This window comes from Ambystoma mexicanum, chromosome 5q (assembly GCF_040938575.1).
Source record: "Ambystoma mexicanum isolate Mex_15411 chromosome 5q, UKY_AmexF1_1, whole genome shotgun sequence".
NCBI lineage: Eukaryota > Metazoa > Chordata > Amphibia > Caudata > Ambystomatidae > Ambystoma > Ambystoma mexicanum.
Genome location: NC_090933.1, coordinates 1218384389 through 1218456477, shown reverse-complemented (window position 1 = coordinate 1218456477; position 72089 = coordinate 1218384389).

The following is a 72089-nucleotide window of genomic DNA, read 5'->3' as shown; positions in this document are numbered from 1 at the left end:
AAAATTAGCTTCTTTTCAGAAAGGGCAGCAGCCCCCTCCTTTTTGGTCAGGTTACTGGGAAATCACACCTATGCTATGAGTAGGGGTGGGATATGATATGAAATGATAATTTATTTATATAGATCAAGGCCTATAATCACAGTGTATCATCCTCTGCATTCTTCTGCCTCTCAATACCAAGACAGAGTCAGCTGTAGTGTGGGAGGGAAGAGAATGCCCAACTAAATATCTATAACTGAAGAATAGGACATCTCCAGCTCTGAATTACAAAGAGACTTACATGCAGGACCTTTTAAAATTGCGCTTGTTTCTGGATAAATAGGAATCAATTCATGGGAAAAAGACACACACACACACAAACACACACACACACACTTAGATTGTAGATCATACATTCTTGTTCATTTAAAGTCATGCAGGTATGAAGATAAAGCTGCACAACATATGCAGGCGACACAGTGTATATGTGGGCTCAGAACAGAACATATAGATCCATGAGAACATTAGCTGTGTATTCAAACTTACAAGAGTCAATACAAAAATATTGCTTTCTACATGTATATGGCTTATGTGATGAATAAGAAGTGATTCACCCAGGAAATCTGGCCTAGAACCCCTCTCATGTGGCTCGGGTAAGGCAGACAGTTTCTGGTCCTGACTCTGGGATCAGTGTTAGCAGGGAGGCTCACATGGGAGGGGCAACAGGTCAGGGGGAATGTGATACCTGTAAGACAATTTTCCACAAGACCCTACACTCCAAAAAGCAAATTATAAAATCTGAGAATTCACAGAGTACTGGGATCAAGAAGAGGGCTGCAGAGGCACAAGGTTGCAGAGTGCAGCCCATTAAGGTTAATGACCCACACCTGAGGATGGCAGAGAGGCTTAAAAGGCACCCTCAGGTGTAGGCCATGAGACCAAGTTGGAAGAAGGCAAGGCAGCCGAAACAGCAGCACCAGCAGCAGGGGGCAGTACTAGTAGCAGCGCATGGAGGAGTTTTGGAATCTCTATGAAGCAGCAGAGGAGGAAATTGTGGAAGATCCAGGATGCCGGGAGCAGATTGGGGAGGGAGACTGATGCTGGTGCTGAGAGGGGCATGCAGGCTCGAGATTTCAGCTGCAGAGGTCACATAGTGGAAAGCACACCTCTCAATGACTTTTTTCATGGTGAAGCATTAAGCGATGGCAGGTGAGCACTGGATTGCTGGGGGAGCTACGAGGGCTCTCAAACTAGCAGACGTGAGACACGGGAAGTCATGCAGGAGAGGTTACCAGGCCTCATAGACAAACTGAAGCAGATGAGCAGGGAGCAGCAAGGTACACAGATGTACAAGCCAAAACGGGTGAGTTCACTATTATATTGTGAACCTGGAGTGCTCTGTGATTACCCGTTGCTTGAATCCAGACCCCCTTTTGAATACCCAACTGATGTAAAACAAATTATTATGGCGCATACCAAGATGATATAAACCAAGGCAGATGGTATAAAGAGACTTTAAAGATCCCGCCTGAAGGAGTCGATTGTGATATAGTGGTGAATATTAACAACCAACCACAAAGGTGCAGTATCTCGAGAAGGGAACACAAACCACTATTGCCAAAGCCAAAAGGGATAAACATTCAGGCAACTGATAAACAACCAGGGTTGCCTAGGCCAAAAGTAGATAACTGAGCCTAACAGTGTTTGTGAAGATATTGCTCAGAAGTATAGAATGACGTAAATCCACATTGCCGAATCCAAAGAAGTGTCAACAAGAGAACGAGTTATTATCAGAATTTGGTTAATAATACAAAGGTGGAACAAGATTGACAGGAGGGCTGCCCTTATGATAAAAGAGGTTCAGGAGGAAAGAAACATTGTCTGTCTTGCGTGTGGCAACACTCAGGTGTAATAAATAGCACCAGGGTGATTCTTGTATCACTTGAAGAAAATCCTGAACCAGGTTCTGTTTGGGCAGGCGAGTATATCTGCACAGAGAACTGCAGTAGTTTATCTTGGCTGGCAGGAGAGTATATCAGACGAAGAGCATTTGTAACTATTGGTGCTGTTCTGGCCTGAATACACCCTAGCAGAATGTTGTAGAAGTGGTAAATCTGGCATGAGAGTAAACCAGGTGGAAACTCATAAAGTAATATGGTGGGGTAAAGTTTATGACAGAGTGGTGCCAACATATCCTGACAAAGACATTTCTTTTGAAGCTAATGAAGTTTGGAAACATTCTTAGTTGCTGTCTGTTTGATGAAGTAGAACTGAAGCTGAAATGGTACCAAAATATCCTGACAAAGAAATTTGTTTTGAAGTTAATAAAGTTCTGAAATATTCATTGTTGATGACAAGAAGCTCTCTCAAAACTTGACTACGAGTGGAAAGAGGAAAGCTTTGTTAAACAACTGTGAACCATCCCTGGAATCCAAGTTGTATCATGTGGCTTTGTCAAGTTGGATTAGAAAGAGAACTGAAGTGGAACATGTTGTTATGACACAAGATTTCCTTATCATTTTTGAACATTTAAAGAAAAGCCTGCTTGAATCTGGGAAAGGGGAGCTTGCCCAGGTTATTAGAAGAAGCGGCTGTTGTATATTTGTTGTTGTTAAACTGCCATATATTTCCTTTTTGATTTATTTTGTATATACGTGTGAGGGACAAAAACCTTTTTGTTAGAGTGTTTTATTTTATTTTATTCAGGGATATCCTCATCAGGGTAGGGGTAGTGAGGCGTTCATCCAAACTTTTCAGTTAATAAACATTGCATCTTTTGAAAAACCTTCACAAAGTTGTCCGCCTCACATTTCTGACCCCTCACACTTAACACTTAGTTCTATGTTAGCCGGTCATTGCCTATATGTCAAGTGGCCTCTACATAGCTAGTGTATTCACCACCTTCCTTATATACAGGGGACTTGGTGCATAGACATATTTAATGTCAGTGATGTACATTTCTCCAAGACCATATTTGTCTTGATGTCTGGGGGGGTGGGGGGATAATCAAATGCTTTGACCATATTTGGATTATGTGAATGTTCCGTTGAAATGTTAGTAATGTTCATAGAGAAACCCATTCCAATCAGAATTGCCAGCATGTCTAGTGTTTATGAGAATACAACAGAATTATATGGAGATTTTGTGATTGAAAGAGCACGCCTTTGTGGACTTGCAATAGTGAGATTCATCTCTGCAGCTGACATTTCCTTTGATCTTGTTTTGGTATATATATCATATTGTAGTGGGCTCCAGGGTAAACTTGCAGACCTAGTTTTCTGAAAGTGATCTAATTCTTTGAAATACACTTTTTTTTAATACCTCACTGTCTGTTCATTGTCTGGAAATGTGTGCTGGGATTGTAAAAAAGGGTTTTAAAATGGCATGTCACATCTATGTGAACCTACCAAAAATTATAAATAATCCACTACAGAATGAAATCAGCAAACTGGCAAGAACATGTCAAGACTGTGGTACTCAAGACCACGGGGCACCCTTTGTGAACTAATAGTGACTAGCAAATTATTGTCGTAATCCACCCTGAATCATACCCATACATATGTCTAACTTTAAATTTAATTTGCAAGATTTTGAACCTCACTATTACATTACACAAACTACATGTACCATAATGCACCTTTTGGCAGCTCATGAATCCTAGTGATTCCTATGCAGTAGCCCGAGAATTACAAGTCCCAGCAAGCCTACAGTTCAGTACTTTTTCACTTTCCCAGGTCGATTTGCAGAATGACAATTGTTTTATATGAACATTACCAGCACAGCCCATTGCAACATCCTGCAAACATTTAGTACTGCAATATCACAAACATTCATTCAGAAAGTCCATCCAAAGCTGTATTTGTTGATTGGGGCCCACAAGGATTCCTTGGGGCGCCCCTAATGTCTATGACCGAGATAAACGAGAGACAGAAACTTTAAGACTGATATATAGTACAGGAAAACAGACATTACAGGAACAGTTAGCTCTTGTGCAGATAAACACAAGATCTCTATGACAATTACTTCTATCTGCATTGTCAAAATCTATCAAAGTTTTACATTTCACCAGGCCATAAACCAGTGTGTCAGAAAACTGTCATAATGTTCAAAAACATTAGCCTGGTAAAACAAGTAATAGAAACTGAGGAACACATAAAGGCTCCTAAATTGGCATGTGCTTCCCAGCAAAAGCTTGGAAGGGAACTTTCGATTTGTTCAGCTACTTTCACCAGACAATTAATGGGAGACTGTTACAAAGCTTTTGAAGAATGAACACCTCCTCTTGACAATTGGCAATGCTGTTCAAACTGTTGTTATAACGCAAGCCATGTCTGATCCTGTGTCTAGCCCAGATGCTGTTTTTTGAAGAGTTTCCAAGTCCCTCCCTGGATACCAGGCTTTCACTCGATCACATAGCTGATGTGGCCAAACCTGAACCTTTCCCTACTTCTGCAGATGCTCCTGCGTCAGAGTGCGAGCCCAGTAACAAATCCCCGTGCCAGCATGTAATCCAAATTTGAGCCAATTTCCCAGATCCCCCATGGGGCAGATGACCAGCCACCCACAAACCTTCTCTTGCCTGACCGATAGGTGACAGCAACATTTACGACTCAAATCATAATGTCAAGATCTACTAATAAGTAGAGTAATTAGCGTCATGCTGAAGGAAGCCTCCCCTACTGGTCAGAGATCTTGCAGCTTTTCAAAGGATTATTGGTTTGCATCCTTCACAGCACACAGTACCAGAGGAAGTTGCTGTTACATCTACCCACGCAAGTGACAGAATGGTATGATATGATATGGCATTTATAACGCGTGCTTATACAAGTGTTTCAAGGCACAACGAGGCAAGGGAGGGGGAACAGAGGGAAGACAGACAATGATCTTACTAGGCCAGGTGTCATTCAGATCGCGCAAGTGCATGGGGAGGGTGGTGGGGAATGGTGCGCGTGGGAAGGGGGAGGGGAAAGTGCACTACATCGGATAATATAATAAATAAGATAAATAAAAGAAAACGGCCAGCTGGTGGCAAGTGTAAGGTAAGTGCAGACATAAGTGCTTGTAGGGGGCTTTAGGGATACAGAAAACAGTCCCCAGGTGCGGGGGTTGCCAGGGAGACAGTGCAGGGGCAATTGGCGGGGCCTGGGCCCGAGATCACAAAGGTGGCCAGGTAACCAGTGCAGTTTCAGTTTCAGCTAGAAATTCAGCAGGGGAGAGGGGGAGAGAAAGCATAAGCAAAGAGAAAGGTTTTAAGGTGCTTTTGGAAGCAGAGATGGTTCTCCTCAAGTTTCAGGGAGGCTGTTGCAGAGGGATGCCCCAGCGAAGAGAGAGATCTACCACCAACTCGTTGCTTGGAGAAGCGACTGACCCTAAGGGAGTTGGAGGGGGATGAGCGAAAAGCTCGAGAAGGAAGATATTTAGGAAGAGAGAGTTGAAGGTATTGAATAGAGGATTACTCAACTTTAATCAACATGCCAAGTTGTGCAAGTTTCAGTGAAACCTTCTCTGTGAGCATTGGGATAGCAGGGGCCCCGGCAGCCCCTGAAGTGTGAGGTGCCATGCCAGGTTTAGGTGAAGGCTGGGTCAGGACTCGCAGTGCAGCACAAGGAGGCGATCCAGCTCATAAGTGGTAGGAGCCGAACGTGACTTGTGGCATGTGTCACATGCCACGTTCAGCTCCAACCCGTTCTCCAACAGCTTTCACGCACCATCATATACAGGAACCAGGAAGCTCTCCCAGCTTCCTTGTTCCTGTCTGTGAGCAGCAGGGAGGAGACGGGAGGCCTGGATTCCCAGACCAAAGGCAGCTCAAGCAGAAAAACAGGTAAGAAGCCTTTTTTTCAAACAAAAAATGTAGGTCTGTATTTTGCATGTATGAGGTGCATGTCAGATGCATGTATGGGGTATAGGTCAGTGATTGATGGCTGAGTGAGTTATGAGTTTGCATGTAATAGTGTGTTTGATTGTTCTGGCTGGGTGAATGGGTGCATGCCTTTGTGGAGAGTGCAGTGTGAATAGATGTGAGTGAAGCTGTATGAGTGAGTGTGACTAGTGTTTTAATAGATATGAATGTGATTATGTGGGTGTTTAAATGTTCTGGGCAGGTGGTCGCCTGTGTGGATAATGCAATGTCAGTGGATGTGCGAGAGGGTGTATGAGTGAGTTACTGGTGTGTGAATGGTTATGAATGTGATGATGTGTGTGAGTTAATGTTCTGGGTGAGTGGGTGCATGCCTGTGTGGTGAGTGCAGTGTGAGTGGATTTGATAGAAGGTTTCTGATTTAGTGTTTGGTCAGTAAATGTTTATGAATGTGATAGTGTGTGTTCGAATTTTCTGGGTGGGTGGGTAATTGCATGCCTGTGTGATCAGTGCAGTGTGAGTGGATGTGAGATAAGGTGTATGAATGAGCGACTGGTGGGTGAATGGATATGAACGTGATTTTGTGGGTGGTTTTCGAATATTCTGGGGGTGGGTTCAATCCCTGTTTGGAGGATGCAGTATAAGGGGATATGAGAGACAGTTCATGAGTTAGTGACTGCTCAGTAAATGGCTATGAATTTGGTAGTGTGTGCTTGAATGTTCTGAGTGGGTGGGTTGCATGCCTGTGTGGAGAGTGAAGTGTGAGTAGATGTGACATACGGTGTATGAGTGAGTGAATGGTGGGTGAATGGATATGAATGGGATTTTGTGGGTGTTTGACTGTTCTGGGTAGATACTTGTGTGGAGAATGCAGTGCGAGTGGATGTGAGAGAAGGTTTATTTGTTAGTGACTGGTGGCTAAATGGTTACAAATGTGAGAGTGTGTGTTTGAACGTTCTGGGAGGGTGGGTGCATGCGTGTGTGAAAAATGTGATGTGAATGGATGTGGGAGAAGGTTTATGAGTGAGTGTCTCGTATGTGAATGTTTATGATGTGATAGTGTGTGTGTGTGAATGTTCTAAATGGGTGGGTGCCTGTCTGTGTTGAGAATCCAGTGTTAGTGGATGTGGTAGAAGGTATATGCGTGAGTGAATGGTGGTTGAATGAGTAGGAATATGATTGTGTGTGTGAACATTGTGGATGGGTGGGTGCCAGTGTGGAGAAGGCAGAGTGGATAAATGTGAGAGAAGATGTATGGGTGATTGACTGGTGGGTGAAAGAGGATGAATATGATTGTGTAGAAGGTCCTGGGAGGTCGGGGATGACACATCCTTAAGAGATTTGACATGTTTTACTGGTATTTTCGGGAAAAGCCAACTTCATTTGTGTTATTACGTGGCTAGACTGCCATTTTGGTGCAGTAGTTTAGCCATTGCCTACTGTGGCATGCCATTTATTACTGGGCATATTTGACAAAGCATGCATGATAAGATAGGCTGCCATTTTGGTGTAGCTGCTTAGCAATTTATTACTGTACCATGATTTTCTATTAGCTGAGCATCTATGATAAAGCAAGAATTTTAAATGTTTTTACGTGTCTAGGCTGGCCTACATTGGAACCACGCTTAACATGTTTTCTTATTGTGGCATGACATTTTAATGGCCATTCCATAGTATTATTACTGCCATTATACACAAAGCGAACATGAGACTGTTCTTAAATGGCAATAGTGGCATATCCACAAAATCTATCCTCTTCGGAGATCTTAACCTAGGCCTTAACAACCCTAAAGACTCCCAAGCAACCTCCCTTAACAAAGCCATCGCCACTCTAGGGTTCATACAGGCCTTCATGGGACCTACTCACATTAAAGGATGCACCCTTGACTGGGTTGCCTACAATAACTGCCCTCTCAGTCACTAACATTTCCCATATTCCCTGGTTGGATCACCATTCCATTTGATTCGATCTCAACACCACTAAGGGGTCCCCTAGACAAGAGACTCCCCCCCCGGCACTCACCAGAAGCTCTCGTCAGCTCACCAAGGAAAAGCTCACACCTTGACTCTTGATGCCTGCCCTTCAGCCCCCTTTCTCCAGCTTCTCAGATACTCTTGCTAGTGCTTTCAATACCATCATCACCCAAGTGGTTGATGCCATCGCCCCACTCACCCTAAGGAAAGCTAAGCGCACCAAGCATTCAAATGCCTGGTTCTCTCAAGAGCTTCTTGAGCTACTCTCCAGGAAAAAGGCAGCACTCACCTCCTGGAAGGTTAACCGTAATGACTCCTCCAAGCTAGCTTTTAATATTATCTCCAAAGAGTACAAAGCCGCCATAAATAAATCTAAAGCCACCACTTTTAACACTAGAACCGCAAATGCGAAATCAGGGACCAAAGAGATTTTTGCCATCTTCAGAGAGTCGGAAACTCCCACTTCACCCTCGTCGACCCTCCACAAAGACGAAGACTGGTGTAATAACATCCAATCTGCTATGCTTGATAAGCTTAACACTCTTCAAAACAAAACCCTTGTGTTAGGGAGAATTCTCTGTTTAGGCTGAATTTCCTAACCTAGTGAGTCCCCCAGCATCTTTGCTGGATTTCTGGAGTTTGTTTTTTTCCATCCTGCCAAGAGTGAGACTCTTTTTCTCCCACTCTTGGACATGAATGTGTGTAATTCCTTTGAATGTCAATGTGTTCTATGGGCTATGGGGTCCTTTACTCCATAGGGTCTCATATGTTTTTCTATGTGTGTTACACCGCACCCTCCGTGCCGTAACACTGGGGCGTCCTAGCGGACCTCCATCATAGACTCCATACCCGGGGACTGACTACTGTCTCCCCGGGCATGTAAAGTCACCATTGGCTTTACTAGACCTAAATTTACTAAAAGAACTAGTACAAACCATCCTATTGTGGACGTACTAGTAGGGGTAATTCGATTACTCCTCGGTCTGTTATTCGAGGGGGCACTGTCCCGTCCCCCCTCGTCGAGTTTTGGCTGGTGGCAGTGGAAACTACTTGTTATGTTCGACCCCGAATATAACCCTATGGGATTCTTCCCATTGTTAGAGATTGATACTTTTTCTCGTTAGTCTCTAACATACCACCGGTCTACTTATCTTAAATAAGTCTATCGGATGGTATTTTCTGCCAGAACTCGGTTTTTAAAATGGCGTCTGTGTTTGTCTCTGTGACTCCTAAACCAAAGGTCGAGCCCTTTGTTCCACTTTTGGCGGGCTTCTGTACAGAGACCCTCCAAAGTGATGCCATTCTGTCTGGGTTACCACAGGGGTATTGGAGGGGGTTTAGGCACCCTGGACCGAGTTGCCTTGCCAACTCCGGTCGCACTCTGGTGTGATTGGCCCAAGTGGTGAGCCTCCCCGCTCACCACTTAGCGTGTGTTGATTTACAGCTAGGCTGAATGAATGGGGGTTTTCTGCATAAAAGCAGGGCTTTTGGGACTGGATCTTCAGAAGTCGCCACAGGACCTAAGAATCCGACGAGGGTAAAGCTGAGCCGACCTGCAACGACGACACCTCCGGTGGAGCCCTGCTGAACCGACTCACCACTTCCCGACCACAGAGGAGATCTCCCTGCCGGAGCGTCTCTTCCCCTGACTGGTGGGAACAACCAGTCCCTTTTGCTTTTTCTTCGCCTCAGGACGCAGTGGTCGAATTGCCCATGCAGAGCATCTCGGCAACCAGATAGCCACTACCCCTGTAACCGCGACCAAAAGGTGGTGCCTTGTGACGGAGCACTCTGCGGCTGGTCTCTTCCCTGGTGGTGCAACGATCTTCAACTTTCCTTCGACAACGAGATCCTCTCTTCTCTTGGCAAAGACCGGACGTGCGCCCACCACCAGGAACAACTGCCCCCGCCGGAGCTGTCTCTCCACAATCAAGGTACTGTGTCTGCCTGGCTTCCCTTGTTGCCGGATAGAGTGAGGTGTCTTAATCCTCGCCTCTCCATAGGGTCGCCTCCAAGCTTTCTCTAGCGTGTTGTTCTGAACTGGTCCAATCTGCCGATAACAATTTGCTACAAAGACTCAAACGCATTTCCACTAAGATACTTTTTGGGACATATCGCCTCGCCTCTCTCCGAGTGGGCCTGGCCTCTGAACTTTATGATCTACCGTGGTTCTTGTCTTCTTGCCTTGCATTTGTCCGTTAAGTATTGGAACCGTGTTGATTTCGTAACCTGCTTATTTTTCTCTCCCGTCCTAACGAATACTAGAGTGCCATCTAGGTTGAAGCATACACCTCTGTCTGCAAATAAGTGATGCTGGTAAAACCTAGACTTGTCGAACTATTGTTAGGGGGATTGATCTTTTCCTTCGTAGAGTAATTGTAATTGAAGTGTTTGCCGTAATAGTGCCAGAGTGTTTTCTATAGATGTGTCTTTATAAATAAATACCTTTATATCTTTACACTGAAGCCTTGTTGCGTGTTTGCTTGTCTTACTGTGAAGAATTGCCCTATGTTGTATACTCCACATACTGTCTAACTCTTCTTGAGGGAAGTCTGACTGCTCAGCCACAGCTACCAAGTGAATCTGTGTGGTACAGACTGCTACCAAGTGGGTTTACTGCCAAACACCTGTAGTCCTAAATCTTTTGCAGTGGTCCCAGAGGGAACTGCACAGGTTTCCGCCTAACACTGGTGTACAGCGGTGGGATTTGTATCGAGTATACAGTTTAGAGTGCTTTTCGACACTTTAGGATAACTAACCACAAAGCTTAGCACTAAAAAGCAACTTTCAAAAACATGTCTACTATGGAAGCTTACAGTCAAGAGTCCTTGTCAGGTGAAAATACTGAGAGTTTGCGAGCTCTCTGTAGGCAAGAGAATCTTTCTGTAAAAGGCAAGAAGTTAGAACTAATAGAGAGATTGCTGGCGAACCAAAGTCTGGGTACTGGTTCAGAGGAACCAATTTCTCCAGCAAATGTAGATAACAGTGATGGTGTTGATCTAAATCGTGATTGTGATTATAGTGATGAAGAGGCTGAAGAGGAAGGAGAGGCTAACAAAACTGTCTCCCCTGCTCCTCTACCTGCCTTACCAGCTGTACCTATGGGGCCCATACCAGGTCCCACATGTAACCCCGCTTATTTTGAACTCGAAAAAATGAAGCTCGAATTAGAATACAAACGGTTCTTGGCTCAATCTGAACGAAACCAAGAGCTCGAGCTCAGACGGATGAATGCCCAGTCTGAGCAGAAGCAAGCTGAGTTAAGACTCAGGGAAATAGAACTTAATCACGAGTTAGAGATGAAAAAGTTGTCTATGGAAAATGCTTCTCTCTCCTCTGGTTCCTCTAGGAGCTCCAGTCCCAAAAGACCCCGGATGCCGAAGGAATTAGTAGGTATGTATGAACCGAGATTGGATGTGTTGGATTGGTTAAAACTGTTTGAATACAATCATGGGCTCCAGGACATCACCGGGAACGATTTACTTCCCTGGTTGTTCTCTAGGCTCCCTCCTGTTGCGACTGATGTGGTAATGGAATTGGGGGAGGCGGATAAGACGGATTACGAAAGTGTGAAACTAGCTTTGATAGCTAGATTTGGGAAGACCCCTTCCCAGTATCTTAAGAGGTTTAGAACCCTCAAAAAGCATGATGGTACCCCTTGGGCTACCTGGGTGAGTGAAGGGTTGAAAAACTTAGAGGGATGGATTAAGGGTTACAAAGTGAACACTTATGAGGGTATGAAGAATCTTTTTATGTTGGAGTCTATTTATGATGCCTGTTCGCCTGAGCTCAGACAGCACTTGGCTGATTCGAAGGAATTGGATTCCCGGAAGCTAGCTAAGGCTGCTGACTTATGGGTTGCCAACAGGGCTACCCATAAGGATTCTGGGGCAACTCAGAAGAAGGATGAGGTAAAACAGCCTAAAAAAGACTCAAAAGAGAATTCTAATAACTCAAATTCCAAAGAGGGCCCCAACCAAAACCAGAAGGGTAAGCCACAAGAAAAACCACAGCAGAATAGTGTGTCTTCTGGTGCCAAGCCGGAAGGAGGCCAGAACAAGCCACCATTCCAGAAAGCATTCGGTAACTGCTTTGTTTGTGGCTCGACTGACAACGTGAAAGGAGATCCCAGATGCAAGGGTAAACCTTCAGGGGTCCAGCTTGTCTCCTTAGCCTTCGCTCCAGAGGAGGAAGTCCAAATGGCAAGTGGAAACTTTCTACTGCTAGCTGACGAACCCATTAGAGTCTCAGCTAGCGTTTCTTTAGTATCTCTGGGGTTGTGGGAACAGCAGAATTTAGATGTCTATATTTCTATCCCCGATAACACTAAAGAGTATTATAAGGACAGTGTCCAAGTGAATGGTCAGGATACTCCTGCCATTAGGGACACTGGGGCCAGCATAACTGTGGTGGATAAATCGTTTTTTCAGGCTGAGGATGTTGCTAAGGCACCCAAACGCCTCACCAAGTTAGCTGGAGGGCCTGTGCAGATGCTTCCCCAATTACCAGTTCTCATCCAGTGTAACGACATGACTGTGAAGATACCTTTCAGCATACAGAGTGAGGTACCAGGACGCATACTGTTGGGTAACAATTTGAAAACTCTCGGAGTTGTATCGCATACTCCCAGACCTTCTAGTAAACAGTTACAGGAGCTAACCAGACCCGCAAGAAAGAGGACCATGCGCGGCACTCTCCAGGAGATGATGAAGAAAGAAATCACTCCTGCTCCACTGGAATTATCGGCCGCTGTCTCGAAGAAAACAGAAGCAAAAGGGAAACCTAAGACTTCTGCCCCGAAACCAGCAGCCGGCATTACAGTACAGCCAACACGGACTTCCCCGCGGTTGTCCAAAGTTACACCCGTAACTCGACCTCCGGCTGAGGCTGAGAGGGAGGTACAACCCTGTGTGGTAGAATTAGACTCTGAGGAAGAGCTAATGGAAGGCCAGGAACTCATTGGAGATCTGGATCCTGTTGACCATCCTGAGCTGCAGTCTTTACTGGCAGAAGGTGGACCCAGCAGGGCAGACTTCAGTAAGGGACAGAGAGAATGTCCAACTCTGGAAGGTCTTCGCCACCAGGCAGAAGCTCAGGCTGAAGGGCAAGAGCCTGGGAAATACAGGTTGCACTGGGAAGATGGCCTCTTCTACAGTGAACCGACCGAGTCTGCACCTGGAGACTACAAACGACTTGTAGTACCCCAAGAGAACAGACCACAGTTCTTGCAGTTAGCCCACGAGATTCCTTTGGCTGGTCACTTGAGTTTCAAGAAGACTAAGGAAAGGCTCTCTCTCTACTTCTATTGGCCGAAGATGGGGGCCGAAGTGGAAAAACACTGCAGGAGCTGCCACACCTGCCAGACCTCTGGTAAGGTTGGCTCCAAGAATGTGGCACCTTTAGTGCCTCTCCCAGTTGTGGGAGTCCCATTTGAGAGAGTAGGGATTGACATTGTTGGTCCCCTTGATCCTCCAACCTCCTCAGGCAACAGGTTTATACTTGTTGTAGTAGACCATGCTACTAGGTATCCTGAGGCAATTCCTATGAGGACTGTTACAGCTCCGGCTGTGGCTAAGGCCCTCCTTGGTATTTTTACTAGGGTCAGGTTTCCTAAGGAAGTAATCTCTGACAGGGGGTCAAACTTTATGTCCCACTACATGAAAGCCATGTGGAAAACCTGTGGAGTTACTTACAAGTTCTCAACAGCTTACCACCCACAAACCAATGGGTTGGTAGAACGGTTCAACCGAACCATGAAGAGCATGATAGGTGCTTTAGAAGAACCCCTTAAGCGTAAGTGGGACCTTCTACTGCCATGCCTTCTCTTTGCTTATAGAAAAGTCCCTCAGGAGGGAGTAGGTTACTCTCCCTTCGAGCTTCTCTATGGTCATCCCGTCAGAGGTCCATTGGCCCTGATTAAGGAGGGGTTGGAGAGTGCTCCTTCCCCCAAGCCAGTCAGAGTGACTGACTACGTGATAGGTCTCCGGAGGAGAATGTCGCACATGATGACGGAAGCAAGCGATAACTTGAAAGCTGGACAAGCATTGGTCAAGCACTGGCACGATCAAAAGGCTAACATGGTTGAGTTCGCTCAAGACCAGCTTGTTCTCGTTATGATCCCAACAAGGCAGAGGGCCTTGCAAGACAAGTGAATGGGACCCTTCAGAATTGTGGGTAAACTCGGAGAGGTCAACTATCTGGTGGACTTGGGCAATCCCCAGGAGGCTCCGACAGTCTTTCACACCAACCGACTCAAAGCGTATGTCTCAAGACCCGATGTAGGAGTGTTGCTTCTAGCATCATCCGAGGAAGAAGAAGAGAGTGAAGCTCTTCCGGATCTCCTCAGAGGCTTACCTTTAGACGAAAAAATTGAAGGAGTAAATCTCTCCTCCAATCTGACACCCGAGCAACAAGAAGAGTGCAAATCTATGTTGAATCAGTTTGCCTCTCTGTTCTCGCTTTCACCAGGCTTGACCCCTTGGGGCCAGCACGACATACTCACTGGTGACTGTCTGCCGGTCAAAAGCAGAGGATACAGAATGTCAGAAAACGTACGAACCCACATCAAAGATGAGGTCAGCAAGATGCTCGATCTCGGGGTAATAGAGCCCTCTACTAGTCCATGGTCAAGCCCAGTTGTGTTAGTACCAAAGGCCGGATCTAAAGAACTTAGATTCTGCGTGGATTATAGAGCTCTTAATGCAGTCACCAAGACTGATGCCCACCCTTTGCCAAGAACAGATGAGTTGGTGGATAAACTTGGCGCCGCCAAGTTCCTCAGCACATTTGACTTGACGTCAGGCTATTGGCAAATAGCCCTGACAGACCATGCCAAGGAGAAAACTGCATTTTCTACCCCCGTTGGCTTATACCAGTTTAAGGTAATGCATTTCGGATTGAAGAATGCACCTGTTACGTTTCAACGGATGGTAAACCAGGTTCTGAATGCGATGGAGGACTTCTGCATGGCATACTTGGGTGACATCGCAGTGTTCAGCAATTCCTGGGAAGAACATGTAACCCATCTGAGAGATGTTTTGCAGGCTCTTGGACGAGCCAATCTGACCATAAAGGCGAGTAAATGCCAAATTGGACAGAGTAAGGTAGTCTATCTTGGACATGAGGTAGGAGGTGGAGAAATAAGGCCTTTGCTCAGTAAGATTGAAGCTGTGCAAAATTGGACAACACCTACTACTCAAACCCAAGTGAGAGCCTTCCTAGGCCTCACTGGGTACTACAGGAATTTCATAGAGAACTATGGGACCATAGCTTCTCCACTGAATGTCATCTCCTCGCCCAAATTCCCTAAAAAGGTTAGATGGAACGAGGAGTGCAATCAGGCTTTTGAAAACCTGAAAAAGGCTCTTTGCCAAGCCCCAGTACTCAGAGCTCCTGATTACCGCCAAAACTTCATTGTGCAGACTGATGCTTCAAATGTAGGAATAGGTGCCGTACTAAGTCAACTGGATGGGAAAGGTAGGGAGCACCCCATTTGCTTCATCAGCCGCAAGCTGAAGGATCCTGAAACAAGGTGGGCAACAATCGAAAGAGAGTGCTTTGCTATCGTGTGGGCTCTGAAGAAGTTTAGGCCATACTTGTATGGTTCTACTTTTGTCATTCAGACTGACCACCAACCCTTGAGATGGTTAATGCAAATGAAAGGGGAAAACCCAAAACTATTGAGATGGTCGATCTGCCTGCAAGGGTTTGATTTCACCATTGAGCACAGGTCAGGGTGTCACCACCAAAATGCTGATGGTCTCTCTAGGATGTATGTCATCGACTAGAGGTATGAGATTCATCCAGAAGTGGATTAAATCCTCCTGTCCCTTAGTCTGGGGGGGGCGAGTGTTAGGGAGAATTCTCTGTTTAGGCTGAATTTCCTAAACTAGTGAGTCCCCCAGCAGCTTTGCTGGATTTCTGGAGTTTGTTTTTTTCCATCCTGCCAAGAGTGAGACTCTTTTTCTCCCACTCTTGGACATGAATGTGTGTAATTCCTTTGAATGTCAATGTGTTCTATGGGCTATGGGGTCCTTTACTCCATAGGGTCTCATATGTTTTTCTATGTGTGTTACACCGCACCCTCCATGCCGTAACACTGGGGCGTCCTCGTCCTAGCGGACCTCCATCATAGACTCCATACCCGGGGACTGACTACTGTCTCCCCGGGCATGTAAAGTCACCATTGGCTTTACTAGACCTAAATTTACTAACAGAACTAGTACAAACCATCCTATTGTGGACGTACTAGTAGGGGTAATTCGATTACTCCTCGGTCTGTTATTCGAGGGGGCACTGTCCCGTCCCCCCTCGTCGAGTTTTGGCTGGTGGCAGTGGAAACTACTTGTTATGTTCGACCCCGAATATAACCCTATGGGATTCTTCCCATTGTTAGAGATTGATACTTTTTCTCGTTAGTCTCTAACATACCACCGGTCTACTTATCTTAAATAAGTCTATCGGATGGTATTTTCTGCCAGAACTCGGTTTTTAAAATGGCCTCTGTGTTCGTCTCTGTGACTCCTAAACGAAAGGTCGAGCCCTTTGTTCCACTTTTGGCGGGCTTCTGTACAGAGACCCTCCAAAGTGGTGCCATTCTGTCTGGGTTACCACAGGGGTGTGTGAGGTGGTTTAGGCACCCTGGACCAAGTTGCCTTGCCAACTCCGGTCGCACTCTGGTGTGATTGGCCCAAGTGGTGAGCCTCCCCGCTCACCACTTAGCGTGTGTTGATTGACAGCTAGGCTGAATGAATGGGGGTTTTCTGCATAAAAGCAGGGCTTTTGGGACTGGATCTTCAGAAGTCGCAACAGGACCTAAGAATCCGACGAGGGTAAAGCTGAGCCGACCTGCAACGACGACACCTCCGGTGGAGCCCTGCTGAACCTACTCACCACTTCCCGACCACAGAGGAGATCTCCCTGCCGGAGAGTCTCTTCCCCTGACTGGTGGGAACAACCAGTCCCTTTTGCTTTTTCTTCGCCTCAGGACGCAGTGGTCGAATTGCCTGTGCAGAGCACCTCGGCAACCGGATAGCCACTACCCCTGTACCGCGACCAAAAGGTTGTGCCTTGTGACGGAGCACTCCGCGGCTGGTCTCTTCCCTGGTGGTGCAACGATCTTCAACTTTCCTTCGACGACGAGATCCTCTCTTCTCTTGGCAAAGACCGGACGTGCGCCCACCACCAGGAACAACTGCCCCCGCCGGAGCTGTCTCTCCACAATCAAGGTACTGTGTCTGCCTGGCTTCCCTTGTTGCCGGATAGAGTGAGGTGTCTTAATCCTCGCCTCTCCATAGGGTCGCCTCCAAGCTTTCTCTAGCGTGTTGTTCTGAACTGGTCCAATCTGCCGATAACAATTTGCTACAAAGACTCAAACGCATTTCCACTAAGATACTTTTTGGGACATATCGCCTCGCCTCTCTCCGAGTGGGCCTGGCCTCTGAGCTTTATGATCTACCGTGGTTCTTGTCTTCTTGCCTTGCATTTGTCCGTTAAGTATTGGAACCGTGTTGATTTCGTAACCTGCTTATTTTTCTCTCCCGTCCTAACGAATACTAGAGTGCCATCTAGGTTGAAGCATACACCTCTGTCTGCAAATAAGTGATGCTGGTAAAACCTAGACTTGTCGAACTATTTTTAGGGGGATTGATCTTTTCCTTCGTAGAGTAATTGCAATTGAAGTGTTTGCCGTAATAGTGCCAGAGTGTTTTCTATAGATGTGTCTTTATAAATAAATACCTTTATATCTTTACACTGAAGCCTTGTTGCGTGTTTGCTTGTCTTACTGTGAAGAATTGCCCTATGTTGTATACTCCACATACTGTCTAACTCTTCTTGAGGGAAGTCTGACTGCTCAGCCACAGCTACCAAGTGAATCTGTGTGGTACAGACTGCTACCAAGTGGGTTTACTGCCAAACACCTGTAGTCCTAAATCTTTTGCAGTGGTCGCAGAGGGAACTGCACAGGTTTCCGCCTAACACCTTGCCCATCAACAGAAACTTAGCCATCAAATATCCAATTGACTCGGGAGGATAGCTCAGGGGCAACGTGCTTGCCTTGGAAGCAAGACGACAGAGAACACCACATGTTCGATCCCCGGATTTGTGCTTGGAAAAGTCTGCGTATTAAGCACGTTATAAATATCATATAATATCTCACATCTCATATCATAACTTACAGAGCAGCACTGCAGGTGACTCCCCCCCTTTCGCCTTCAAGTAAATGAAAGAACAAGAAGTCATTGTCCTCCTTAAATCTATTAAACCTTCCTATTGCAAAGGGGACACCTGCCCAGCTCAACTCCTTAAAGATTGTGCCCCGTCCCTTGCCCCTTTCCTCACAGCCTTTATCAATGCATCCTTCACAACAGGCCATGTCCCAACTGGCCTCAAGGAAGCATAGGTACACCCTCTCATTAAGAAACCCTCGCTAGACCCGACTGGCCCAGGGAACTACAGGCCTATTACCACGGCCCACTTTCTATTAAAAATCCTCGACAAGGCAGTCTATCTGCAAGTACAAAAATTTCTCCAGGCTAACAATAACAACCTTCTCGGCCTCCGTCAGTCAGGCTTCCGTCCTGGACACAGGACCGAAACTGCACTGGTAGAACGCAAATTCCATATGGATGTTTTCAGAGATGCTGGCAAACCTGCCCTCCTCCTGCTCCTTGATCTGTCTGCAGCTTTTGATTTGGTGGACCATAATACTCTTTGCCACTATCTCTCTTCAGCTGCCAATGTTTCCCCTGATGCCCATAGCTTGGATCACCTTGTTTCTCCTTGGAAGGGTTATGAAAGTCTTCTCTGACTCAGCCTGTGCCCACCCTTGTAACATTAAATGCAAAGTCCCTCAGGGCTCTTGCATCTCACCTACCCTCTACAACAGCCGTATTCAAACTGTGATATATATATATTTTTTTTTTAGATTGGAAGAAATGGGCAGGGGTGGCTCACATGGTCGGGCTGGGCTGAAGCATGACACTGACTCAGGCACCAATGAAAAAGTGGCCCGCAGTTGTAAATGGATATTCATTAACAGACTGTTTGACATTTAACACAAAGCACCCAAGGGGGTGCTTTGTGTTAAAATGTAAGTACATTGTGATATTTATAGAATATTTATTCAGCAACAATGGTCAAAATTACTAACTGTGTAGGGAAGTAACTCATCAAACTGGCCCACATTGGCAAAAAGGTGGCCCATTTTGCCTGGCCCACACTAGCATTTAGTATTTTTGGTACAGGCATTGCCATATGATATGATATATGATATTTTATTTGTATTGTGCTCGTACACAGGTGTTTCAGAGCGCGACCAGGCAAAGGGAAGGGGGACAGGTCAATGGCGAGGGGGTGCCCACCCAGTGGCTCCCTCACCCATTATGGAGGAGCTAAGGAGCCAGCCCAGTGAAACAATGAGCACTCCCACAGATTCTTTTTCCAGCTGAGGGAGTGCTCCTGGGCTGGCTGAACTGTCAAAGGGAAACCCTATTTCCCTTTGGCAGTTCAGTTCATTCCCCAGCTACACATGCATGCACACTGAGCCATGCAAGGCTGGGGCTTTTTGTTCGCCAGCCTTGCATAGCTCATTGGAAATGCTGGCTGGGGCACTGCATGTCTGTATGTGCGAGGGGGAGCTCCTGCGCCTCCTCGCACATACGGACAGAGCAGCCAGGAACAGGGCGTTTTCAGCACCCACATCCAAGCCAATGCAGAAGGTATGTTTATGTTCATTTATTTTATTGAATCATGTGTTGGATGGGTGAATGCTTGTGTTATGTGTGAGTGTATGGTGATGGATGCTCGTGTGAATGATAGAGTGATTGCTGTATGAATGTGTGTGTTAGTTTGTTTTGGTCCGTTGAGCTGATTTTGGCAAGTGGTGGATAGAGGGGGAAAGGAGGGTTGTACATCAAAAGCATTTTAAAAATGCCTAAATGCCTTTGTTGCACAATCCCCCTACCCAACTGCCAAAATCAGCTCCCCTTCTGAGGCGCTGTGGAGCCCAGGGGACAGGGATGGCATTTTTTACTGGATTTGTATCATAGATGTCCAGTCAAAATACCATGCTTTTGCCCTTGGCACCCCAGCGTCTTGCATACACACATAACCATGTTGATTGTGTTAGGCCTAGTGGGGCCCAGGGGACAATGATGAAACATTTTTGCTGGACATCTATCATAGATGTCCAGTAAAACATGTCATGCCTGTCCTCTGGGCCCCCACAGCAGCAATTGCAAACTGTTTGGATATTTACCCATTTTTTTTAAAGAATGCTCTACAATGCCACATTTTAACCCATTATTTTATTTAAAAAATTCACGGGGGAACCCCCCCAAACCCCCCTTCATTGGTTTGGACTCCCTCACTGCGCTCGGTCGCTATGGCAATTTTGGGGGAAATAGTTATGCCCCTCCACTTAAAAAATTCACCAGCTGCCACTGGCTTTCGGGCTGTGTTGGGAACGGCATGGGGGAGCCCAGGGACTGTGGTGGGAGCAGGATGGGCGGGAGCCATGGGATAGGGGTGGGAGCAGGGTGGGGAGAGCCCAGGGTGTGTGATGGTGTGGGGAGAGCACAGGGACTGGGTAGGAGTTGGATAAGGGAGCCCAGCCACTGTGATGGGAGCAGGTGGGGGAGCCCAGGGACTATACTGGGAGTAGGGTGCAGTGACGGTGCGCAATACATACTGTCCATTTGGCATTTTTTGGGGGACTCGGCCTGCCCAAATTTTGCTCAGGGGGGCCCAGGCTAAACATGTCTGAAGACCACTGGCCTAGTGGATTTACAATGTGAGGCAACTTCTTTGATTGGCATGCTCGTCAGAGTCTCATATACAAAACAATCCAGTGTGCTCGTGAATTGACATCACACATTTCGCAGCTATCTCTATAAAAAAAATAACACCAACACAGAGGGGCAGGGCAGGGGGGTCCCGAACAATTTATTGTTTGCTCAGGGGGGCCTTGGCATAAAAAGTTTGAAGACCACTGCTCTACAACTTGTTCACAAGGTCACTGTTCAACATAGTGGATGTGTTGGGCATCACATATACCAATTATGCTGATGACACGCAGGTCCTCATCCCCCTCACTGGTGACTATGAGTCCAATGTGGAAACCCTCAACTCCATTTACTCCACCATCCAAAATTGGATGGCAGAAAACGAACTCCTGCTAATTGGTTCACCTACAACCCTAAATAAAACTGGATAAACAATACAACTCCTTCACAACTGACAACATACCAATCCGGTATCTGAAGCTGTGAAGACCTTGGGTGTCTACTTGGACTTCAGCCTCTCTATGAACAGGCAGGTCAGTGCCATCGCATCTACATCAGCCTACCACTCTAAACTACTCAACGCAGCTAGACTTTTTCTGTCAGAACAGAATTGCCTCACCATAGCGAGAGCAATAATTGGGTCTCAGTTGGATTATTGCAACGCCCTCCTTTCAGGGACGGCTGCTAAAAACTTCAGTAAACTCCAAACTGTCCAAAATAATGCCCTCAGGGTCGCCATAGGCATCTCCAAAAGGGACCATATTTCAGAGATCAGGAAGCAGGTCCACTGGCTCCCCATCAAAGAGTGAATCATCTTTAAAACTCTTGCCCTTACGCACAAATGCATCCATAACATGCCCCCCTCTACCTATCACAAAGAATCACCAAAGCTACCGCAGACAGACCCACAAGAACTACCTAGACCAACCAAATCTCTACTCCTAAGACCCGGAGGATTCGCGCAGGAGGCGCCAGTTTCCCTGTTATGGATGCTACCCACTGGAACACACTACCACCCCACATTAGAGGTATTGAGTCACACATAGCCTTTCCGGAAAGCGATAAAAACTATGCTTTTTGTATAATTGCTTCTACTCAGGCTGCATGGCTCTACTCTCTATGTGATGTAACCTTCATTGTTACTGTATGATACACCAAACCTGTAACCACATATTTATGTATCCTACTAAACTTGCGCTGCTACGCTACACGCTCACTGTAACCATCAGCTAAGTAATATTCCAGTAACTAAGACACTTTCCTGCACCAGCGCCTCGATGCCCATGGGCTGTTAGTGCGCTTTACAAATCTAAAAAATAACTAAATAAAATATGTTGATGGAGCCAGCAAGAAATATATTGGCAGCGCCAGATTGGAAATCTGTTTTATATGTGCATATATTGTGGGGAAAGGCATGAAAATGCATTGGGAAATGTTCCTATGCACTATTGTCTTTTTTCATGAGTTAAGCAACAAAGCTGATTGCAAACTGTCCGGTCTTTCAAACAATTTTTCACAGAAAGTGTGCTGTATAATGCTCCATTTTTACCCATTATACAAAACATTTTCTCTGGGGAGGGGCAAGAATCCCACTCGAACCCCCAACCCCATTTTCATTGTCTTGGACTCCTCACTTTGCTCGGTCACAATCGTATACTTGTGGCAAATATTTACACCCTCCAATAAAACAGCTCACCAGCCACCATTGGGACCAGGCACCACCCCCTTTATTCTATGCTAGTTGAAACATTTAAGTTGGATTAAAAAGCATACTGGTATCTTTAACCTGTAGTAGTGCGTGCCCCTATAGCTGCACAATCATCATGGACATTGCGCACACGTTGTGGTCCAGGCCGAGTGTGGCATACCCTGTGCTTTGGTATGGAGTTTAGGGGGTCGGGCAGCCCTCAGCATTGCTCGCAAGGGGGGGGCCACAAATTACGCAACTGTCTTTAAGTAAAAAGAACAGTCGACAAGGCAGACTTTTCTCAACTATCTTGACCTTCTGCCTCGACCAATGTAAATTTGCCACCCATAGAAAGACCCAAAGATACAATTGAGATGATAGCTGAAAGACAGCGTCTCTAAGTAGGAATACCTTCAATCAGGCCCGCAAAGCCATTGAGCTGGCCGGGCTTCAGCGCTCCCTACCCCGAAATTTGAGCTGAGTGGCGGGGTCTTTTGTTACTCAGAGAGGGGAGAGTAGCCTTTCCTAAAACCCGCGGCTTTAAAGTGTTACTGTGTTCGTGCTAAACATGTATTTGCACTAACGCAGCAAAGCTTTAACGCTGCTAGTTTCGGGAAAGGCTTCCATTACCGCACTGCCTTACAACAATGAAATGCACACATCAGCCCCTTCCCCACGGAGGCAAACGAACATATGACAATGGAATTTTATTGTTGGATGTTTTAAGAAGATGTGATAAATTGTTGAAAAGTTATTTTGTGAACAAAAGTACAAAAATGTTGTACTTTTGTTTTTTTTTTATTTTGCTTTGGTTGCCTTTTTGTAAAACAATAATTTGAAAGGATGAATTTTATTTAACCGAATCAATAAAAAAAAAAAAGGTTTGTGGTCTTTAGAATCCAAGAAGGCCAGGGGGCTGATGTAAACACTTGCTTTTTGTTAGGCAGAGAGGCGAGGGCAGCCTTTTCTGAAACTTGCAGTGTGAAAGTGTGTTGCATGTTAGCTCATTATATGCATGTGTGCAAGGAGTGTGTATGTACAGCATGTATGAATGCGTGTGAATGAGTGTATGATGTATGGGGGGCTGTGTGCGCATGTAAATGAGCGAGTGTATGGTCAATGGGATGTTTAAATGATTGAGTGAATGTGTAATTGTGTGTGTATATGTGTGTTCTCTTATGTGTAATTCTGGACCGAGGAGTTGATTCTGGTTGGTAGCGGGTGGAAGGTGGGGAGGTGTGGTGGTTGGTAGGACGGGGATGGGTGGGAAAGGGGATAGGATATTTGGGCTCCCGGCCGGACAACCCTTGGGGTAGAACAGCGGGGGTGGAGCCTCTAAGTTTGCCCCGCCTCATTTCTATAGTGGCCCGGCCATAACCAGTTAGCCTCCCCCGAAATGTAGGTTTTGTTGCACTCATGCCTTCAATGCTATGCAGATTATGCCCCGAAACCTACTCAGCCTCGAATTCTGTTTTCAACGATTTTGTAATTAAAATGTTGTTTGCTTTTCTTTTGTCACTGCAGCACAGTCACCAACTTCAGATGCGCAATGACATATATTAAGACAGTATGATCCTGTGCCTAACCTCCCTCCCTGCCTTTACCCTTTCGTCCCCCTAATGGAACCTTTAAAGCTGATCCCAGTAAGCTTGCACTCAGTGGAGGAACGTTTCCCCAATCTGTGACAGCTAACAATCTGTGAACGCTAAGGTTTTCTTCGCCCACATCATCATCTGTACTGCTGTATTGCCTATCACTTTATGCAATTCTTTCAACCTGCATTTTAAGGTCTGTAACTCTCTGCACCCTTGTAATGGAATGACTCATTCCCCTCACTCTAGATGTACTTATAATGTACTGTAAATTCACACTGTACTGTAACTGCTGATATGAAGAATGCGCCCAGATACCCATGGGTTTGGTGTGCTATATAAATAAATAAATAACTAAACTTGACAAAAGGGATTTCTTCTTTATGATGAGATCACTAACTTCCAACCCCACTACTACTAGTTAATCATGGGTAAAAGTTATGAGGAGTGCAAAGTTTATTTGCTCTCATTTTGTCCTTTTTGTCTTAATTATCCCCTCTGCAGATCCGGGCTCCAGTACAGTGACAGTCACCTCAAAAGCCTTACCGTTGTGATTATCAAGCGATCGCCCCAGCAAGGGTGCACATGATCAGATGAAGGCTGAGCCTCTGTCTCTGTTTTCCTGGGGAGGTTTGGAACTCCTTCCGGGTCAGCGGTATACTGGCTCCAGAGATTCTGAGGGCAATTGGCTCCAGAGGTGAAGTCATGACACAAAGAAAATGTCCGCTTTCAGAAAAGTAGAATCTGTCGAGAGTACAACAGAATTGCATAGGGCTGGAATTGATGAACACACGCCAGTGTTTTGCACAATGAAACCCTCGACTCAGATATTCCATCTGCTGAACAAACCCAAAGTCAATGAAACAGTTCACATTAATCAGGTGGTCACTGTAGCGATCACCCCCATGTTGGGGGGACTACATGGCCAGTAACGGCACACCAGCCTGAGCCTAGCTGAGGGTTCAGGACTGTTACCTGCCTCGCACCCACCCCTGACAAGGGGGTGATAGCTATTCGCCCCTCTGGGTCCTGTGAAGTAGTCAAATAGTTTCATTTTGTTTTTACTAGAGATGGGCTCAGAGGATATTGCTGCACCGGACAAGCATCTAGATAAGTCCAACTTGAGTGAGTTGAACTCCACTCAAAATCACCTGCTTTTTGGGTCAAATATCGAAAGGAACACCCCTGCTGCGAAACGGAACAAACCCAAAGTTCCTTAAACAACAGACAGACAAAAACCACCTCAACGACATCATTAACACCAAACCACCGAATAACAATGAAGCTCCATCCCAGAAAACTCGGCTTAATTCAGCCTATTACAAACAACCCAATAGACAAGTTTTTCAACAAATTGGCGAGAACTCAACCCACAAGCCACTTTGAACTATTAGATTCTGAAAAACTAGAGGGGATTCCATCATAACCCTGCGAGAAACTCTACAAAAAATTGGAAACAGAAGGGACTCCTATAGACGATCTACCAGCTGGCCAAGCCCGTTCGCACTTTGGCCAACCCAAAATTCTTGGCATCAATGGAGAAGGTCTCTCTCCCAAAGTACAGTCAACCAAACCACAAGGTGAAGGGTGACTCCAAGGAACAGAAATAAGCGTTCTCAACGAAAACACGAGAAACAGGACCTCAGAGAAAGAGAAGACTATCACAGGGCGCTCATCCAATCCCAGACATCAAACTTCACAGCCACCGATATAAAGGACAGCGAAGAGGCTGAATCCAAAGAGGTCTCCTTAAATCATAATGATTCTGTAGCTCTAAAACAAAGAGAGAAGAATAATAGGCTGAAACTGACACTTCAACACCACAGAGATGACACCCTGGTGTTCATATCTCGATCATTCCTGTCCACTCCATCCAAAGGAAAGTGTGACAGAGAACCTTCCAAATTCTCAGTAAAAAACTCGTCTGGCAAAAAACCTGACATACTTGCCATAATGTCAGCAGCGACCATAGCGCTCGCGCCTTTCGGAAAGCTATATGAATCACTCAATGAAACTCTAAAAGATCACACATCGCTGCTAGCATCTGTAAGTTCAAAACTGTCCCATCTAGAAGGCTACATAATGGCTGCAGAAGCCTGGAAGGAGAACACAAGAGATCAAGGTACAGTGACAGACATACAACAAATACATAGCAGCCTGCTGGACTATCAAAAAAATCCCTTACCATCGGCACTCAAACCTCCCGACACAGCACTCTGGAAAAAATCACAGAAACTGACTCACCAGTGACGTCTCAGGACAGTAACCTGAGAGACGCCCTAACAAGCAGTCCTCAAAAGATCGCAGAGAAAACCCAAGTGAATAAACCCACTGGTGCAAAAGAAAATTCACCTGAAAAAGAGCCTATTAAGCCAAATCTGAGAAAAAAGGAACTACACAAAAAGGACAGCCTTGACCAGAACAAACAACCTCCTAAATTGAACTGTGAAAGAAAAACCAAGATTCTTAAACCATCATCAGAAGCTGGGATAAACAGAGCCAAGCTCACTGGACAGACGTCTTCCAAAAAACAGACGTCAGGTACAATAATCAAACGTCCAAAAATGCAACAAACTCAGTTGCAAACGGAGACCATCGTAAAGCCAAAAGAAGCCATGGCAAAATGGATAACAGTCCTAGAAAAAAAAGCACTAACAGAGAAAACATACAGGGCCTCATTCCGAGTATGGAGGTAGTCATGGTGCTATTTGCACCATGACTACCTCCCATACTGGGTCCGGGTCCGACCTGGTTCAATGGGGATTTACCGATCCGTTCCGACCCCGCTCAAATGGGAACCTCGGAATAGGGCGCAAAGGGATTACCGGCACCGATGTCCTTAACGGTGCCCGGTATCCCTTTGCACCCACCTCGGAATGAGGCCCACAGTTTCAAATGAGCAAGGAGCTCCATGAAGAACATGAAGACAACTCGATTGACCTATTGGACATTAGCGTTTATTCTATTGAGAATTCAGAATCAGAAATTCCACGCCCTAAAACAATAAAAAGGAAGGTGTCATTCAAGGACGAAGACCTAACAACGGAAATTTCGAGGCAAAAAGGTCTAGAACATAATGCAACGCCTCAAAAGAACCATAAAAAAAAACAACGAAAAAAATAATAAGAGGCAGTGGTCTAATCAAGAAAGGAGCACCCTACACCGGCTTTTTGGCATAAAACCAAATAAAGGCCACCCTATCAAAGAAATGAATCACACCGGCCATAATACACCGAACGCAAGACGTGAGACAACTCATACTTTTCTTGACTCAAGGCCAAATGAAAGAACGCCTAACAGCGAACGGAAACACAGAGAAAATCACGACAACGCTAAGGACTTAAGGCTCAATGAAAGAACGCCTAACAGCGAAAGGAAAAACAGAGAATACCTTGAAAACGCTAAGGAAACCAGAGCAAAACCCGCTTACCACAATGATCGAAGACATCGTCTCCATACAAATAGCAACTACTTGGAAGCTAACCTCTTTGACAAAAACAACAGATATCAACAAAGAACTTCCAGCACGTTCTCATCTCTCAATCAAACAAGAACATCAGCTCTTTTTACTCACAGAAGCAAGTCAACGAGAACACTGAAACTGGAAACACAGTCAGGCTCAAGAGAGAGAACACTACTAAACAAAACAGCAACGTTGAGACTATTTGAAATAACTACGAAAGACGACCATATTCGAACCACTGACATAAAGGTGGTCGAATTTGCCCACAAACGATGCACATCACATCTCACTCAGTAAAGAATCTTTTGTTGTCGGTGGCTGGGGAACTCCAGAAGAGGGGATACTTACTTAGGGGAACAACGGCCGAAGAAAGACGTTTCGACTTTCCTAAAATAAAACACAGGGAGAGCCCGACACAACACGAGTATGGTCCAGCTGGGGAAAGATTTGACCAACATGCCATCAACAGAAAAAGAAAAACAGACACGAGAAAAACTGAAGAGAAACACAATCACAGGAAAAGAAGAGGTGACTAGAGACACAATGGAAAATAGGTCTAGATAACCGGCTGGTCTGACCTACCTGCGAACTAACAACGGAAAGAACAGAGAAACCCCAACTCCGACATAATTAACAGAAGGACAGCAAAAAGTTAACGAGAAAGTAACAAAAAGTTGGGCTTGGTTCCCATCGCGCTCGCTCAATATTCAAGGAAATAGCAACCAACCAAAGTGGCCATGAGCTCTAACATAGAACCATCTGTGGAGAAGACGGTTCCTCAAAAACTCACCATTGGCTCATGCAACACCCGAGGACACATCCACCTCAGTCAGGCCGGCGAGATCAATATAGGCCTATTTGATCTCCTAAGCCTTCAATTACCTCCTAGCATAGACGGCTTCGAGATCCATCTTTCACAAGAACATAAAGGACCCAAGGGATGTCCGCTATTGGACCTCCTAACAGCAGTCCACACAGGAGGGAGCCTGCGAATAAATAGAATCCTGGCATCATCTGCTTTCATACAAGCCACAATCTTAGAATAGGAAAAACACAGCAGGCCGTCAGTGAGTAAAACGTGCAAGCTTATACTTCTTCTCAACATCTACTGGAATCCTGCGGCGATCTCCACCAAAAATGTTATAAACAAGGTTGAAACAATCTTAACTGAAGCAACAACTGACTTCAGCGTGAATCACACACTGATTTCTGGAGACCTAAATGCCAGCTGCCCAGATCCAGAAGGAAGACACCCAGTGAGTACTCTGCATTCTAATCATAGCCTACAAGTGAAGAAAATAGGCCATGCCTGGTCAGAATTAATGGACTCTCGTGACCCGCACAACCTTAATTACCTGGACACAGTTTTTCCGCCTGCGGTGACATGGGAAAGATCAGGACACAAATGTACCATCGATTATATCTTCGCCTTAAAAGAACTGTACTCCCTAATGGAATCATTTGAGGTATTAAAAACTAGCAGAAGTGACCACAACCTACTTACAGCAACGTGGTCCTCATTCAAAGAGACGCCAAAAGAAATGCCATATCAGCAAGAAACAAACGCTCAAGGAAACTGGCTAAAATTGACAAAAGAAGCCATCAGCTTCATCACAATGGCTTATAACCAAAAGAAAGAACATAAAACTGAGAAACAAAGACAAGTATTCTTGGACTACTGTCCACTCCTAGTCCCCTACCTACAACCTAGGCCTCTGAGAACAGGTCAAGACCATCAAAATCTTCATAAATTCAACGAGGAACTTAGGACCAGGAAAGCCCTGCAAAGAAAAGCCTCAAGACGTGCTCAAAAACATCCATCTAAGGAAAACATAGCCCTCGCATTGGTACAAACAAAAGGCTACAAACCGTGTCTGAAAAACCATTGAAGGATGCAATACCAAAACGACGCAGAGATTATGCTAAGAGCAGTTTGCGGAAGATCTTCTAAAGACTTCTGGTCTCTAGTTAAAAACTCAACACCATTAACGGACACGACCATCACAAACAGTGTCCGTGAGGAGAAATGGCTGCAACATTTTAACAATCTATTTGAAAATGACTGGTGAAGACGAAGCGATAAAGAATGCTGAGTCTGACTGGTTAATCACTTTCAACAAAGCAATAATTCTGAAAAAGATAAAAAATCTAAAAAACTCAAGAGCCCCAGGCCCTGATGGAATTTCAAATGTCCAACTAAAACAGGGCCCTGAAACATGGGCAGTTCTGATCACAGAGATATTCAACAGATGTCTCAAAACAAGATCTATCCCAGAAACCTAGAAAACAGCCAACATCGTCCCAATTTTTAAAAAGGGTCTGAAGAGTGAAGCAAAGAATTACAGGCCGATAGCCTTATTGGATGTCATAGAGAAGCTATTCGGATCACTGATTCTGGATGACCTGCAAGAACGGGAAAAAAATCTTCATAAATTCAATGAGGAACTTAGGACCACGAAAGCCCTGCAAAGAACAGCCTCAAGACGTGCTCAAAAACATCCATCTGAGAAGCCAAAACGGCAGACCCATTCCAATCTGGATTCGAAAAGAACCTGGGAACATCTATCAACATTATGATGATCAGTATCCTAAAGGCAAGAGTTTGGGAAGGCAAGTTAACAACATTCATAGCTTCCATAGAATTTGATCGGGTAAATAGAAAAAGACTGTGGAAGAAACTAGAAAGATCAAAATGCCCTCCTCCATTATAGCACCAATCAGAGCTCTATATAGTGACACTTTGGTGAGAGTGTGACTAAACGCGGCCAGCCTGTTGTCAAAAGTAATAAAGACAGCAAGAGGGGTCAAGCAGGGCTGCCCTTTGGCCCCAGCACTGTACAAAGCCTATATGGCCGACATTGTGGTTTCAGAAAACGATACCCGTTCTTTCCCTCCCACAATAGGAGAATCCAAGGTTACAAGGCTCATCTACGCCGACGACATAATCTTGTTGGACCAAACTGCCATCGGTCTACAATGCCAATTAGAGAAGCCTCTCGCACTACCTGAAAAAAAACGATTTGGATATCAACACAAACAAAACGAAGATTATGATCATCGAAAAGTCACAAACATCAACAAAAGAAATCATTGGTTCGTAAATTCTGAAAAATTGGAAACAGTAGAAAGCTTCACATACCTGGGGGTCAAAATCTGCCGCAGCAAAATAGAAATTTCTATGCACATACGGAGCCGAGATGATGCTACAACTTCCTGCCACATTGTGGGACAGACTCGAGGGTCTATTTTGGCGTAAAGTACTGAAGCTGCCAAACTTGACATCAATAGCAGTAATCAGACGTGAGCTAATTCTGTCATCAATGAAATACATAATCAAGAGAAACAGTCTCCTATTCCTGGGGAAAATACTGAGAACGCCTTGTTGCAAATCTTAGACATCATCTACAGAAAATTAGAAGTGAAAAGACCCAGACGTTGACTGTTGGTACAAAAAACAACTTGAACTGGCAGAAAACATTGGGTGTTCGGAATGGGACATCGAAAGAATCCCGGAAAAAATCAAGGACAGGTTGAAAACTCGAGATTGGATGGAAACACTTGATAAAGCAAGTGAATACACAACCTCGTCACACTTGACATTGAACACCCAAAAAATAGACGAGGTGAGAACCTATCTAAAGAAATCTCTGAATAAACATCTGCAAACAATCTTTTCAAGAGCACGTCTGAACGTCCTAAAGACGAATGAAGTCTTACATTTCCGAAAGCAATCTGAAAATATCATCTGTCGCTATTGCCCTGTTACACAAAACATCGAGACAGTGTGACACCTCCTTCTTCTCTGCCCAGGAACAGACAGCAGGGTACCTGCTACCAAATTAAGAACAATCTACCTCCAACCACACCACCAAACACCAGATGGCAACTGATGAAGTCTGGTGGAACCAGATGGTGAGCAGCGATTCTACATCTTTGACACTAGCAACGGCAAAATGTTTGCATTGCCTGGACCTGGACGGTAAGATCACAGACCAAATCCCATATGGAGAGGACAAAGTGGCTTGAAGACAAATTCTTTTTTAGTAAAGAAAGGAAAAGATACTACAAAAACAAAAATCGCACCAAGTTTGTCAAAATTGTTAATCACGATTAAACACAAATAAAAAAAAAAGGAAATATTTGAGATTTATTTTGAGCCAATCAGGATCCAAAGGATCCATGACCCAAACACCACACAGCATGGTGGCAGTCTGCTACCTATCAGTTCCCAGCACATTCTTTATGATGTCATTTTCACAGCAGGAAGAAGGCTGCCTTAATGCTTCATGAAGGAGGCTGGGGAGGTGGCAGTCAGTCCAGCATGAAAGTGCCTTTCATGTATTGTCAAAGTTCTCTCCTGAAACCCTCGAGCTAAAAGACTCAGAGAGTGCAATCACGATACTGGTGGGGCATTGGGAACAAGCCATCTGACAACTGATACCAAGGCCATGCCATCACGTCAGAGCGCCTTTTTTTAAAACTGGGTTCTCTGGACAAATGAAGTCTATTGGTCCCACCATCACATGGCTGCCACTCAACAATGTAATACTTAGCACTGCCACCAACTGGGACAGGGAGGTATTGATGTTGAGGAAGGCAATACCCTGTACCGAGAACTGAGGAGCTTCCAAGCGCTGGAACTCAGAATTCCAGAAGGTACACAGGGACACTTGCACCAAGCGAAAGGCGAAAACCTCTGCGTATAGGTCAGGGTTCACCAGCTAAATCTGAAATGTCCATGGTCAAGTAGGGCCTGAACTGGAAACTCTCCAAGCTATGTTATGACTCAACCAATCAACACTTGGCTTTTTGACTGACCGAATTTTAATATTCAGTCAGGCATTCAGGATACCCATATTGAAACTATATTAAACATGTATCAACTTCAATTTAATTTCAATTCAGTGTCCTTGGACATGTTTTGGTCAATCTGAAAATTGGAATGGATTTGTCGGCGGGTCGGTCAGACAAACCATAAATGTATATATTTATTTCGTCATATGTCGTGAATTGGTCTTTAAAGGTTTGAATAAAGTGTAATAAAATGTTCATAAGCTATTGTTTGGCAAATGATGGATTTCTTCTATTTTACTGTACACATGTTATGAACCCAGGCTCACAACAACTACATGATCAGTGACATCCATTGACCTTGGCATAAATAGAGGGTCAGCAGTCAGGGTCCTCCATTCACTTCTCCCTCTTTGTGCTTCTGAATCAGAACAGGGTGGAGTTATCATTCTGAGCCCAACCTCCACCCTGAGACAATCTCTGCATGCGTCGAGCGCGGGCCTGTATTGAAGGGAGGCTAGCACAGGGGACCACGCAGAGCAACAGAGGTTCAAATCTCAGATCCGCACGTTATAAAAAACAAATAAATAAATGGTTTCGGCCCTGACTCAATTTCATTCTTTTCATTAGCTCCCTCGGTGGGGGAGCCAGCCGATCAGGAGGAATGACACTGCTAGTGTTAGCCCATGTATGTAGCCACCTGATGGCCGGTTCTCCCCCGCCTGCCACCAGCCCTGCTTGTCTCCCTTCCCCAAACCCACTTACCTAATTGCTGCGGTGGCGGAATCCTGTCCCTGCTCCGTTTGTCTGCCATGGAAAAGGAAGCGGGGCTCCATACAAAGCCTTGCCTTCCTATTCCATGTCGGCCATGTTGGTATAGTATTGTCTCTCTGTGAACGGAGAAAACAAACATTAGAACCTGTGCAGCAAATCACCCTTGTTAAGGAACACTCACTACTTTCGGGCCATTGCCCTGGGCGGCTGTCTGTTACCTACAGGGCAGGCCCAAAACCTTGAGGCATATCGCCTCAGAATTGTTGTCAATGCAAAGGAGAAACAAGCACTGTAATGCAAATGGGGTTAAGAGATTGCGGGATGCTGATGATATGGGGTTGCCCGGCTGCCCATAATACTCTTTTAGTCAGAAAAAAAGACAAAGATGAAAAACATAGGGGCTATGAGGTATCTATAGATGGGGAGGGTAGTAAAGAGGAAGTAGATTGGTGTTTTGATGGGAATGCACTTTAAAGGGCAGGAGGTGGTTCAAAATGGGCAAACCATGCCCGGCTGGGATGCCTGTCAACTGTATTTGCGCTACTGTCCAACCATCCGGTGGTATTACCGCCGGATCACAATTTGGGCAGTAATTGTAAATCCCCATTCCCCACAATTTTCAGTGCAATTACTGTGCGCTAATTGCGCCGAAAATTGGCGTTAAGCCAGCGCATTTACCCCCAGCCTGGGGGTAAATGCTGCCAGACTCATGTTTGGGCGGACCCTTAAATGCGGCAGTACCGCCAAACTGGTGATGAGGAGGTAGCATGCGCGCACAACATTTGTACACTTCTCGCCTTCTCTGGCATTTTAAAAAGCAGGATAATTGAGCAGACTCTATGCCTCCGGGTGACTTGAAAGACTGGATCCCGCGGGCAGGCGCATGTGGGGAGCTCCGCTACTCATGAAACAATCAATTTCTTATTTCTTTCTGTAACCTTTGGATGCCTCCAGAATGCGAGCCAAGTTCTTCACTGCTATGCTGGGTGCATTCTATCAATTTAAAATTCAACAATAATGCAATTTCCCATGCCAGTCAGGGGGGCTGCGGGTTGTCTCAAGCAACTCAGGAGAGTGCCAAGTCTTGGAAGGAGCTGGTGATATGCCGTCTTGTGGCATGCAAGGCATAACTGATAACTGATGGAGCAGCAGGTGTCCTGGCAACCAACCCCCGGCGGAATCCCACCGCGATGTACAGGCATGGCGGCGGACTCGTCACAGTCACTTTCACTTATGATCACATAAACTACACTTCTCCTTCTAAGGCAATCTAATAACTTTACTCAAAGACCTTTACAAATGTATTGTATTGATCATTTGTATCGACTCCTTATGTTGCTTCAGATAAACAAAATGGAGTTCACTATCCGATTCCATCTTCGTCATTGGTATTGCAGCTAAGGAAAGGGCGTGTATATGTTTGAGTGTGATGTAGATATGATAGGTTATTTATAGCTTGCTTAATACCCAGAGGTTTTTAAGCCTGGACCCTGGGATCGAACCTGTGTTGTTGCTCCATGTTGTCTTGTTTCCAAGGCAAGCATGTTGCCCCTGAGCTATCTTCCCAAGACAACACAAGCGGAGGGCTGCATAAGAGGAGTCAGGGCTATCCAGTACATGATAAGGAGGGCAAGGGTGTGTCCTCGTCATTGTCCCGGGCTAATGCCTTATGGAGCTAATTATTAGTTAATTGCATTATTTAATTGCTGATAGCAGCTGATGTGATACATTTCCCATGCACTTGCACGTTCTCAATGTCACTGGGCCTAGTAAGATCGCTGATCTTTTCTCCCCTGTACCCCTCCCTTGCCTTGTCGCGCTCTGAAACACTTGTGTACGAGCGCGATAGAAATAAAATATCAATATCAATATCTGCTCCAAGGATTGGGTTGCAGGTTCGGTTCAAATCAGTACAAAGTTGACTAATAGTTTGAAACGTCTGAGGTTTTCAAAATGGCTCCCAGTTGAAGATGGATAATAAGTAGTATCAGATAAGCCTTCACGCAGTTGCATAGTACCCCAGGCTCTTGAAATGATGAAGTATTGGCAAACCTCTCTGCCGCTCTAATTGCTATCGAATATTGCAACAAAGTTCCATCTGCTAAGGTGAAAACTTTCAGGAGCTCATGGAACTGGATTTTGCTTGTCAGCCAGGTCTGCTTATAAGACTAACTTTCACAAAGAGCTCTGTGCCTTTAAATAGTGGTTTCTACCCGGATCAGCGTGTGAACCCATAGGGGGCGTTGTTGAATCACTGAGACACAGGTTTAAGACATCTAGGGCCTCATTACGACTTTGGAGGTAGCCATGGGTTGTAGGTCAAAGGATCGACAGTATAAGGGTCGACAGGTCAAAGGATTGACACCAAAGGGTCGACAGGTCAAAGGATCGATTTTTATTTTTTCACATTTTTTGGGGGGGGGGTTTCCCCCCAGCCCCCCTTTTTTTTTGCTAAAAGCCACTTCTTTCCCCAAAAAAAAAAAAATGTGAAAAAAATAAATCGATCCTTTGACCTGTCGACCCTTTGGTGTTGATCCTTTGATCTGTCGACCCTTTATATTTGATCCTTTGACTAGACACCATAGCCATGGTGCTATTGGCACCATGGCTGCCTCCAAAACCGTGTCCGGGTTCCCTGAATGGGGAAATACCAGGCCATTCCGAGTATGGAGGGCCCGGTATTTCCCCATTCAGGGAACCCGGACCTTCCCCATTCCCATTTGAGCCCCCATAGGGCTCAATGGGAATGGGGAGGGAGCTAACAACGGGCCCATTACAAGAGGGCCCGTTGTTCGGTCCCTGGTTCCCTTGCGGGCCCCGCAATTTATCCAGACGTCCACATCGGGTCCCGCGAAGGAACCTCGTAATAGTACGAAATGCATTTAACGGCGCCGGCACCATTACCGGCACCGTTAAACGCATTCTGCACAACTTGTAATGTGGCCCCTAGAGTACTTGCAGTCCACATTTTGAATATCAGCGGGCATATGATACACGCTTTGGCCCTGATAAGAGTGCTTTGCGAGTGAACCTTGGTGAATTTATCCTTGGTGAATTTTTATTTATTTCTTGTTCCCCCATTACTGAGAGGCAAAGAGAGAAATTAATAACAGTTCTGTACTTTCTCCAGGGTGAGGCGCTAGCTGCTGCACATGCACAACGTTTTGGCTGAGCTAAGTGCATGTTGATGTATGAGGATGTGCTAACGCGTATATATGCATGCTTCTACAGACCCCAATGGTTGTTGTTGTTTAACAATTAGCAAATGGGACAAAGCATGCACACTATGTACAACATGGGTCTGAAGCTTATGAATACTTGTGGTAGCAATTTGTCTGGCATATTGGTAGTCAAGGACGTAACAATGGGTAATCCATTCATGTGGTGCCACCCCTAATTTCCAACAGTGCCTTTTCCGTTTAGTTCCACTACTACAAACCGTTGCAACTTACCTTTTAATTACTACAATAATAAAGAGACATTCTTTTTTTAATTGAAGTTTGCCCTATTGTTTTCAGCTGACTCGTATTAATTTCTTTTAGATTGGGTCACTTGGTTGTGACAACAACACTTTTTAATATATTCTATATTACGATTGTGAAGGATACTTGTATTGTAAATTGTAATGGGTTATGTATAACGGCTTAATACCCAGAGGTTTCTAAGCGCAGATACGGGGCTAGGGGGATCGAACCTGTGTTGCTCAATGTCCAAGCGCGTTTCCTCTGAGCTATCCTCAAGATCCAAATAATGACTTTTTATTTATATAGCGCGTTTTGCGTTTTCCAGAGCATTGTAGACAGAATATTTTACATACAATTATCACCCAACTGAAGCTTTACTTTACTTTACTTTATGCTTGTTACGCGCCGAAAGCCCGCAGGCATCAGGACGCAGTGAAGCACAGTTTTGGTCCTTTGCAATTTATGTCTCTCGAATGGAGCCACTCATTTATCAGCCTCGGAGGAATGACATGCTGAGTTGGCCTGACATGGTTTGAACCTGAGACCTGCAGATCACAGCAGTAAGCGCTGAACCCGCTGAGCTGTCTTACTGATGAAGAGCTCTGCCTATTCTTTCTTCCGCTCTTTGGACCTCGTTACGAGTTTGGAGGCAGCCATGGTGCTATTAGCACCATGGCTGCCTCCAAACCGGGTTCCATTACCGGGTTCCTGCAATGGGGACTTACCGGGTCATTCCCACATAGGAGGACCTAGTAATTCCTCCTTGCAGGAACCATTCCCCATTCCCATTTGAGCCCCCATAGGGCTCCATGGGAATGGGGAGGGAGGTAACAACGGGCACATTACAAGTGTCCCGTTGTTACCTCCCTCTTCCCCTCGCGGGACCCGGAAAAGATGTCTGGTTTTACCAGACGTCTGATCCGGGTCCCGCAAAGGGAACCTCGTAATCGGCGCTCCCATAATGAAGGGGGCGGGTCCCGTACCGGCACCCTTCATTACGGGAGTGCCATGTCGTAATGAGGCCCTTTGTCTCCTAAGGTATCTCTCCCATATTACACTTGTGCATTTTCTGAGAATGCATGCAACGGTTTGAGCTGCCATTTTTTTATGTATTTCATTTGAATTTCGGGTTGGGTTGCTGTGGGGGAGGGTGCCCCCAATGTCACCCCATTGGGATCTGAAGGCAGTCCTCCTCGTTTATCCAGATCATTTTAGAAGAGGAGGGCAATCTCTAAATCATATAGGCCCTCATTACGACCCTGGCGGAGAGGGGTTTACGCCAGCGTAATGCATGGCGTACCTCTCCGCCTTACTACGACTTTCCGTAGCGCCATGGTGATTTTTACGCCCGGAAAAAATCCATGGCGCTACGGAACCTCTTGTTAATTACACCACCGTAACTTACGGTGGCGTAATTAACGCCTTCCCCACTCCCATTATACCCTATGGGGCACAAATGGGAATGGGGAAGGGTAAATGGGGATTGGGGACTAACCGCCCCGCCAAGGTCGGAATGGGGCGGTAAGTCCGCCAACCCCCATGGCGGAATTGGCAGCTCTGCGCCATGGTCCATGGTGCAAATTGCACCATGGATCTCCGCCAGGGTCGTAATGAGGGCCATAGAGTTATATATATTGTGATGTATCAGTCTTTTCACTCTTAATTACAATGCAGATAATAATGGAAAATCAGAGTACATTGGTATTTATTTAATGGGCCTCATTACGACCTGTGCGGAATGCATTTAACAGCGCCGGTAATGGTGCCGGTGCCGTTAAATGCATTTGGCACTATTACGACGTTCCCTCACGGGACCTGATGTGGACGTCTGGTTTTACCAGACGTCCAGAGCGGGTCACGCGAGGGGAACAGGGAGCTAACAACGGGCCGGTCGTAATCGGCCCGTTGTTAGCTCCCGCACCCGTTCCCATTGAGCCCTATGGGGGTTCAAATGGGAATGGGGAAGGTCCAGCCCGGGTTCCCTGAAGGAGGAATTACCGGGCCCTACAAACTCGTTATGGCCCGGTAATTCCTCATTCAGGGAACTCGGACACGGTTTTGGAGGCAGCCATGCCCTTATTAAGGGCATGGCTGCCTCCAAAGTCGTAATGAGGCCCATTAATGTCTTGAGGAGCTTAATGATATATCCATATTCTCTTCGAAAGATTTCTGTGATAAGATATATGTGGAACAGTTCGGTCTGAGACTAAACATAGCATGTTTGCTGTATACGGCACCTTATCATATTTCTTAAAAAACAGAAAGGAAACAGGCAGAAATAGTAGCATTTGCATGTGGGGGCAGAGGTACATTGTGTACATGTGTAGCTGACTTTTTGAATCAAAATGTGATGACGAAATGTTGTAGCATAACACATATCAAGACCTTTTAACAGCGTAATGTAAAGTGAATAAATGTATTGAGTGCAACTGAGGCCAGAGGGCATCTGGGGACTAACAGCCAAAAACAAAAGAACCTAAAAGATCGCAGACCCTCCTCAAAACAAGAAAGTCTGGAGAGGTTTCGGAAGCACAGATGGTCTGAAATCCGGTGGGTATAAGTCAAAACTCCAAGGAAACAAGAACTGGCAAAGCCAACAGTTTGGACTTTTGTGTAGGCATACAATGGGCATTTGCCAGGCACTGCCATAATGATACCACCTGCCAGTAAGATGGTAACAGCTGGAAATGATATGACTACCTGGCCATCTGATATCAGTGGCAGCCAAATGCCTACTGCCGTAGGTAGCCAAATGAACGCACCAACTCAGAGAGATGGTTTAAAGTTCTTTAATCATTTTTCGTGATAGAGTGCTAAGGGTTGTCAATCGATCTCTCGTCTAGATGAAGTAGTTCCATCCCTAACATAGGCGTCTCTATTCACCAAGTTAGTATCTACAGGTTAGTGACCCCGACTATCTATACACTGTCTTTCTGTTGGTGAGGGGCTGAAGGGGATTGCCTTATCTATCTAAGATCCCCCTGGTCCTTCATAGACTGGTCCTACACTATCAATGATGTTAGTAGGGTTGTGTTGTACAGGCCACTCAAGCCCCACTCTGTATTCTTCCACTCACGCCCTGCAGTTCCTTTCAGTCTCTCTCTCTGACCTTCTACTCTCCTCCTTCCAACTCCACCCACATTCGTTCCTCTCTCTTACTGCTTCTGCCTCCTCTGCTATTCCGATTTCTTCTCATTCTCCTTCTACCACCTACCTTCACCCTCTCTTCTACTCTCTTTCCTACCAATCTTATATGAACTTTGTCTCACTCATATTTGTTTTTGATGATGACCTCTTTCAATAAATATTTTTGGTGAAAGGTCTGTATCTTAGAAATTCCTGAACCACTAGTGGGATTTTGTGATTCAAATATTTGGTGTGGAGTAGCTTGCCGACGGAGAACTTGAAGCGTAAGAACAGCTTCAGTTGCAGTATACCAGTATGCCAACAAAAACTTGGCTTAACGACAAGCCTCTCCGCTGACACTACCTACCTCTGACACTATGCTTTTTTGCCCTTCTAGGTTGTCCCTCCTAGGATCGCCTATTTTGCATGTTTTCACTTGTAATGTTTGTCCCCTGACCTAACTGTAACCATTGGTCTCCCCTACTGTCGCTTTCATTTGCAATGTCCGTCGCCAGACCTATCTGTATCCATGGGTCTTCTCAACACTGTCATCACTTATTTATGCCTGTAACATTTAAGTTTTCCAGCACCCAGTTACCTGAGGGTTTGGAGCACGATACAAATAATGAACAAATACAAATACCAAATGCCGGCACTGTGGATTAAAAGCTGTTGGAAACTAGTTTGTGCTGCAAGCAGGGAAGAATTTCATGATTAACTAGGCAACGCAATATAAATGGCAGAGAACAGTAGGGCACCGGAATACCTTACCGTACAGTGGGTGCCTACTGAGGAACAAGATGGTGGTCAGCCCTTTTAGTGGCTGAGGTGAGCCACACCGACTCTTTCCTGGAGGGGATGGTCCAACTATGTAATCAGCCAATCCATGTATATTGGAGGTGGGAGTAAGAGCCAGGATGAATCAATTTACAGGAGGTATGTGGAATGATATGAAAGAAAATAATCCAAACACCTGAAAGATAGCCATCCTGGATAAGGAGTGAGAAAGAGATGTGTCATTGAAGTTAGCATAAAACCATCGAATTAATTAAGCTCTGAGTCCCCTGTTAGTAAGCAAAATAGATTGGGTCGGACTGGAGCAAAAAATTGTCTCGGGCACCAGCGAAAAAGTGGCCCACAGTTGCAAATGGGAATTCCTTTTGTGACACTGTTTGAATAGTACCCAAGGGGGAGTTTTTTGATAAAATGTGATGAAAATTGTGCATTTTAAAGAATATTTATTCAGCAACACTGGTCAAAGCTATTAGCCGCATAATGAAGAAACTCATCAAACTGGCCCACATTTGCCAAAATAAGTGGCCCACTTTGACCCAAAAAACTGTCCCACGCAAGTATTTTGCATTTTTGGTTCGGCCATGGGCCTATTGCCCTACAGGCCAGTCCGAGCCTTCCAGAGAAGAATATACAGTAAATCCTGAAAAGAGTGCTAAGGAGAAAGAGCGCTGATCACTTTTGGGAAGAGAGTTTGAGTGAACACATTCTGAGAACCACATGAAATTGCATTAGAGAAAGTTGTTGAGAAACCTGTGGAAGTGCTGGAGAAGGGTAGCTGATAGCCCTGTAGATGAAGCTGAGACTAGGTGCCAAACTCTCTGGGAGAGAGCCATAGAGAGGAGGTGCAGAGCACTTTGGTGAGAGTGCTAGAGAGAGGGCACTGAGATCCCTTGAAAGCATTCTAGAAGGGAGGAGCACTTCAGAGAACTTGTTGATAGCCCTGCTGAAGCAGTTGAGATCAGCTGCCAATATCCTTGGGTGAGAGATCTAGACAAGAAGTCACTGAGAACACTTATGAGTGTTAGAGAAAGGATGCTGAGGTTTTCTCAAAGGGCACTAGAAGAGAGGGAGTGCCATCCGTGAGAACACTTGCGAGGGGTTGCAGAGAACCCTGTGGGTGCACTTGAGCATAGGGTGTCAAAGTCCTTGTGAGAGAGCACTAGAGAAGAAGCAATGAGAACCAAGAGAGTTGGTGAGGTGGCACTATACCTTTGCAAGAGTTACAGATATATTAGAGTGTGCGTCCTGGAAAAGGCTCTGACAGGAAAGACAGGCAATATTTACATCGGCTTGAAAGAGAGATGCAAGCCTGCAGTAGCAATGATTAAGCTACTGGAGCCCTGCGCCCGATCTAGCAACAGGTGAAATGAAGGATACTGAAGGACACTGGCTAAACCTTAAAACATGATGATAAAAATACACTTGGATCCAAAGTGAATAAATAAAAAGAAGCAGAAAAAGGAAGACACAGGAGAGGAAATGAGGGGACACGCTGTGTTTTTAGTATTTTGAGACCTCGAGAAGACGTGTCAACAATGGAGAGCTAAGGATATAGAATCATATGCCGTCATAATAAAGATAAACAAGAACGGGAAAAACCTGTAAAGCGTGGGGATAAGGAAGAAAATGTGACTACTGAGATGGAAGTGGCACCTTTGTTTTGGCAACTGTGCGGAAAAGAGACCATTGGTCAATTTCTCAAAGAACATGGAAGAAGGGCTCTTGTGGAGATACAAATTCATTCGATACCACACAGGAGATCAGAAAAGATACAGAAATAGACTTGAAAATCAGAAGCATCTGGCAGCTTTTAGGTGAGAAGATAAATAGACAGATGCCCACACCTTGTAGCAAAGTCGACGACGAGTCCACGCGACTCCCTTGCTCAAATCTTTCCAAAACTATCAATCAATGATAAAGAAAGACAATTGAGGTTAAAGAGCGGTTTAGTCATTTTGTTAAAGCTTATTATAGTAATTTAGTGACTACCTTGACACATTACCATACAGCTCAATTTTCCCCATGTGATAACAAGCTACAAAAGGAAACCGAAGCTCTGTGAAGTGCTAAAACTAATAACTATTGAATGGAAAAATAATTATCAACTGGCAAGTCTTGATGTTAAGGCACTCTACATCTACTCAACATCAATGGGCGATCAAAACTATAGATCACACTTTTAAAGATGACTCTTCATCAATATATCAATAAGCACAAATGGTTAAAGAAATGCTTGAACTAACTTTTGAATGTAACATCTTCAATTTTAACAATTGCCATTATAGACAAACAAAAGGTGTAGCAATGGGCACAAAATACGCTTGGGCTTTGGCAAATATCTTCATGGTTTTCTTTTAAAACACCGTCATCTACCAAGACAAGGCATACCAGAAAGAACTACTAAAATGGATGCAATACATTGATGATGTTTTCATTATTTGGAGAGGTACTAAACTTGAATTTATTGAGTTCACAAATCGTATTAATGATAACCAGCTGGGAATACAATTTACTGGAACTTGCGATGATCAATAAATCAATGTCCTAGATTTAACAATCCACGTAGACCAAAATGAACTTAAGACATGTACATTCAGAAAACCTACTGAGGCCAATTCCACACTACACGCCAGAAGTTGTCATCACAGACCTATCATCCTTAACATACCTTCCGGAGAGTTTATTCAGGCAAGAAGGAACTGTCAAACAACTACATCTTTTGAGAAGGAATGTGTATTATTAAAAACAAGATTCATAGCTAGATGATTTTCAGAAAACTGTGTGAAACGAGCCATGAACAAAAGTAGAGCACTCACACATGAACAGACCTTGGTACCAAGTGTTAGACGAACTGAACAGCCAAAAGTGGGGTTTATCACCAAATTTAGCAGGGATCACAAACTTTTGAATAAAATCCTTTCCAAGCATTGGCACCTCCTAAAACTGGACGACAATATCAAAAATCATATTGACCCAAAACCAAGAATCATCTTTAGACAGGCAGAAACATTAAAGAGCAAACTGAGCCCCTCGATGTTACCATATTTGGACACAATGCACCCAACACATTGGCTACAGTCTCCCAACAATGGTTTCAGGAAATGTGGAGATTGCACAATGTGCAAATATGGGCACGTTAAAACAAATACATTGAGAGACACGTATAACAATGAGATTAAAATTCTTCAGCCAATTAATTGCAAGACCAAATATGTTGTGAATAGTATCATCTGTGTATGCAACCAGGAGTACATAGGTAGTACCATAAGAGAACTTAGAATTCATGTACAAGAGCACTTGGCTAAGATTGGGAGCCAAGATCTGAGACTACCTTTGACCTGTCAGTGGCAGAAAGAACACCAAATGGCCAATAAGGCGGACATCAGATTCATAGGTCTCCAAAGAATTATATTAGGCAAAAGAGGAGGCAACAAGGAGAAAAAAGTATGCCAAGGAAAGGCAAGAATTATCTGTAAATTCAACTGTACTGTCCAGGGCCTCAACACAGACAATGACATGGTGTCTTTTTTTATAACAAACTACTCTCTCAGATATGGCTAACCTCCACATTTTGTTTAAATTCTGACCCATAGGAAGGGTTTAATGCTCACTCTTACCTAGATAGACTGTTTTGAATGACAGCTGAGTATATAAATATTGGATTTCTGAAAGAGATTAATTACCCAACTAATTATGACTCTTGTTCACCTTTTTCAAAACAAATTGGCATAATTGCTAGATTTACACACGTTAAATCTAGCTGAGTCACACATTTTACGTGAGTCGAATTGCCAAACCACTCATTTTGTGACTAAGAAGAGGAACTATCAAGTTGAGCCCCAAATGCACTACAATATTGGGTCACTATTTTGAACCAGACATTGACACAAATATTTGGAAGGTTTTAAAACCCATGTGACTCATTTTCGAAGCGAATTGTGTGTTTTTGCATTTTTAGCATTTTTGCAAAACACGTTTTAGAAGATTGCCATGGGAAATTCATTACACTCTGGTTTTGGTCTGAATACACGTAATTCATAGCTAACCTAATTAAAAGATTGAAAGTTTCACGAAGTTTAACTTAGTCTCAATTAGACACGTTTCTTGTAAATCGGGCAAAGTTAGCCACGTATTTACAGGATTGTGGCATCCTGAATCCCAAAAGATGGCCGACGCGATCTAAAGTGTCAACAGTAGTAATAACAACAGAAAAGGGACTGGTGAGTCTATCCCCATGACGACCTCATAACAACAAATAGTCCGGGCAGACGCCATTCGGCGCCCCCTCGAGGAACAGACGCATGCGAGTTAACGCTGAATGAGACAACTGAAGGTAAGAGACTATCAACAAACTATAGTCTCTTGTTAAAAATGTGTCATTTAGACCTAGAATATGCTTGCACTAAGAGCGTTTATGTGCAACATTAAAACAGTTAACATGAAAATAAGTTAGGTGTCATAAGAATCGAATCCCAACATTTCTGTGGCTATTTTTACGACAATATGGCAGGACGTATTTAAAATAGTAATAGTTACATGTTCAAAGAGCGATCTGCAGGAAATAATTGAAATAATGTATGAAATAATTACTGAGTAATTTTAAAGAAAACACGTTTCCATGCGAACATTAAATCTAGAGGGTTAACGAATACATTATCAATCGACCGAACGCCACCTCTATGTACCAAAAAAGGGTTACACCAATGCAACATTCTAGCAAAAATGCTCACAAAACCTGAATTTATTTTTTAAAGGGATCAAACTCTTATATTGATGAGCATCAACAAGATATAATATGGGGGCAGGCAACAATTAAGGTAAAAACTTACCTTTTTGATTTTTTCAAATTTGAAGAAATGTGCAACATGCTCGCAACAAAAAACATGGACTAAAATTACCTTATTCTTTTATTTCTCTATATACTACGAATCCTCCCCATCGCCAACCCTTGTCTTTCTGTATTTTTGTTTTGTTTCATTTAATCTTGAACACTGTTGAATATACCCATTTGTATGAATGTGATCTGATATTTTGTACTCCTCTCCCACCTCCCACCACGTTTTTTATGTTTTTTTATGATTTTGTATATGATTCAACCTGATTATGCTTCCCAATGCACTCTACAATGTTTGTTTTGAACAGTTTTTGAATTGGTCGAATGTTTGTCTAAAACAATAATCTTTTTGACAAAAGATTGCATTAATAATCAATAACAAGAGCCTGATTTGAAAAAGGCTTAAAGTAAAGGCGAGACACGTGTCATCAACAAGGGCAAATCTTTCATAATAAAAGAATCATTTACTTTTGCAACCTATATCTGGCGCTGTTTTCTATCTGAGCTCTTTTTCAAGCAACTAACTTTATTAGTGGTTTCTTTGGCTTTTAAACCACAACTCAGTAAGACGCGACTCACAGTACATTTTTTCCTACATTTCTACAAACTCAACATTTGTGCTCAATCTATACATGACGCCTTGATAGACCAGACGTCCAAAGCCAACACTTTCTAAATGCACCCTCTCCATGCTTATTTTTGAACAGCACTTTGGTGAACGCGGTAAATACACCTAAATAAATAATGTTTCATATGCTATTCGGAATGCATGGCGACTACTGATGGATTAGACCAGAGAAAGTATTGTCGACGGGGTTATACATAGATAATATACTCAAAATTTGGGGTGCAAACAGCACAACACTACACTCCTACAGAAACTGCCTTAACTACAATAATTCACCTATGCAGTAAGAAATGAGAATGCAGAGCTGAAATACGTATCCTTGCAGTATAATTAGGACAATTGAAAACAAGAGAGCAATCACAGCAACATAATATAATACTCAGCTCAGACTGTGAAGATGTTAGAATTATTGAAGGTCAGAGTAATAAGAGCCGAGTGGAAGTGGAGCAGAAGTGGTCTGTCGTGGTCTGCTGGCAGGAGTCTTTCTACAGTGGACATTGGTGAAGGAGGAGCTGCACCTAAACATACAAAACAACATTCGCAGCGCGGAGCGCGCGCAGAGTGGAAGTGGAGCAGAAGTGGTCTGTCGTGGTCTGCTGGCAGGAGTCTTTCTACAGTGGACATTGGTGAAGGGGGAGCTGCACCTAAACATACAAAACAACATTCGCAGCGCGGAGCGCGCGTGTAGTGGAAGTGGAGCAGAAGTGGTCTGTCATGGTCTGCTGGCAGGAGTCTTTCTACAGTGGACATTGGTGAAGGAGGAGCTGCACCTAAACATACAAAACAACATTCGCGGTGCGGAGCGCGCGCGGAGTGGAAGTGGACAGAAGTGGTCTGTCGTGGTCTGGAGGGGACCGAGGAGCGGGGTGCAATTTCGGGACACAGGAACATCAAATTGCAGCAATGCACGGTAAGACTTAGTACCTGTGCATGATACAAACAGCAGCTGTACAATTGAAACAAACTTACTATCGGGGTCCCCCACGCCTCTAATATATCACCCTCTGCCCTCACCCCCAGCCTTCCCTCATCCCCCCACCCAGTTCTGCCATCACATGGATGAAGAAGACGGCCGCTGCCTTCGCAGCTCGAAGAAGGGGTGTGGGGCCGCCATTCTTGGCCTCACGGCGAAAAACAAAAGTTAATGTCCAGCAGACCCAAATACCCACAATGTTCACAATGAGACTAGACAACAGGCATAGTCGCGTTGGTCATAGTGACACATCACGTATTTCAGTCAATGTACTGAACTTACCGGAAAGTGTGGAGTCGGAAGACTTAGAAGCAACAACAGTGAAGGCACTCAGCGGAGAGGCACAACCGCGGAGCGTTTCCCCGCTTGGCACAGTTGCGCCGGTCTCGCTGCTGTCCCCCGGAGGGGAGACGGGGCTAGGCAGCGCCGATGCCTACGAGGGAGACGCAGCGGCCGGTGCTGAGGACGCCGAGGACGTCGAAGAACGCTGCAGAGCGAAACGGAGGGAGATTCCAGCTCTGGCCTGCCCCACGAGAGTGGGATCGACGGCAAGTCAAGAAGAGGCGGGCCGAGTTTACGGTTGTGAGCTGGAGCCATCAGCAGTCACTGTGAGTCCTGAGGCATGAGCACACAGGGCAAACCAGGGTGATGATAAGTCAAAGTGCACAATGATGTTGCCAGCCCCCCTGAGCATCAAGGCACAGGTGCACATGGACACCGAAAAGGCGGCTGCGCAAAACCTAACAAGCTCACCTGAAGCAGAGAACATCCAAACTGAGGAAGAGTGCATGGATAGCAACTTATTAACAAAACAAAACCTTAAGTAGAGAGCTAGAGAGATCAAGGAAAAATTAATGTGGAAATCGACCACCCAAAGCAGAACGAAGCAAAATAAGAAAAAAAATTGACACTTCCGAAGTAAAATTAATGCCCACAACAAGAACGTACAACAAGACAATAAAGGTGGTCCGAATAAATACACAGCAGCTAGAAAAATCAGCTCAATAAGCTGTTGACAGATTTCTTTGAAATTCAGCTGCTAACAAAATCAACAAAATCAAAAAGATTTAGTGAACTTTCGGACGTGGAAATTCTTGCGGCAGTAAATGACACCATGCAACACGCAAACAGCGTAAAATGGATCACATGACAGAGACAGGGAGAGATTCCGAAGCAGTTAGAGAATCACAAATTCCAGAAATAGTTGCAGAACGAGCGTTAAACGAATTCAACTTAGCAAAGGAACTTGTGGATAGCAACAACAAGTCAGTGACAAGTGACAACCTAACAAAGAAAGCCCAAAGTGCCACAAACAGTGACGTAGAAGAACCCAGCACGTCACATAGGGAAATGAGACTACTTGTGCCAAACAATGCAATAACAGTGAAGTCCGGTCAAGGAGAAATACAGGAGCAACTGAAAGAAGAAGAAGCCGCAAATAAGACGCTGCGTGATCAATGGAAAGCACCAACTAGGCCTACATCACAGAGCCAAGATCCTGCCTCGCAGTCACCAAAAACAGGGGGAAGTAAGATCGGAGAGACAGACAGCCCTGTGCAAACAGAAGTGGCAGTCAGTCCTCACCAGGCAAATATAGTAAACTTAAATGATCAGCAGGCCATTGCCGAACAAGGAGAACATCCGAAGCAGCAAAAAAGAAGTTTCAGCGATTATCCCTGGAAGCCAACGAATCGCCATCGAAAACACACAAAACCACTGACTGTCCTCAAACACCAAGAAGGAGGTTCAGTGACCTGCCCCACGTATATGGCAGAAGCACGGTCCCTCAAACACCCAGTATATCTCAAGATCCGATGCCAAAGCAACCTGACATGTTAAGCATCATGTCAGCCATTACAATTGCACTAAACCCCTTCTGCAAATTGTATGAGGCAATGAATGATACAATCAAGGACCAACAAGTTACTCTAGCTATGGTGCTAACAAAAGTCATGCACATAGAAGGGTACATAACAGCAAACAAAAATAATCAACATAATAATGAATTCATGGATCAGTTAACCAACAATATGATGAACAAAATCACAGCTTCAGGCATTAGAACAGTGCAATCCGAAGTGAAAGTTCAGCAAAACAACATGAAAGAATTAGGAACACAGACCAAAACAGTTATCGACCTTACGATGGAACATCAGATCGCCAAAAGTGTGGCAGTACAGACACACACGACAGATAAAATGGAGAAACATAACAGCAACAACAAGCAGACGAAGGGCATGTCAAAACATCCAACAAAGCTGGTCCTGGTATTAAATAATGCACCGTTGAACAATGAGTGCAGTGACGAAGTCAAAGAATCCACATACAAATTACACAGACGGCGGTGGACCAAGGTGCTATTAGCACCTTGGTCCATGCCGGTAAAATACCGGCACCGCCTTGGAGGAAAGGGGAATTACCGCCCTATTCCAAGGTTGGCGGGCGGTAATTCCCCCTTCCCCCATTGCCCTTCCCCATTCCCATTTTTGCCCCATAGGGCATAATGGGAATGGGGAAGGTGCTAATTACGGCACCGCAAATTGCGGTAACGTAATTAGCCCCTGGTCCCTTTGCGGGTTGGTTTGTAACGCCTGCAAAAAGCAGGCGTTAAATTCTCCAACCCGCAAAGGGACCTCATAGTAAGGCGGTAAGGTTTTACTGGTACCGGTAAAATACCGGTACCGGTACACCCTTACCGCCGTCCGTGTAATGAGGCCCAAAATCTTTGATCCAGTAAACATCAAAGAAAAAAGTCGACACTGGTAGTGCTAGTACTCTTCCAGCTAATAACATAGATTCATCAAAATATAAGCATGATAACCGGCCAGTGGAAACAGTGGCGAGGCTGAGCACACTAGAGGCAGCCACCTCACTGCCACAAGACAAGGAACTGCAGAGTACTCCTCAAAATCGGATGACGAAAAAAGAAAACAGGAGAAAGCAAAAAGTTGACAAAGAAAGTCCTGGGGTAACACTAAATCAAACAGAGACTTCAGATCCGGAAGACACACTAATGAACCTTAGTGTGTATCCTAACGATGATGCCAACACTCCGTTGATGCCAGAACAAAATAAACAACTGACAGAGAGGATTCACTGATCAGTCTATGAAGTGTCCCCAAGCATGGAAAGAGATAACAACAAAGCTTGCAAAGATCGGAATTTTGAAACCCTAGAAAAACAAAATCGTTTGATCTATCACTCACAAATTGGTGAAGCGAAATAGTTGTTGCAATATCAAAGTCCAGTGAGAACCGCTAACACAAATTCAAAACTTTTGAATCAACTGAAAAGAGCCATTAGTGTAGTGAATAAACACGCCGATCTGTCTTGAAGAAGGAGTGTAAGTAAAGAAGGGAAGATGAAAACCAATCATCAAAATACAAGAGACATTGCAACGACATCACCATGAAATAAACAGACAACGGGCAAGATGACACATCAGAGAGGCAAGCCTCAACGAACAGAAAAAAACATCATGAGAAAGAACACAACAGCCAACCAGACAAGAGAGCCATTTTAAAACAACAAGTAAGTTCCCGTAATGCTACTCATGGAAGTGGAACAGCCGAGGATGATGCGCTTGTCAAAGTAAACAGCAAGAAAGAGTTTAGGTGGACAATTAAAATGGTACAAAGGACCAACAACAAGGAAGACATCATCCTAAATAGAAGAACAGTTTTGGCCATAGTCCACCAGATGAATAATCTGCAATTACTACAATCAGAAGACATACGAATAGTTGAGACCTGGCATACTCGAAAGGGGGCAGTAGCATTGCTATACTTTGACTCATTCACAGCTTACAAAATGATTCAAAAACATCGAGATGATATCTCTAAACATGGATATCACATAGAAGAAGTGACGGCAAGTAAACATCAAAAATGCCCAGAATTATTCACAAGAAAATCTGACATCCAACCTAAAGATAGGAGAAGCAAATTAGATAATACAACGCACTTCAATAAACAGACAGAGGAAAATTCACAAAAAGAACGGAAGAGAACACAGGCGCACAAAGAGGCATCAAGTCGACACACGACGGATGCAACAACACAGAACAGAGAGTGCTCTATAAACAAAAAAAAAACAACTAAAGGCAGAACAGGCGAGAAAAAGACAATGACAAAGGAACAATGGACTCATAATAATAAGAAAGCAATGACAAGAACAGTCACACAAATAGTAGACAACAGCCTGACTACACAGAAAAAAGACGCACCACAAAGCACCAAAACGGGGCTATGGTCTTGGATACCGAAAGCACTGTCTTTGCAACGTAACAAATAGCCATTCCAGCAGGCTGAGACGGCGACAAGCTACCAGACAGATGTGCGGTTCAGAACAGTAAACTTATGCTTATGGAACACGCGAGGGCACTCACATTTGACGACATCAGGGGAGCCTAACCTTGGAGAATTCGACATCATATGTCTCCAGGAGACATGGCTGCAACAAACGCCAATGATGGAAGGGTATCAGGTTATTCTAGCTCCAGCCGCAAGAGGATGTAAAGGGCAGCCAACCTCAGGACTGATGACGGCATGTCAAAACGGATGTGGAGCATTAATTGAGAAAATAATAACTGCAAATCAATCAATCTTTGCAGCATTAATTACCTGGCGAGATGAAAGTAACCAAAAAGTGAAAATAAGAAAGGCCATTATAGTTAACACCTATTGGAATCCGGCAACCACAAGTGCAAGAAAATGTATTGCACTGTGCGAGGACGCAATTGAAGTAGCCACGGCGGAATACCTAGTAACAACAATACTCGTGTGAGGAGACTTAAATGCAACTTGTAAAACAACAAAAAAAGCAAGAGCCACATTAGCTCAGCAAGCCACAGAACAACGAGGCAATGAATGTCTCAAGTTCACCAGAATGCGTGGGCTGCACAACTTGGATGACGCCTTTCCGGTAACAAATAGAATACCCACATTGGAGCGTGCTCCATCAGCATCCACGATTGATTACATTTTTGTATCACAACCCTTATTACATATCATCAAAGAGTTCAACGTGCGGCGCACGCCAATGAGTGACCATAATTTGTTGGAAACATCATGGTGCCTAGCAACCAACAAAACCATTCAAAACTTGCAAGTCGAGCCCAACGGCCAAGGCACGCGAATAAAAATAAGTGCAAAGGATATCATCGAAGCGAAAACAAAATATGAAACAGCTCGACCTTTGGGCACAAAGAATGTCATTGACTATCAACCTATGTTAATCCCACACATAGTCCGAAAAAGAGAAATGGGCATGTATCAAAAAGGAAGACAAAACATGTATACAACAAAGAGCTAATTGAAAAAAGACGTGCCTACCAAAGAGAGCTACGCGACGCCTATAAACATCGGACAACAGAAGCACATGCAACAATCAATGACATCAAGACAAGGTATAAAGCATGGGTAAGAGCACACAGGCTTAATTTGTATCAGGCTGATGCAGAACAAATCACCTAAGCACTTATCACGAACAACAGCAGAGATTTTTGGACACAGAGCAAACTCTAGACAATCAAATTCTGAACAACATCAGTCAACACACATGGGAAAGGCACTTCGAAGCAGTCTTTAAAGCAGAGACAAAAGGAAACAATAGTGACCAACAACTTGCAGTAACAAACTGGGTCAACTTAGAAAAAAAAGAGGATATTCTGGAAATAATCAAGAACTTAAAAAATTCCAGAGCACCAGGCCCAGATGGCATTACCAACACTGTACTGAAAACATATCCAGAGGAATGGGCCAGCTTCATAAGTGCTGTATTTCGCCATTGCATTGAACTAAAAGACATACCTAAATCATGGACAAAAGCTACAATTATTCCTATCTACAAAAAAGGAAATTTAATGGACCCAATGAATTTTCGTCCCATCGTGCTTTTGAACGTTATAGGTAAGGTATTTGCGACACTTCTAATGAAAAGATTCCAAGTGTGGGCCGCATCAGCAAAATGCAACGATGATTATCAAGCTGGTTTAAAAAAAAACGCTGGAACCACGTGTAACATTCTGGCCTGCAACATACTAAAAAGCAAAGCCTTGCAGAACAAACATCGCCTATTTGTAGTCTTCACTGACTTCACACAGGCCTTCAACCGAATTGAGAGACCACTTTTATGGAAGAAACTAAAAGAGTGGGACTGTCCAGAAGACATTCTAGCCCCAATACAAGCTCTTCACTGTAACACCACAATGAGAGTGCGTCTCAGTCGGGAAGGGGAACTATCAGCTGAAGTCAACAGCACACGTGGAGTGAAGCAAGGGTGTCCGCTGGCCTCTGCGCTGTGTCTCACCTACATTGGGGATATTCAAGAAATTGAGAAAACAATAAGGGTTTTCCCGCCAAAAATTGGAATCACGAAAATTGGTCATCTGTTATATGCGGATGACCTTACCATTTTTGATCAAACACAAATAGGGCTGCAACATAAACTAATTGCCCTACAGCAATATTAAACGGCCAACCACCTAGAAATCAACATAAGTTAAACAAAGATTATGATCTTCCAAAATCGCGACAAAAAAACAGCAACTTCAACTGGCACCTAGGTCAAACCAAAATCGAGACCGTTAACGCATTTAAATACCTCAGAGTATTTCTGGATAGTTCACAGCAAGAAACTACAATGCAAACTGAATTATATGTGAAGATGAATAAACTAGCGGCGCAAGCAAAGCCCATCGATGGGAAATTTGGGAAATTTTCACTCGTGCCAACATTAAACTTTTACAAAATCAAGGTTGTGCCTGCAGTCACCTACGGGATGGAAGCAATGCCCACGATCCTGAAGTGAATATGGGCAAAACTGGAGGCCATGTTCTGGCGTAAGGTGCTGAAATTAGCCCAATCGACATCAGGGGTGGCCATTCGTCGGGAACTTAGCCTCCAATCATTAGAATGCACAGTGGTGTGTAATACTCTCATGCTTTTTAGGAAAATCAGAATATTTAACATGATGATATATGAAATGGATTCCAAAAACTGTGACATGTTAACAGTGTGCAAGATGAAAATCTAGGCGTGTTACATGAAATAGCATCTGACGAACAAGAACTTATTGAAAATCCATGTAGAATCCTACGGAAAATTAAAGATGCAGACTGGGCAAAGACAATAGACATCACAGCAAGCTCTCAGCTCACCGCACACTTACCACCCAATACGTTGAAAAGAAATGAGTAACAGAGTTTCATAAAACAATTTCCACATAAACAGACCCGAAACTTAATTCTGCAAGCCCGACTAAATTTACTGAAAACAAACGAGATCCTACACATCAGAGGACAAGCACCAACAAATGGCTGCCGATTCTGCGACAATACGACACAACCTGTCAAAGAGTCAATAAGGCATCTCCTTATGGAATGCCCAGCCACAGCCCCAAGTAGGCAGCAGTATCTGCCCCTCATGACTGGCTTTGACATCGTAAATGACGAAAACACATGGTGGTGTAGGTTAATCGGAGGGGACAAGACTACTTGGCAAATTGCAAAAGCCAAAATGTTCGAACATATTGAGCAACATTTACTCAATGACAAGTCTTGTCTGAAAATTGAGTCAGGTGCAACGGCCTGTGAATGAAATCAGAACTCTGTAAACTGTAAATAGACAGTGATCAATCAATTTCTATGAATTCAACTTTTGAAATTACAAGAAAGTTTTACATTGTAAAAAATCTTATTTGATTAAACAATAAAAAAAATAAAACAATAAAAGAAATAAGAGCTCAGACATCTACAAGATCCTAACTAGACTTTGGCATATGCCCAGGACAGAGAGTGATATCGGAAAATACATCTGTAGCTAACCATCTGTTATCTTTAAAGAGCTCCAATTAATAAGAATATGATCAGTCCAAGCTTCCATCCACAACAATTGGAGGAACCAGAAACTTGGCTTATGGTGAATTATGCAGCTCATGCCTAGCTGCAGAGAACAAAATACATTGTTTAACAGCAACACAACATATGTTGTTTATTTCATAGCATGCACATGTGAAACATTGTCAATTGGTTCCACACTGGGAACCATCAAAGCGAGAATTTGTAAACATGTATAAGCAAAGCACAACACATGCACATGGACTTTCTAATTTCCCATGCAATGGAATTGTGACTAAATTGATCAAAAGCATTCAGACCTCATATTCTTGGGTATTGATGTAATCCAATCTCTTAAAAGAAGCTGTGACAATCCTCTTCAACATGGGCAAGCAGAGGCCTTCTGGATGTACCGCCGAAGGGCCTCAATTGAAGCTCTTATTAAACGACCCGGGGCATGTAAAACCCATTTCTCGCATACTGTCTCAACATTGTCTCAGCAGTTTCACATGATCTGAAAATCACCACCAGAATCCATGGTATCCTCTAAAGAGGATAGATCAGGGGCAACACATTTGTCTTAAAAGCAAGACACCTCAGAGCAACACCACGCTTACTGGTATTAACCGTGTTATGAAAGATACATTAATTAAATCACCATTGTTTATGGTATTATGTGATTACTATAATATAAATGACACTACGAGCAATATTGCTGGTAATTGTTTAATCCTACTTCTGTTTACTAATCTTCGAAATTATGATTTTGAAAGCTAGATCCATTAAAAGCCACATACTTAAAAAAGTTGGTGTTTCTGTAAGCAAAAAAGTGTTGGCTTCTTCTATGTTTTCTATATTTCGAATGACACAACGCATATGCCTTTCCTCTCTGTCCACTCACTGAGAAGCAAGGAAACATAGGGACACACGAGGACACGTGACACAGGTATGATTCAGGTGTTCTGTAGCATTCAAGCATGCTAGCATTCATTTGATGAGGTTTACATTGTCAATTATATTGTCACATTTGTCTTTCCATTTTTTTAATTACAATGTAAACATGCCGTGAAGAAGCACCATATAAATGCGAAACAGATGTTGTTTTACGCTTAACCTTCTCATCTATATCCTAACCACCAATTGCTTTGGGACAAATTCGAATATGTGATTAAGCAGCACTAACCATTAATAATAACTTGATTTAACTTTGAGATGCACTTGCTGTCATAGGTTGCAGAACAGAAAACGGGATAGGGTAACGCACACCTTAGTTATAAGAAGAAGTCATGGTTTTAATCAAGTGTGAAGCAGATATAGCAAGATTTTAAGGTGTAGTGTTGAAAGAACGACTCTGACACTGAAAGTCGTTAAACTAATTATAAAGACTAAAGTGTCCTCAATTGACGGACACTCCCGTTCCCTGTACACTCTTTTTCTGGCAAATTACCAGTCAGAATTTCAAGAAATGTACAGTGATGCGAACTTCGTTCAAGTTATTTCATGGTTAGTGCTGCTTGATCACATATTCGAATTTGCCAGAAAAGAAAAGTGTACAGGGAACGGGAGTGTCCGTCCATTGAGGACACTTTAGTCTTTGTAATAAGTTGTAGAACAGATCAAAAAGAACAGATTTTAAAAATTTGCATTTATCTTGAAAGAAGAGGCAGTTGGTGATGAAACTGGCACACTACTGAAAAATGATCACTCGTGATTTCTATTGGCTCGTTTCGTATATGTCACAAAACTATTGGCATGGAAAATATTTGTTTACAGGGGAGTATAGATTAAGTTCTATATGTAAGAAAGCAAACACATATAAATCAGACATTGTGAGGGATGGAAAGAGCTACAAATAATACCCAAATAATGTAAGTGGACCTTGAGGCTACACATTTCAGAGTTTTTTCTACAGAAGAAGTAACAAGATTTACTTTACTTTACTTTAATTAATTTAAAATGCGCAACCATAAACCCTTAGGTGTGAGGGCGCGGACAAGCCAATAGTCATGACACAAAAAAACAGATAGATCCAGGCGAGATGGAAAGTCAAGAATTGTCCCGCCAGAGGACCGGACGGGCAGGCACCAGAGTCTGATTATTTAATGAAACAACCACTTTTTCAACACCTTTTTAAACACACCCAGGATCTAAGAGTTCTCAGAGTGATAGGTAATGCATTTCATAAGGTGGGGGCTATACCGAAAAATGCTTCTCCCTGCGCCTTCTCAGTCTTACATCTAGGCAGAAATAATAGATTTTGATTGCTAGGTTTCAATGGTTAGGTTTTTCCTTAACATGGTCTTGTAAATAGGTTGGCATCGTGCCCATTCAGCACTTGAACGTAATTACTAGTATCCTGAATGTTATACGAGCTTCCACAGGCAACCAATGCAAGGCACGGCATGACTCTGTTAAGTGGGCATGTGCTGAGTGGCCCGGCACCACTCTCACAGCCCCATTTTGAACGACTTGAAGCCGATTGATAGAGGCTTTGCTAGCTCCTGCCAGAAGACTGCAACAATAATCAATCTTTGCGCCAATTATGGCTTCTGTGATTGCTTCCGCGTTGTCCTGAGAGATGTAAGGTCTCAGGTGGGCTAGTAATTTAATATAATAAGTTGCCGATGCAACAGTGCAACCTACATAAGGTTTCATATCTAACACCTGATCTAGAACAACTCCTAGGATTTTAACCTTGGGGAGAGTAATGATTTTTTCATCCACCAGCAAAAAATGTTTATATTCAGGGTCCAATTTGGACAGGGTGCTTATTGAATCAACAACCATGAGTCCGTCTTGCCATGGTTGAGAGCCAGATTGTTCTGCATCATCCAGCGCTCAATAATGGCTAATATTCTATTAAGTTCTATTTCGTCCTGGCAGTGAGATCCTGAAAGCGGGATGACACATTGTGTGTCATCCGCGTAGTTGGAAAAAAGGATCCCTTCCTGCTCTAGGTGCGCAAAGAAAGGAACCATGAAAATATTATCTATACATGGTGAAGTGCAAGCACCATGAGGTACTTACAAACAGCACAGGGATGGCCGGCGCAATAGCATCCTCTGCACTAACTCTGCTACTTCTATTTGATAGAAAAGATAACATCCATTGAGTGGCTTCTGCAGAAAAATGTGCTACTTCCTTAAGCCGCTCAGCTAAATTGGTATGATCAACAAGATCATATGGGCCTGAAGGTGATCCAGTTGTTTTCATCTGTGTATTCAGTGGTTCATTCTGTGGGCAATGTCAACTCTGAATTGTTCGATGTGTTGGTTTTTAAGGGCAACGGGATATGAAGCTGTCTGTAACGCTTTGAGGAGAACTGTAGAAAGCACTAAAACATGGCTGTCAGAGGCCTCTTTGTTTCTTGTGTACCAAATAGCCCCAGACCCCAATGCCATTTACAGTGTTTGCTTTCTGCTCTAGACTGTAGACATGCCCCATGAAAGCATGACTCAAATTCACTCTGACGTTGACAAATATGGTCTTCACTGGATATGAGCTGACGTACTCACGCTAAATTTGATCCAGAAGAACCAAACAACTCATCTCACTCTGATCATACACTGTTCCACCTCACCTCCGTCTAAATATATCAGCTAAGGGTTTGCTTTTATCTTCTTTTTTCTGAATTAGCATACTAGCACCAGCAGAGACAAGATGTTGAATCTGATGGTCTACCCCCAGACCAAGTCTTTCGGCTGAGCCTCTTTGGTCCAAGTAGAACTACAATCCCAGGGATGTCATTTCACCAAAATGCCAGGGGTAGCGGAAGTAACATCACATAACCCTTGACCTCTGATGACATCACAGGAGGTGATGTAATTTGACCCCACCCCAAAGTGACATCACGGGAAGCGATGGAACACAACCTTTCACCCCACAACAAAACAGGAAGTGGCATCTGATAGCATTGTTTCTGAATACACTACGATAAATATGGTTACGATATCACTGTAAAATGATACACATTTCATACAAGAATGCATCACCATATGTACCGTTAATATCAGTGCGTATAGGCCCATATTACCAAATCACTGTGAATGCAAGCAGACGTCCAAGGCCAAACGATATGATGTGTTATTATATAGGACTTACGCTTAAGCGCTTCATATAAAACAAATATACATACAATATCACCCAACCTGTGTTGGTACTCATTTATCAACCTCAGCAGGATGAAAGGCTGAGTTGACCTTTCTGAGAGTTGAACCTGCAACCTGCAGATCACACACACTTTGCAGCAGCCAGCGCTAAACCCACAGAGCTATCTTAGCCATCAGAAAACCAGCCACTCCAGAAACAAAGAGCCACATGCTGCCAACCGCAGCCCATGAGCCTCAGTGTAAAAACAAAAAACAAAAAAAAGGTTTCTAAAAAAAGGTTTTTTGAGGGGTAGCAAGGGAGACCACAGCGGTAGCAAGGGAGACCTCAGGGGTCGCAGTTGCAACCCCTGGCAACCCCTAAATGACGACCATGTACAAACCCTGGGGAGGGAATTTCGTAATGATCTTACGGACCCATGGGATACACTTCCTTGCAGCTGGCTCCGGCTCATGGGATTGTGTCGGAAGGGACCCTCCACTTGGGCCAACTTTTGGATCTCATCAAATAGACTTCTAAACTCCATTTTCAGTGTAAGGAATATCAAAACCATAACTATAGTTTGTGTGTGAAATCGCTTGAAGTATTCTTCTGCAAAGATTATTCGGTCAAGTTTTTTGTTTTAAGCTTAGTTGCTTCTGGCACAGTCACACCCTTCTACTACTCTACAGTGGTCTGACTGGAGACGGATAGGATGCTGGGCCTCATAAATCAAGAAGCAGGGACCTACTGAGGAAATACAAAAGTCTTCAGTCGTTACTAGCGGTCGCGTTGGTAGATAGCAATCCTTGAAATTCAGAACAGGTTCCCAAAAGAAGCAGTGGGCTGCATTTTGATGATTCCTGGTTGGACAGCTAAGTGTGGTTACACAGCACAACGTCACCTTCTGGTGCAATGCAATAATGCATGCTGACTTCAGGGCTTCTTCACCTGGCAAAGGAAGGACTTGGGAATGTGTGGAAGCATTGTTGTGGAACTTCCTTTGGGAATTATGTGCAGGGAATACTGTTCTTTCTGGAATGGACACTTATTGTGTACCATTTCTGCGTGTTTCTATTTGTGGGTGATATTTGTATTTGCTGACGAGTTTATGGGAGTGTATGCATGTTTCCTTTTTTGAATGTATGCATATTTCTCTTCTATCTTTCTATTTCCTGGCCCCTTTTCACCCCCTCCTCCCTAAAGTCCACTTTTTTCCTCTTTCTGACTTCAACGTCTCTTCCATGCTCACCAAAGCTCGTCCAACAGCTGCCCCTTCTGATCCTATTACCTCTCCCCTAATTCTTATAGTTCATCCCGCTGCTCCCGTGCCTTACTGCACTTGTCAACTCTTCATTATGCACTTCCAACACTTCTTCCTCTCTCAACCATGCCTCTACCCTCCCTGTTCAAAGGAAACCTTCACTCCTTTCTTTCGAACTCTCCCACTACTGCATTACTGCCATTCCTCTCCCGGCTTCTTGAATGCATTCTTTATGCCCGGGTATCCGTCCATGCAAAATATACTGCACTCCTTCCTCCTAAACAATTGGGATTTCAACCTTATCAAGCTACCGAAACGGCCCTTCTTGCAGTATCTACGTCCCTCCCATATGACCGTTATTCAAAATGAACTCCCCCTACTTGTTCTTTTGGACCTGTCGGGTGCCTTCGACACTGTCGACCACTCTAACTTACTGTCCTCTCTTTATCCTCTTGGTTTAGTTCCTATGCTTCTAGTTGCACCTTCTCGGTATGCAGGGTGGGTCAATCTACCTCTGTGTCTCCTCTGTCCTACGGTATATTATGTTATGTTATGTTACATGAATGTATAGAGCGCAACATACACCTGAAGGCATCTTGGCGCTAAGAGGTACAGGTGAGGCTAAATAACTTAGAAAAGAAGTGTCTTAAGGGCACGCCTGAAGGTCAGTTGATTAGCCATCACACGAAGAGTCATAGGCAGTCGGTTCCATGCTTTAGCAGCTGATACAGAGAAAGCACGCCCGCCAGTTCGGGCTCTTGTAAAGAGAGGAACCAAAAGAAGTAAGGCAGCCTGTGAGCGAAGGGGACAAGCAGGGACGTAGTGAGTGAATTTCTCCTGAAGATACTCCGCTCCCACCTTATAGAAGGCTTGATGTACCAGGCACATGGATTTGAACTAAACCAGTTGTTCAATCGGGAGCCAATGTAGTTGTTTCAAAAGTGGAGCCTATGCCGGAGGACACAGTGCTGCTAGAACTGCTGTGTTTTGGAGCATTTGGATGCGATTAAGCAAGTAACATGGTTGACTTAAGTACAGAGAGTTACAGTAATCTACTGTACTAAGAACCAATGCACCTACCACAGGGGCATGGAGGTGACCAGCAATGAAGGGAAGAATCTTCCTCAAAGTGTGCCTCAAGGTTCAATGGTGGGTCCTCTGCTTTTCTTCCTTCATGCAATTTCCTTAGCCACTATTATCCCTTCCTTTGGTATTTCTCATCACTCATACACAGATGACTCCCAGATCTTTATCCCATTCTTTTTCTGACACTATTCAATCTATTCACTTGGCAGGTGGCTTGCAATTCAGTCTTGGCTGTCTGATAACTACTTGCAACGTAATCCCTCAAAGACCAAGGTTCTTTTCCTTCCTGCCTTGACCATACCCCTTCCACTACACTATAATTCTATTCCCTTTCAGCGGTCTGCTATTGTGATATCTGTTTCTACTTGTAACTTGGGTATGGTCTTCAGCTCTTCTCTTTCCTTCAACTCTCAAATGTCTTCTATTGCATGCTCTTGTCACTTTCAACGCTTTCATATCCGGAAGGCACGCCAGTTTCTGACAATTAATGGCACAAAGACTCTTGTCTGCTCTCTTGTTTTCTCATGACTCTTCTACTACTGTCATCTTCCTTTCGGTCTTCCTGTCTGTCAGCTCGCTCCTCTGTGCTCATTGTACAATACTTCTTTTTGCCTCCTTTTCCGCTTATCTCCTCATGAGTCTATTCCCCGGCTTTGTTCTCTCTGGGCTGGCTAGCCTTTGAATCTCATCGATTGTTTAACTTTTGTGGTATTGTCTTTAAATGTTTGCACGGCCTGACACCCTTGTATCTTTCTCCACTCGTTTTTTTCGGTTCTCCCCCCTGTTCATGCCATTTGCAGTCTCACTTCCTCTGATCGAAACGCCGCCCCTGTGCCCAATCTTGCTTTCATTCTTTTTCTTTTCTTTAACAAAAGCACTAGCATGGCTTTCCCCTCCCTCTTCACTCCTTGGGCCTCATTACGAGGTGGGCGGAATGTGTTTAATGGCACTGGTAATGGTGTCAGTGCCGGTAAACCCATTCGCCCTATTATGAGGTTCCCTTGCTGGACCTGCTCAGAACATCTGGTCAGACCAGACGTCCTATGTGGGTACTGCAAGGGGACCAGGGAGCTAATAACGGGCCCGTTAGTAACGGGCCCGTTATTAGCTCCATCCCCATTCCCATTGAGCCCTATGGGGGCTTGAATGGGAACGGGGATGGGTTTTTTAAATGAGGAATTACCGGGTCCTCCAAGGTTGGAATTACACGGTAATTCCTCATTCAAGGAACCCGGACACGAGTTTGGAGGCAGCCATGGCGCTAATAGCATCATGGCTACCTCCAAACTCGTAATGAGACCCTTTGTCTTCTCTCCCTCTCTCACTTTAGATTTTGCTGAATAATCATCTGCTCCTTATTGGATTGATTCATTATTTATTTACACTTTTTGTACTACTAATCATGTTTGTTAAGTGTTTTGGCACAAAAGACACACACACACACACACACGTGTGTGTGTGTATATATCATGACCTTGGACCAGGAACTTCAACTCGACCTCTAATAAAGACTGAAAGACCTTTGTTGTTTCGTCAGCTGGTCCCTGCTTGTTGATTTACGCAGAGCAACGCGACCTCTAATAACGACTGAAAGACCTTTGTTATTTCGTCAGCTGGTCCCTGCTTCTTGATTTACGCAGGGCTATAATCCTACCTCTCTGTAGTGAAACTGCTGCGGAGTAAGAGCATGGTTTGATACAGAAACTAAAGGCCCCATTCATGGAACTGTGCAAAGTGTATTTTTTCAGTGCAAAGTCAGTAAATGACTTTGCACGGTATATGCACTGCAAAAATGCACTTTGAATCAGGGTTTGTGGCAGAAGTGCAAAGTCACTTTGCACATCCATGCAAAACAGTCCATGAATCGGGCCCAAAGTGTCTGCATGATGCATGAAGCAAGGGGAGCATAGAGAAATTATTAATGACTAGCTGTCCCCGGTCACGCGTTGCTGTGGCTCAGTCTGGTTAAATGGAAAAGAAAGGAAAGAGAAAGCGCACGTTTCTAATATGTTTAATTTCACAATGCTTGTCTGTAGTTTTTAATGTCTCTGGCGGTTCTCCAAGTTGAGGCAGTTTAATTTTCCCGGCGGCGCAACACATTCTTTTAGTTTCTCCATTAAATTTCGGAGCCTTGCAATAACGACACACTTAAGTCATGGTGCCGATGAGAACATGCCGGCTCAAACTATAATCATCAGCTGGGTTGTACCCGAATGCAAGGCAATTGTAATCGCATGATTGCTGAGCACAGAGTCATGTTTGACACTGATCTGCTGTTTCTCGTTGACGTCTTTCAGCCACTCTCAGCCTGTCGCGTTCATTCTCTTGAGAAGGAAGCAGATCTGAAGCTGCAGAAGGCGATCGCTGTGCTCGCAACCGTGCATCCTGAAGTCTGGCTGCACGTCACTCTGCTGCTTCCTCAGCACGTATTTGAGCCATTCTAAATTGGAAACATTGAAATGGAATCGTAAAATATTTAGTATAGCGTGTGTTGCTTTTACGTCCAACAGATGGCACTGTTTTTCCGTAAAATATTTGGTATTGCGTGTGTTGCTTTTACGTCCAACAGATGGCACTGTTTTTCAGAAAAAACATGTTTTTACCCCGTCACAGGTGTGACATCTATGTATAGTAGGTATTTAAAAACACGCGCCTATTTGAATGCAGCGTTGTTTCAAAATTTCAAAGCAATCAGTGAAGAACTTTCGGAGATTTAAGATTTTGAACAAATGAACATTTACATTTTTATTTATACAGATAGATTCAGTAGTGTGTTAATCTTCATGATGGGAACTCTACCAGCTTTGCAACCTGTTAAGAATTCAGAACTGTTCCCATTGCATGTTCAGTATTCCCAATATTCTGAATAGGAATCTTGCCCTTTAGAGGTGAGACTGCATGTAATGAGGAACAGATTGGTCAATGTTCTTTTATCTAAAATTAAGCATCTAGGACCTTAAGTTCAAAGTCAGTGATTACTGTAATTTCCAGAAGTATTTGCAAAATGCCACCAGTTTGCCATCTGGAAAAATAGGAGGTAAAATCCTCCTGTGGATTTTTAGCATAGTCCACCTCCTTTCCCCTAAGCCTATAAGGTGGAAGTACAAATGGCAGCAAAACAAATGCATTTCCTTTGCTCAAAACAGCATGATAAAAAAATATCATTTTGAGCATAGCAAGGTAGTGAATGCCCCCTCACAAACTGACCTATGCAATGCATAAAAGGGTCTGGATTGAGAATACTGCATAAAACAAATATACAGTTGGGGCATGAGCTGCCACTGTACATTCTCCCTTCTCACTTTCCCTTTGAAGATGGAGGTGGTATTTCCACCTAAAGGATTTCTGCTAAAAAGTCCACCAAACTCGTCTTGAGACCATTGTTAGTTTCGGCCATTGGTTGACGCTTGCGACACCTATAAGCCGAAAGTATTGCATTGGAGAACAGGTAGGGAGAAATGACATATGAGGAGAGACACAGACTCTGCAGGTGTTGTTTGGTTATGTGCCCTCCCATTGCCTGCCTATGCTCATCCTTATGGCCATTCCCACCCATTCCTGCCTCTGCCCGCCCAAACCAGCTCCTCATGGGAAGTCTTTGAGCTCGCTTTAATCAAGCCTTGCCATCAGGCTTTACAGTCGAAGTGCCTGCCAGTGTTTGTTCAAAGCAGTCTTCTGAGGGTGAATGACTTAATTGGAGTTGTAAACATGCTACTGGCATTGCAAACATGGCTTCCCAGGCCTGCATTCAGCCACTCATGAGCACTCTGCATGTCCTTCACTGAAGTCCTGTTAAAAACAAGCATTGGCAAAGCAAACACTTTTTGGATTGTTCATAAGTTTTAAGCTTTTGCCAGGCACTGCTATTAGATGCCCACTACAGCTGTGCCTGGCAAGTGTGTTTTCCATGCCTACACAAAAGCCCAAACTGTTGGTATAGCCAATGCTTGTTTTCGTGTTTTATGATTGTCTATGGTGTATGCGCTGACACTGTTGCCAATGATTCAAATTGTTTTGTAAAAAGCAGGATTGACGTAAATGAAATATTAAACATTTAAATTGATTATTTAAATTGCATAATAGGATCAGGGGCGCAATTACAATTAGCAGAGCCAGTTAGGTGGCACTGCCGTGCCTTCAACAAACATCTGAACACATTACTGGGTCCGGCTTGGGAGGCACTTCTGCTTCGAAACTTTGAGCAAGACGAAATCTGCGGATGTGCAGAGACAGCAGAACCCGGGAGCAGGGACAGTGCGGCGAAGGCCTGGCAGCCTGCGGAGGCATTCGGCCTCGTGCTGCTAGAGTTTGCCACAGTCAATTAGGATTCTGCTCCCGCTGCGTGAATACTGCAGGTGTGCGGGCACAGAACGGAACTCCTTGTACATCGTCTGCATGTTTGCTTAAGAAGAGCCCTGTCAGGATCACTCTGCCAGCTCAGGAGAGGAGCAGAATGCAGAAACTGCAAGAAAGATTAACCCTTCCTAGGCACGAGTTTATGCATGCAGTCACGGATGACGTGTGTGTTGACTCAATATATTAGCTACAAGGAGTTATTGCAAGCCCTAGGTGTTATGTTGATGAATAACAAATGCCAAATCCATTATTCTGTTTCATTCTTAAGAAGGTTTCTTAAGTAGAAGAGACAGCTTTTGGTATAGCCTGAGCAGGCACCAGCATTCTAAAGGATTCAAGGTCAGCACTGGTGGGTGACTTTCTTCATTGGGGTAGTGTTCAAATTTTCCCAAAATTAGCGCAAGCAATTGAACGTAGCAGGCGAGCCATAACTAATGTTGAGTGCTTTTAGGAGGTAGTCTCCTGAGAACATTTTGAAAATAGAGCATTTAGCAGCACAATTTCTGAAAAAAACTGATTGAAAAACCATACAATCTGCAATTGATTCTGTAAGGTAATACATGATATCATAAGTCATTCATAACACGCCTGTGCACAAGTGTTTCTAGACACGAAACATAAAAAATCCAATAGAAGTCAAGTCAACAAAAGATACACAAGAACATTTACAGTGCATTTATCATGCCTGCACCCACAGTTTTGCCATGCATTGCAACTGTAAAAACACTTTAATTTGGTTGTGCACACAACATAGTGCAGCATTGCCACTGAAAAACAACGTCAAGATGCTGAGAACCAAAATATATTCCAGCCTTGCCATTTTAAAAGACATTCATGGTACCAGGCCCACAATATATGCCATTATTGCTTCTGGAAAACACTTTCATGATGAAGTGCCTGCAACATGTGCGAGCAAACTGTAAAACACGTGCTTGCTGTTAGTACAGGCCAAATCCCCACAAAACAAACTTATGCAGTTGTCAGATTTGCACACACACACACACTCACCCACTAACACATACACCTACAAACACATACATACACACATGCAGACAGACTCAAATGCATACACACTCATTCAAACACTCGTTCTCTCTCTCTCACACACACGAACACGAACACACGCACAGACACGCACACACACAAACAGACACACATGTTCATGTATGCTGCTGCTCAGCTGGCCTCCTCTAGTACTCAATTAGGTTGCCCAGCCCGCTGCTTATCCAGGTGGGTGGAAGTGGGAGACCAGGATGCAGAGAACGAGGCAAGGGGGGGGGGGGCAGCTGCCCTCCAGCCCCTCCCCTCCACTGCCGCTCGGTGGGTTGCCGTGTGTATGTGCATGATGGGATATTCCTCTTGTATCACTGATTTACAGATTTACCTAACCAGAAATTGGCGAAGCTCAGAGGATAGAAGTGCTTCACAAGACCTATGTCTTTCTTAGTAGAGACTATCCCGAGAATTAGCGTCTCCAGTTTGGGTTCATTTGTACAAACAAGCAATGGAAGGAATTTGATGCCATACCCTTAAATGGACCTTACAGAATGGGGTCAGTGCACTGGTCGATCAACACAACTTCCAGCCTCTTCAGAAGACAAGAAGTGGACAAAGATGAGGACCTGATGAATCAGTTTGGAGAAAAAGACATTGGCCTCGTTATGAGTCCGGCGGTAAGTACAGCAATAATTCCGCTAGCCATGGTGTCTAAGAGAATTACTGCCACGTTGCAAGTGGATAAGAGTGTGCACAAACCATTGGCAGTAACGGTAAATCCATCTGGCTTTAGTTCTTACATAATCAAGAAATAATTAGTATCCCGTGGCTAGTTTGTGGTCCCAGTAGGATATGAGCGTAGCAGAACGCAAGCTTTCAATAATGGTATCGTCTACGTCTCGATTCCGTGCTTCTGTTAACATAGATGATCTCACTTTACTGTCAGTTGTTTCCAGGCTGGTCCAATATTTGTTATAATCTCGGTTAGCCAGTAGCGTGTTAACGTGAATACGCCATGGTAAGCAGCACCCCATCCCTACATCAGCACATCTTGGAGAGATTCTCTATATTTAAGCAAAGAGGGGTTGCTCCATAATTGGACCCGGTATAGAATGGGTTTGATTGCGATCTCACGGCCGATATTGATCAAACGCAGATCTTCGTGTAGTGAGATAGTAGGTGTACTCTTTGGTAAGTTCAACATATTTGTCAAAAAAGAGTTTTCAGTGACCTCTAAAGATTTAACTGTGCATTGTCCCCACATCTCTGTCCCCCAACGTGCAGCTTGGATTGCTTGTAGTTTATACATGTTCAGGGCTGGCTTGACTGAACCTACCGCATGATATCTCATAAATTTAGCAGTAGCTAATCGAAGTAAGGTTCTCCTGATCCACCTGCTTGGGCCATTTACCAGTGTCAGTAAATATAATCCCCAGGTAATCAAATGCACATACTCGATCGATTGGGCTATTTGCAATGTGTACACGCAAATTGGTACACCATCTGCTAGGTGGCTTGAATACAATAGTTTTCATTATGGATTTATTAACTGTCAAGTCCATAGTGTCACAAAAACTGCCGAAGACTTCAATTTGTTTTTTAGCCCACCCGGGGTCAGCGAGATCAGCACTGCATCATCACCGAAGAATAAACAGGATATGAATCCCTGCCTAATAAGAGGGCATCAGTCACGACGGTCAGCAAAGGCTCAATAGCGCCATTAATATAAAGGCCAAACAGGGTCGGCCCCAAGATGCAACGCTGTCTAACACCTTTTTCAACCTTAAACGTGTCTGTTGTGGCCCCACCCAAACCCCATCTTTTGACAGCTTCATTGTCGGAATATAACAAATTAATTGGCAAGAACAAAGGATGCGGGATACCAAGACTGACAGTCTCATTGTTTTTGCTGGTGTGCTTCATTAAATGCTTTCTTTCGGTCCATAAGACCTGTATAATGGTTACTTTTCTTTAGAACAACACATTTCTGGACCAACAGGTATAGCCTAAATACCTGATCAGGCGTGCTGACCCCTGACTAAAACCCCCCCTGAAGATGACTCATTTGGTTGGTTCTTTTTATCCAATTTCTTAAATGATCTTCCCTAGATCATCGATCAAAGAAAAAGGGTGAAAATTGGCTGGATCGTTACGCCCCCTTTCTTGCATATAGGAATAACCTCCATGAAGGAAGTATAGTGTCTGCTGTAGTAACTTCATTGAATAAACACAAGAGAATGGGACCCCAGATCAATAGTTCAACCAGTAATCCATCTGGGCCATAGGCCTTATCACTAGTCTGGGCAATCAAGGCGGCATTGACTCCCGCCAATGTAATTAGGAGGGGCTCTTACAAGTTAAGGTTCCAGAGGTAGATAGATGGCTGTCTATCCCAAATGCCCTTGATTCCCATTTTAGTTCACTTTAGTATTCATTCCATAGCTGTTCAGGAATATTGCTATGCTCTACCCTACTATCCTCAACAGAACCAGTAGCCACCAGTTTCCAGACCTTAACCGCGTCCTTTCCATACATGGCATTGGTGAGTTCCCCCCACTTTTCTATGCAGTGGTTGTTCTTCTTTTATGCAATAACAGGTTTGCAATTGATCCTTGCGGTGCCCCGGTCAACTAGGGTAGATCTGGAGGGGTTAGGGCACATCAAGCAAATGTAGCAAGCTGCATCAGGTTCAGTGCTGGGTGCTGTCACTATTAAATAGTAGGAATATTGATGATATCTTAATCAGATTATGATGGTCTTTCCGCAGCACAGTAAATTACATTTGACAGCAGACTGTGGGTGGATAGCCCATAGTATAATTCAGAGTAACCCAGTACATACCTGGTCACAAAATCAATAGGTAACACACAGTATAGCACTCACCATGAGAGACAATCATATGCAAATGACTGTCCTGACTACACATTGGGCCTCATTACACGCTAGGCGGTAAGGGATTACCGGCACCAGTAAGGGCACCGGTGCCGGTAATTACTTACCGCCCTACTACGAGGTCCCTTAGCGGGTTCCTTCCTTAATGCCTGGTTTTACCAGGTGTTATGGAAGGGACCCGCTAAGGGACTTCAGAGCTAATAACGGTACAGCAAATTGCGGTACCGTTATTAGCTCCTTCCCCATTCCCATTGAGCCCTATGGGGGCTCAATGGGAATGGGGAATGGTTCCCGGAATGGGGACTTACCGGGTCCTCCAGGGTCGGAATGACCCGGTAAGTCCCTATTCCAGGAACACGGACCCGGAATGCGGTAAGGAGGTAGCCATGGCGCTAATAGCGCCAGGGCTACCACCTACCGTGTAATGAGGCCCATTGTCTCATTAACTTAGAAACTTAGAAAGAAAAACCGCAGCGTTTTCAAACACAACCGCGTTGTGTTTTTGCCTAAATCTGCTTTCCCATTTGGGGCTCTCGGACTCCCCCACGGGGAGCCCGAGAGCCCCAAATGGGAAAGCAGATTTAGGCAGAAAGACTGCAGCATTTAGCATTGCAGAAAACAACCGCGTAGTGTTTCTGCCTAAATCTGCCCGAGAGCCCCAAATGGGAAATCAGCTGTAGGCAGAAATACCGCGGCATGTAAACACAACCGCGTTGTGTTTCTGCCTGCCTTGCCTTTCACTTTGGGTCTCCGGTGCTGGAGCACCGGAGACCCAAAGTGAAAGGCAAGGCAGGCAGAAACACAACGCGGTTGTGTTTGAAAACGCTGCGGTTTTTCTTTCTAAGTTTCTCAGGCTCCTACGGCTCGGAGGAGCCTGAGAAACTTAGAAATAAAAACTGCAGCGTTTTCAAACACATTAACGTTGTATTTATGTTTGCGGTCGCTTCAAAAACATAAATACAACGTTTTTAAAGCTGCGGTTTTATTTCTAAGTTTTCCGGGCTCCTCCAGCCCGGAAAACTTAGAAAAAAAAACGCAGCTAGTGCTTATTTAAAAAAATAAATAAATAGCACTTACCTAGATGCAGCTGCAGCTTTTCTGCCTGTAGTCTCCGGTCCGCATCCTCCGAGTCCCGGCACCAATGAAGGGAAAGCCAAACAGTGGTAGCTTTTGTTTACTACAGCTGGCTGGCTTTTCCTTCATTAGTGCCGCAAAAGCAAGCACAGGCGGGCATCCATTTCACAAAATGGATGCGCCCATGTGCTTGCTTTTTCAATTTTTGAGCTTGAATTGCTCAAAATTGTACATAGGAACTTAAAAAAAAAAGGGCGAGTATATTTGTTTTATTATTGCCCATCTTTTTGGGCAATAACATTTTTTGGGTGAACCATTCCTTTAAGAAGGAAGGGGCAGACTGTATCCAGGTGTCCTACGGGATCGTGAGTCATAGTGTTCATGCTGGCTGAAGAACATTTAATTGCATAATTTGGACCATGCAAGATGCGTGACAATGTAAAGTGCTCTAGAAGGTACGGAGCATATGTCAGTTTTGAATGATGCAATTGCACGATCTGTCAAGCAGTGCTGACAGTTGGACACAGAGAGACCCGTGCTGTCTGGCTGCAAGTAGCTTAATGGTGGTGTAGCCGGACCTGCAAAGGGAATTGGTGATTCTATGGAACGTTTGTGTTGTTCATAAAGTATGGCGTCCGCCTGTCGCTTATCGCACTTGCAGTATCTGGGTGTGTTGGTGTATGGATCGTGGCCCTTCGGTTTATGAGGAAAGGACCTCATTACGTGCCACAGCAGGCCTGGCAGGGCTGTGTTTCATGTGTAGGAGATGAGGGGAATTGCAGCTATTGAGTGTAAAAAAAGAAATAAGGAAAATTGGGCGTTGTCGTGTGAATAGTGGCTGTGAATAGTGGCTCATGTTGATCCAGCGAGGAGGAGCAGCGCATTTATGTAGGAGATATTGGTGCTGCATAACCCATCAAGGAGCGACGTTAAAGTGGATGGGCGTTGCCGTCATGCAAGTGAAGAGGAAGTGATGTCTGTAACACGGTGGTCTGCACATCGTGGGAAACGCAAGGTGCATTGATCCAAAGGATTAAAAGGTTAAGGCACTGTGTTGTATAATTCCTGAAATGATAGACAAGAATTTGCGTAGCTGCAGATGATGTTTCTTTATTAAGCTGGGACATCAACTTGAAATCTGCATCATAAATCATATAACAACAAAAGGGCAACAGGCCCTTGAACTCTGGTGCAGCTAATGTGAGTATATTGTCTCTATTGAGGCTCAAAGGCCAGTCCAGTGGAGGAGCACACAGGAGCTGATGTTGATCCGTGCCTCTACTCCCAGCGTCTGCCGCGCGCCGAGCGCGGGAGCCGCACCTCCGCTTTGCGGCCGAGATCTCGCGAGACCCGGGAAGTCTTGCGATATCTCTACACACTGCCTGTTGAGCGACTTTGCTACGTGGCTGTTTCAGCCTATTATTGTGGAACGCTGAGGGGGAAAACTGAAACTGTTGTTCAATGGTGAACTAAACCAGTTGTAAACCAGAGAAGTGAATTTAGCTGTTACCAGTGACTGCATAGCTGGTGTGTCCAGCATACGAGTAGAAGATGTATCCTTTTTTTTAATGCAGCTATAAAGTGGGAAAGCACATTAAAGTCCTTCTGAAAAAGAAAAAGGGTAAAGTTGCAGGATACAGCATGCATGAAAGTGCACAATGGTGTATATTTATAAATGTTCATGAGCATGGATGGTGCAGATTGTGTTTGTGGGGTATGGACGTCTCAGGTTTAAGGCTTTTGTATACAGTCTTTTGAGGATTTTTAGGTTGG